Raw genomic sequence first — 70,688 nt, 5'->3', positions numbered from 1 at the left:
GAATTGAACCCAGGGCCTCATGTATACAAGGCAAACACTCTTGCCACTAGGCCATATCCCCAGCCCCATGTAGCTAGGATTATTATAGGTGAGCCACCGGTGCCCAGCTCCTCTCCCACTATTCTAATCCAAGACATTATCATCTCTTGCCTGGAGAATTTGGGGGACCCCCCACGAACCCCTGGAGCCTGTGAATGTGCTCCCTTACATAGCAAAGGGGATTTTACAAATGGGAATCTCTGGATCAAAACTGGATTTTAGTCAATTTGGAGTTTTCCTCTTCTAGCTTGGAGATGATAATGTGTTAGCATCAGCAGGGGCTCTCAAATCTTCTTTGTGACTGCTCTCTCATCTCTTGAGCCTTTTGTGGTCTCATTTAATCATGTAATCTCACTTAATTGACATGGTAATAATGGTGACTATGATTAGAATGGGATTAAGATAATAATTATGAGAGTGGTAAGACAGTGCTAATAGAAATCGCTACTTATTTAGAACCTGCTGTGACACTGGTAGTGTGCTGTGTTAAATGTGGGATTGCTAAAAGCAAGTTTGTGTCTCCCTGTCGCATCCTGTGACATTTACTCAGAACATCAAATATGTAATTATTATTGTTTTATTATGCCAGGCCTGGGGCTTGAAGTCAAGGCCTGAGTGCTGTCCCAGAGCCTTTCTGCTCAAGGCTAGTGTTCAACCACGTAAACCATCACTTCACTTTCAGCTTTTATGACAGTTAATTGCAGGTAAAGGTTGCACACTTTCCTGCCTGGGTTAGCTTTGAACTGTGATCTTCAGATCTCAGCCTCCTGAGTAGCTAGGATTACGATTACAGACATGAGCCACCAGGTCATATATGTAATTACTGATGCCCTGTTTCTGAAGCCCTTTTGTATTCAAAGGATTCCTTGCCTCCCAGAAGAGAAATTGTACGGAAAAGATACCTAGTCCTGGAGCTCCTCTGCCAGCTCGGATGGAGGCCCTGGCCTCACACTCTGCCAATCAGATGTCCTTATCTGGGATTTTGAACCTGAAGCGAATGACAGACACAAAGCCGCATGGACAGTGGAAGGCTTCTTTCTGGTGTCAGTGGTAGCAGCACCGGGTTGGCAAGGCACAATGAGTTCTGTGTTGCCAGCTCTTAGATCCAGTGTTGAATACCAGGAATGACACCTGTACAAGCTGCAGTTCTTGTGTTCAGTGGCAGCAGAGGTAGCGTCCCAGCAGACGGGCTCTCTGCTTCTATTGTGGTTGTAGCATTGTCTGCAAAACGTCTCTTTATTCCTGCCAATTCTCTAGTTAACCTATGAGCCATCCATTAAATACTGTTTCAAGAAATTAACACAGAGGGCGGGGGGGGGGGCTAGTGCCTCACACACCTGTAATCTTACTCAGGAGGCTGAGATCTAAGGATCCAAATTTGAAGCCAACCGAGGCAGGGAAATACTTGAGACTCTTACCTCCAATGAACCAGCAAAAAGCCAGAAGTGGAGCTGTGGTTATCTTTTCATATTTGTAAAGCTATTTAGAAAAATGAGATCACCGTTTGTAGGTTCATTATCGGGTTTTTCCTTAGCAATAAACCATGAGCATCTACGTCATTCTGTACAAATGAACAATAATCACATTCCCCTGTGTGGAGGTACTGTAATCCATTTAGCCAAATTTGGACTTAGGGTCTGGTTTGTTTCAGTTTTTCAGTAATATAAGCAATGCTGAGATAAATATCTGGCCACTAGATCATTATAGTGACTGATTTTTAATAGATGGTTTCAATTTTATCCACAAGGGGGAAGCAATTGACTGTGCTAAGGATTAAGGAGGCGGGGTTGGGGAGAAGCACTGCGGACTTGGTGCTAGGACTGGCCTGGCAAGCAAGAGGGCCTGACTTTTAAATGCAGTGTGTGGGTTCGTTCTTGAGGGTGAGAGGGTTGCTTAGAAAGTGGGTTCGGGGGGCTGGGGATATGGCCTGGTGGCAAGAGTGTTTGCCTCGTGTACATGAAGCCCTGGGTTCAATTCCCCAGCAGCACATATACAGAAAATGGCCAGAAGTGGCGCTGTGGCTCAAGTGGCAGAGTGCTAGCCTTGAGCAAAAAGAAGCCAGGGACAGTGCTCAGGCCCTGAGTCCAAGCCCCAGGACTGCCAAAAAAAAAAAAAAAAAAGTGGGTTCAGGGCAGGGTGCTGGTGGCTCATGCCTATAATGTTAGCTACTCACGAGACTGAGATCTGAGGATCCCAGTTGGAAGCCAGCCCTGGTAGTGTTGTGCCAAGTCGTGAGACCACCACCAAGAAGATCACCGAGACTCAGACATTCCGAAATGCAAAAGCAAGGCAAGGCTTTATTTAAGCGAGCTGCAACTCGGGCCTCGTCCTACCGACACAGCGGAGGTTAGGAGGGAGCCCCGAGCTGCGATTACACAGGGCTTATAAAGGCAAAAACAAAGTTACAACAATCAGGTGTTCAAGCAAGCAAGATTAGGACACAGGTACAAATCTGATTGGCTCAGGGCTCGAGGCACTCTGGGGGCAGTCAGAGTTAAGCATTCCCAGTGGTTAGAGTTCTTGACTGGCTGGGCCCTAATGGGCTTGTCCTGGGTTTGCTCACAGGGCCTGCTTATCTCAGATTTGCATGGTAAAGTGGGGTTCATGTGGTAAAGTGGGGTTCACGTGGTAAAGTGGGGTTCACGTGGTAAAGTGGGGCCTGACTTCAAAGTCTGGCACTTCAGTAGGAAAGTCTAAGAGACTCTTGTCTCCACTTAACCACCAGAAACCTGGAAGTGGAGCTGTGGCTCAAAACGGTAGAGTGCTAGCCTTGAGGGAAAAAGCTCAGGGACAGCGTCCAAGCCCTGAGTTCAAGTCCCACAACTGACCAAAAAAGAGAGGGGGGGGGGCTGGGGATATAGCCTAGTGGCAAGAGTGCCTGCCTCGGATACACGAGGCCCTAGGTTCGATTCCCCAGCACCACATATACAGAAAACGGCCAGAAGGGGCGCTGTGACTCAAGTGGCAGAGTGCTAGCCTTGAGCGGGAAGAAGCCAGGGACAGTGCTCAGGCCCTGAGTCCGAGGCCCAGGACTGGCCAAAAAAAAAAAAAAAGAGAGGGGGGGAGAAAGAGAGAGAGAGAGAGAGAGAGAGGAAGGAAGGTAGGTTCTGGTACTCAAGCCTACCCTAGTCCACAGGAGGGCACAGACTCTTACCCACTGGCCCACTAGGAGGTGCCAAGGTGTAATGCAAGCCATCCTCTGTTGAACCTGGGTAACTGCAGTCGAAATCAGGACACGGGGGATGCAAGGCGAGTGAACCAATGCATACTTTATTCCAAGAGGGCCAGGGTTTATATAGGGTTAGAAACCAATATTACAATTACAGGGTAAAAGATCAATACAGCATGACATTTGTCTCAAACACAGAAGTGGAGGAAATTTCCTACTGTGAGGGCAGGAACTTGATACAAATGCCTTTCTAATTACAGGAGGTAGTAACTACAAAGATTATTGATATCAAAACAAGGAACTGTATACAACCGAGGTAGAACTATAATTATCTCCTAGCTACTATCTCCTTAAGGCTAGATAACATCAATCTTGACTTCTCCAAATACTTGTGAAATAACAGTGAGGAGACTTTCCTGTTTACAGTGAGAATCTAGTGAGGAGACTTTCCTGTTTACAGTGAGAATCTAGTGAGGAGACTTTCCTGCTTACAGAGAGAATCTAACACTAAAGGCAGCTGGTCTAGCAAGTCTCCTCAGGGAGACTTGCTAAGTAGGGGGAAAAAGGAGATTCTCACAACAACTGGTGGCTTCCTTTGGCCCACAAACACCAGAAACTCCTTACTGGGAATGTGTTCCCAAGGGCCTATTAGTGTGCTAATGAGGCATCAGAGTAACCGTGCCGGGGCTAAATTTTTCCACTGGCTGGAGACTTTAATTCTCCAACAATCCTCCTTTCCCATGACTGGTCTCCTATCTTCACAGACTCTGGGTAAGCTCGCAGCAGTATGTTTGATGGCATTCAGTCCAGCTCTAGGCCCTGTGTGGGGAATAATAGGAAGCACACAGAAGTAAATGAGAGGACCCTGCCCTTCCCAGATGATCAAGCTTTTACACAGGTAGCTGAATGACAAACACCATAATAAAGGATGAGGCCCAGGGGGGGCGGGAAACTCACTTTGTCAGGGAGGCTGGGCATGGCTCTGGAGAGAGGGGAGATAACCAGAGTTGAGGTACATTTAGTGTTTACCCTATGGGAATAAACACTAAATAAGCCCTTTATATGAATATCTCATTATAGCTCTCCACAGACCTGGAAAGTCCTGTGCCATTTTTTTTCCCCATTTGTTTGTAAAACTGGTCCTGGAGCTTGAACTCAGGGTTGGGGAGCTGTCTCTGAGCTTTTGTGAGCAAGACTAGCAGCGCTCTACCACTTGAGTCACAGCTGTACTTTCAAGCCTTTTGGTGGTTCACTGGAGATAAGAGTCTCACAGGCTTTCCTGACTGGGCTGGTTTGGAAGTGAGATCTTAAGATCTCAGCCTCCTGCACAGCTGGGATTACAGGCCTGAGCCACCAGGGCCTGGCTCCTGGGTCATTTCTACAGAGGAAACAAAGCTGATGGTCAGAGTGGTTACAAAGCTAGCTACCTGTGACAAAACAACGAGAACCACACATTAATGTGGATTTGCTAGGCCCACAAAGGGTTGGAGACTTTCAAAGACAGGGCTAAGAAAAGACTTCTCAGGGGGCTGGGAATATGGCCTAGTGGCAAGAGTGCTCCCCTCGTATACATGAAGCCCTGGGTTCGATTCCTCAGCACCACATATATAGAAAACCGCCAGAAGGGCCGCTGTGGCTCAAGTGGCAGAGTGCTACCCTTGAGCAAAAAGAAGCCAGGGACAGTGCTCAGGCCCTGCGTCCAAGCCTCAGGACTGGCAAAAAAAAAGAAAAGAAAAGACTTCTCAGGAAGGACAACAGGAAAAAAGCCCAGGAGGCTAGAAATACAGGCACTCTGAGGAATGGCAAGGGGTCAGTTGGAGGGGGAGATGGGAGCTGAAGACACAAAGACCAGAGGGAGAAAACTTGAACCAGCCAGCCATAGAGATTTTACCTCTTACTTTGTTTACAAGATAGAAGCAGCCAAAGCAAATGACATCATGGGTACTTTACAAGGATTAATTTGGTGCATTGTGTAAGGGAACAAGGACACCGGTTAGGGGGTTATTAAAATAATCCCAGCCAAAGACAACAAGGGAAGGAATGAAAACCGAAAGACATTACAGAGATAAAATCCACAAGCTGACACCTCGTCAGTTGGTAGAGAAGGGAGAGCAGACAGCTCTCATTATGCCTCTATGTTTGGGCAACTGGAAGAATGTTTGACCAGTAGAGGGGCTGGGGCAGTAGGGAAGTGAATTTACTTTTCTTTTCTTTCTTTCTTTCTTTTTTTTTTTTTATGCCCATCCTGGGGCTTAAACTCAGACCTTGGCACTGTCCCTGAGCTTTTGTGTGCAAGGCTTGTGTTCTTCCAACTTTTTGGGCTTTCTTGACCAGACTAGCTTTGAAGCTTAATCCTCAGATCTCAGCCTCCTGAGTAGCTAGGATGACAAGCATGAGCCCCCAAAGCCTGGCATGAATTCACTTTTCTCACCCGAGATGGAAGAAGCAAAGGATATGTGGATGGAGATACTCAGGGCAGAATTAAAAATAGGAAGTTGGTGCTTTAGACCTGGAGAATCAGGAGAAATGACCCAGGGAGAAGAGCCACTTGTCATTTACCCGAAGGATTCAAGTCCTCTAACCTGCCCTTCATTCTACAGTCAAGAAAGCATATGAGGGATGAATGAGGGGAGGAGCAGGTAAATAAACCACAAACCATCCACCTGCAGTGCTTACAAACCAGGTAGATTAAAGGGACTGACATGGTCAGATCTCCCAAAAAAAGAATTGAGTGAGAAAAGCAGATTGTAACATGATTATTATGTATAATAATACTTATGCAAAAAAGAGGAAAAAAGCCAAGCATAGTATGTATATTTTAAATGAAATATGTAGGCATAGAGAAAACTCTAGAAAGACTAAACATGCTGTGTCAAACACATTGCTAGTTGTGCTAGAGGAAAGGACTCATGACACAAACAGAGCATAGAATGGGCTAAACGGGATTTTAGCTGTGCTTCCCATAGTTTTAATTTTATTAGAGTGGAAAGATACATTGCTTATGTGAATAAAAATTCTCAAACTTCTTGAGGTGTGGCTGAGTGATATGGAGCCTGCCTAGCAAGCACAAGGCCCTGAATTTCAACCCCTAGTCCTGCCATTTCCCCACCTCTCCAACTATATGTGTGTGGGCGGGGAGGGGGGGGCGGGGGAGGAATGTATCCTAGGACCCGAACTCAAGGCGTAGGAACTGTCCCCGAGCATTTGTGGCTCTACCACTTGAGCCATAGCTCCCACTTCTGGCTTTTTTGGTAGTTACTTGGAGACAAGAATCTCACAAGAGTTGAGGACTAGTGTCTCAGGCCCGTAATCCTAGCTACTCAGGAGGATGAGATCTGAGGATCACAGTTCAAAGGCAGCCCGGGCAGGAAAGTCCATGAAACCTTTTTATCTCCAATTAATTATTATAAACCTGGAAATGGCACTGTAGCACAAGTAGTAGAGCATTGAGGAAAAAAAAAAAACCAACAACTCAGGAACAGTACTCAGGCTGAGTTCAAGGCCCAGGACTGGCCCAAAACCAAAACCAAAAAAACCATTTCATCTCAGGCTTCTGAGTAGCTAGGATTACAGGCCTAAGCCATCCCTCATCCAGCTCTCCAACTTCTTCTTTTTTTTTTTTTTTAAAGACAGATTCAATGGCATTAAGAAAAAGATGGAAGAGATGAAGACATAGCCTAAGATTGTGGGTAGGGAATCAGGGAATTCCGGGAGAAGTTTCTAGACCATAAGGCAGGGGGAGGAGCCTGGTGGCACTCAGCAATCCTGCAGAGACAGCCCCAGCAGGATGTGTCCTGTGAGCTCTGCTTGCTGTCAACACTTTTCCATTACAGCCACGGGCTCCTGTGTCCTTGAGACGTCCCGAGTCCTAGGTCCCACCACCTGCCTTGGAACGAGACGGCGTTTGCTCTGTTCTTTCCTGAGTTGTAAATACCCGAAGACTTCTCATCCAGATCCTGTGTTTGGACATGCCCTTCGCTTCCCAGAAACCCACAGTGGTTTCTCAGTGGCTTCATTCCACTCCACTCCTGCAGGCTGCCCAGAATACTCATGTCCTCCTAGCCCAGCGCCAGCAAACACGGCCTTTTTCACCCCATTCAAAACATAAATCCCATTCTAAGTCTCTCATTCTCTCCCCCTCTTTTCTCTCTATTTCTCTTTTATAGTTTTGTGGGTTTTGTTTTTTTCCAGAGCTGAGGACCGAACTCGGGGCCTTGTGCTCGCCAGGCAGGCGTGCTTCCGCTGGGCTAAATCCCCAGCCCCTCTCTATTTCTCTTTCTACCTCTTCCTCTCTCTTTCTCCTTCTCTGTCTTGCCACGCACTGTACAGTCTAGGCTGGTCTCCAACTCCTGATTCTCCTGCCTCTTGAGTATTGGGATTATAAACATGTGCCGCCACACCTGGCTCTAGGCCACGTGTGTGTGTGTGTGTGTGTGTGTGTGTGTGTGTGTGTGTGTGTGTATACTAGGGCTTGAACTCAGGACCTGGGCGCTGTCCCTGACCTCTTTTTGCTCAAGACTAATACCGTACCATTTTGAGCCACAGCTCCACTTCCGGTTTTCTGGTGGTTGACTGGAGCTAAGAGTCTCATGGACTGGGCTGCTTTGAACCATGGTCCTCAGAGATCTCAGCCCATTGAATACTTAGGATTACAAGAGTAAGTCACCAGCACCCAAGTGGAATCTATCTTTTGTTACACAAGTGTTAGTCATGACCCTTTATGTTGTATTGGGAGAACTGGTGCTTTCTTCTGTCTGTAGTGATTATGTGTGTGTGTGTGTGTGTGTGTGTGTGTGTGTGTGTGTGTGTGAACGTGCTAGACTGAAGTTTCAACTCAAGGGCTCCGGCTCTCCCTTGACTTTTCGCTCAAGGCTGGTGCTATAACACTTAAGCCACACCTCCACTTCCAGCTTTTTGGTGCTTAATTGGAGATAAGCTCACAGGCTTTTCTACCTGGGCTGGCTTGGAACTTTGATCTTCAGATCCCAGCCTCCTGAGTTGCTAGGATTACAGGAGAGGGCCCCTAGCACCCAGCTCCATAGTGATCTTTCCTGGAATTTCTCAAGGGATGCCCAGCGTACATGTAGCTAACACTGAGCGGGCTCACAGAGGTGCCAAGCCCTGTGCTCATTATAGAAAGTAGCTAAGTAATTTCCCAGCAACCCCAGGTGGGGAGCATCAGAACCCTCATTTCACAGCTGAGACTTGGTGTAGCTGACTGACCTAAGGTCACACCAACTGGTCAACGGTGGAAAAACATGGATGGATGATTGTGTGGGGGAATTTGTCTCCAGTGATTGACTATGGGGTGGAGGAAATAATGGGCTGAATTAGGAAATGATTTTTCAAGCGTGTACCAGTTCAGTTTTTACCATCATTATTTTGTTTGATTTCACCACCGGGCTCTAATGACAGGGGCCATTAGTGTAAATAATGCGATGAGTCAATTTAACTGACTGCCTGTAATGCAGTCCTGAGCTGGGTGGCAAAGAGTGAGGAGCGGGCAGAATGCATGCTCTTTGTGACCCTCTGTAGTCCAGCCCTTTAAGGATCATGGGTTCCTGGCAGCCAGTACTCCTAGCCTGGGAAATTCTTGGCCAGGCACCCCCCCAGCTCTCCCAAATTTGCCCAACCCAGCAGATAAAGCAAAGTGGAAAGGCAGCCAGTTTCCTGGGGTTAATGAACAGGTTGTTTATAGCCGGAGGCAGTCACGGGGGCAGGAGCAGCAGACCGGAAGGTCACGCTGCTGGTGGAGGTGGAGATTTCGTGTAAGCATACCTCCAGCAAGCCTTCTGGGCTCAGAGAACAAACTCTGGGTCCATTCTCGGCAGGGCGGGGGGGGGGGGGGGGGGGGGGGGGGACTGCCAAGGGCCCTGATTCTCTTCCTTCACTTTCCTCCCCCTGTGGCTCTCCTCCTTCCCCTCTCTGCTCTCCGGTTGCTTCTGTAGGGAATGAGACACATTGTCCCACAGACACACCCCATAACTCCGGACAAGTCATTTATAGATGAGCCTCAGTTTCCTCCTTTGTAAAAGGGCAGTGACAAGGGGCCCTCCCTGAAAGCCGTATTCAGAAATGTCTAGCACTGCTAGATGCTGGTGGCTCATGCCTGTAATCCTAGCTACTCAAGAGGCTAAGATCTAAGGATGGCAGTTCAAAGCCAGCTCAAGCAGAAAAGTCCCTGTGAGACTCTTATCTCCAATTAATCACTCAAAAACCAGAAGGAGGGCTGGGGATATAGCCTAGTGGCAAGAGTGCCTGCCTCGGATACACGAGGCCCTAGGTTCGATTCCCCAGCACCACATATACAGAAAACGGCCAGAAGCGGCGCTGTGGCTCAAGTGGCAGAGTGCTAGCCTTGAGTGGGAAGAAGCCAGGGACAGTGCTCAGGCCCTGAGTCCAAGGCCCAGGACTGGCAAAAAAAAACAAAAAACAAAAAACAAAAAAAAACCAGAAGGAGAGTTGTGGCTCAAGTGGTAGAGCGCTAGCCTTGAGTAAAAGCCACACAGGGTCAGCACTCAGGCCCTGAGTTCAAGCCCCATGAACACCACTACCACCAACAAAAAAAAGACAAAGGATGAAATCTGAGATTCCCAGCCAGCCACTGGGACTCATGCCTGTAATCCTAGTTACACAGGAGGCTGAGATCTGAGGATCACAGTTTGAAGCCCACCTGGGCAGGAAAGTCTGTGAGACTCTTACCTCCAATTAACCAGTCTTCTGCGATGCCTCTCCTGGGTCAGCTCATGAGAAACTGTGCACTGTGGATGCACGGGCATGGATAAAGCTCCTGGTTTCTTCATTTCACAGCTTGGGGGAATCCACGCTTAGTAAGAAGAAGGGACTTGTCTAAGGAACATATTGAGATAGAGTGAGGACATTAGATACTGTCTAGAACTTTCTCAAGCATGACATGAGCCCTCTGAGTTGGGGAAGGAGTAAGAAAGATGTGGGCCTGACTTGGCTGCATGCCAGCAGTCACATCTCTGGGGTCCACACTGTGTTTGTATATTGGTTGGTAACCACAGGAAGTCTGCTGAAGCTTGCTTGCCACTGAGTGACCATTTGTGATGGTTGCCAGTTACTATGACAACACCATGGTCTCCCTGCTGAACCAGAACCTAGAAAGGATGTAGTTGGCAGAGACCACTAAGAATGGGGAGAGGGGACATATGTCGGGTTCTAACAACATATAAATACCTCCATGTTCTGAGACTGAAAACTCTGGTATGTGGCCCTAATAACAATTCTGGACACTGAGTCTCTAAGGAGCCTTTCTGGTCCCAGACAGTCTTTCATACACAGGGCAACACTTTGTAGCTAGAGGAATTAAGCACCTCTGTGTGAGTCAACTGCGAGAGGACTTTCAGAAGCTTATGTCTGCTTTTCTCTGGACTCTGTCCCGTGCATCCTGTTCTTTTGCAGAGTCTGTCACTTTTTATTGCCAAAAGTTGTCTTAGAGGAATTATGTGCTATGTTCTGTGAGTCCTTGGAGCAAATCGCTGAAGTTAAAGGTGGTCTTTGGGGACTCCCAATGGGAGATAAGACTCACTTTCACCGAGTCAGCCCTAACTCGGCATCAACCTCTTATGGATTCACGGCTGAAACCAGCCCTGCCCAATAAACATATGAGTCACACACGTAATTTAAATTCACCTAGGAGCCCCATTTTAAAAAGTGAAAAGAAATAGGTGACTATTTGTATGTGAATGTGTCACTGAGAATTGGATCCAAAGCCTTGTATGCCAGGCCAGTGTTCTATCACTGAGCTACAACTTCCCTTTTCATCTTCTCATTTGGAGATAAGATCACATTGAGTTTCCCAGGCTGGCCTGGAACTCGTGATCCTCCTACCTCAGCCTCCTGAGTATCAGGATTACAGGTGCACATATTACACCTTACAGGAGAAATTAAATTTAAGCATATAGCTTCTTTAATTCAATATATTTAAAAATCATCACTTGAACATGTAATTAATAATAAAAATATTACTAGGACATTTACACTTTTTCTTTTTTGGTCACACTGACTCTTCAAAAACTAGTGTGCGTTTTACACTCCCAGCACATTATCGCTTTGGCTTAGCCACATTGCAAAGCGTCCAGAAGGCCCACACGGCATAGGGGCTGCCATGCCGGATGGCACAAGCTGAGAGCAAGGGATCTAAAGACCACATGTCTGGGTCAGAATCCTGGTTCTGCCTCTTACCAATTTCATAACCTTCTGCCAAGTTACCTAACCATCTCTACATGTTTGCTGTTTCTTCTGTGAAATAGGTATCATACTGGTAACCATCACATAAGGTGAAAGAGGTTTTTCAACAAGTTCACCAATTGCTAAGGGCTGGTGGCTCACACCTGTCATCCTAGCTACTCAGGAGGCTGAGATCTGAGGATCATGGTTCAAAGCCAGCCTGGGAAGGAAGATCTGTATGACTCTTATCATCTCCAATTAACCACCCCAAATCTGGAAGTGGAGCTGTGGCTCAAGTGGTAGAGCACTAGCCTTGAGTAAAAGAGCTCAGGGACAGCCTCCAGGCCCTGAGTTCAAATCCTAGTACCAGTATCCCCCCAAAAAAATTCACAAAGGGGCTGGGAATATGGCTTAGCAGTAGAGTGCTTGCCTAGCATGCATGAAGCCCTGGGTTCAATTCCTCAGCGCTACATATATAGAAAAAGCCGGAAGTGGTGCTGTGGCTCAAGTGTTGAGCAAAAAGAAGTCAGGGACAGTGCTCAGGCCTTGAGTTCAAGCCCCAGGATGGGGAAAAAAAAGGTTCACAAAATCAATGTTAGCTCCTGGGATGTATAAGCCATTGAGTGACTATTAGATAGTCCTCGGTTATGTATAAGCCAATGAGTGTTAGATAGTCCTCTTGTTATCTTAAATCTTGGTACTTAAGACACTGACATGTCCAACTTCTTGTTCCATAGATAGGGAGGGAAAAAAACATATTCAGAATGTGGAAAGCACTAGTCTCATGTAAAAATCTCAGCTCACCCACTCTCCTCTTGATGGACTGACTCCCTGCTTCCTGGCTGAGATCGGCTCTGCCAGTTGTTCAGGAAACCAGAAGCTCCAAGGCCCCACCTGGGTTCTGCAATCCCTTTCTGATTACAAAACAGGGCCACTGTTTGAAGTTGGCACCCAAGTGATGGGGCGGGGAGGGGGGTGGGGGGTGAGGGAGAGCTTCTATTCTGCTGCCTTCCTGTGGATGCATCTGTTGGAATGGCTGACCTACTATTGACCCCAGAAGCAAAATCTTACTCAGCAGTGGTAGAGGCTGCTGTTCCTGGTTCTGGCTTCCATTGCCTTTCTTGTTCTGTCTTTCTTGAAGACAAGATGCGTCGGCATTTTTTTTTTAAAGCCTTCTGTTGTCTTGTGCAGTTCCTGTTCATCCATCAGGCAGAAAGGTAGGCACCGAGCTCCCTGCAAATGTCTCAAAACAAGAGCATTAAAAAAAAAAAAAAAAAAGCACAGAGGTGCCTCTGTAAAAAGTGCTCAGGGATGCAGAAAAGCATGCTCAAGGCTTGGAATTAAAACTAGCTTGTGGGGGCTGGGGATATGGCCTAGTGGCAAGAGAGCTTGCCTCGTATACATGAGGCCCTGGGTTCGATTCCCCAGCACCACATATACAGAAAACGGCCAGAAGTGGCGCTGTGGCTCAAGTGGCAGAGTGCTAGCCTTGAGCAAAAGGAAGCCAGGGAAAGTGCTCAGGCCCTGAGTCATCAAGCCCCAGGACTGGCAAAAAATAAAAAAATAAAAATAAAACTAGCTTGTGCTGGGTTAGCTGATGGCTCAAGCCTGTCATCCTAGCTACTCAGGAGGCTGAGATCTGAGGATTAAAGTTCGAAGCCAACCTAGGCAGGAAAGTGTGTAAGACTCTTATCTCCAGTAAACTTCCAAAAGAGTCAGAAGTAGAACTGTGGATTACGTGGTAGAGTGCCAACCTTGAACAAAAGAGGCTTAGGGACAGTGCCCTGAGTTCAAGCCCCGGGACTGACACAAAAAAACCCAAAACTGTAATATAGGTATCCTGGAAACCCAAAAATCCCAACAAACTCTTGGGAAAATGACTCCTCAGGGCACAAAAAGAAGTATTTACAAAGGTAAATATTTATCTTAAGGATGGATGCCTGTCTTGAATGGGGCACCTGGCAGTGGCCACACAGAAGTGGGAAACAGTTTTCTGCCATGGGCCATTGCGTATTTATCACATTCTCAGGTTACACAAAATAATCGATACAGGGGCTGGGAATATGGCCTAATGGGAAAGTGCTCCTCTTGTATACATGAAGCCCTGGGTTTGATTCCTCAGTACCACATATATAGAAAAAGCCGGGAGTGGCGCTGTGGCTCAAGTGGCAGAGTGCTAGCCTTGAGCAAAAAGAAGCCAGGGACAGTGCTCAGGCCCTGAGTTCAAGCCCCAGGACTGGCAAATAAAACAAAAACCAAACAAAATAATCGATACAGGAAGAAGGCTGGGATGGCCCCCACGAGAAGCACTGCTTGTTTGGCCTGTAATTACCAAATGATTTTGGCACCTCATTTGGCCTTTTAACTGTCTGTAGGTCAAAAGCTCTCCATCCCTGGAAAGGATGCTCAAACATTTATGAGCAAACTAACCTTGCTATCTCTGGGCCCAGCTGATAAAACAACATAACAGCAAGAATGATTACACATATCAGGTGCTAGATCAAAGGTCAGCATGTGGGCTGGGAATGTGGCTTAGTGGTAGAGTGCTTGCCTAGCATGCATGAGGCCCTGGGTTTGATTCCTCAGTACCACATACACAGAAAAAGCCAGAAGTGGTGCTGTGGCTCAAGTGGTAGAGTGCTAGCCTTGAGCAAAAAGAAGCCAGGGACAGTGCTCAGGCCCTGAGTTCAAGCCCCAGGACTGGCAAAAAAAAAAGGTCAGCATGTATCCTCAGGTGAATTTGAGCCAAATTCCAACCGACTTTTTCACCATGATAGACCATTGCACCTACTTTCAGATGTGCCTGCACCCTTGAATGGGTTTTTGTGCTATATTTTTTTTTTTTTGCCAGTCCTGGGCCTTAAACTCAGGGTCTGGACACTACTATCTTTGAGCTTCTTTTGCTCAATGCTAGCACTCTACCACTTGAGTCACAGCACCACTTCTGGCTTTTTCTGTGTATGTGGCGCTGAGGAATTGAACCCAGGGATTCATGCAAGCTAGGCAAGTACTCTATTACTGAGCCACAGTCCTAGCCCTTGAGTATTATCTTTCTATCTTTCCTTTGCTTTACTAATAAACTTTTCTGGTGTCTAGCTCAATGTGCCCTAAAATGTGTGTGTGTGTGTGTGTGTGTGTGTGTGTGTGTGTGTGTGTGTGTGTGTTATGGGAGATAATAGTTAAAGGGTAAAACTGGCACTGGTGGCTCACACCTGTAATCCTAGCTACTCAAGAGGCTGAGATTTGAGCATTGTGGTTCAATGCCAGCCTGGAGAGAAAAGACCACGAGACTCTTATCTCCAATTAAGCACCAGAAAACTAGAAGTGGAGCTGTGGCTCAAAGCGGCAGAGTGCTAACCTTCAGCATAAGACCTCATGGACAGCACCCAGGCCCTGTGTTCAGGCAAACAAAAAAGGAAAAAAAAATAGCTAAATGACAGATTTGATTTCTAAAACACAAAACAAACAAACAAAACCCACAAAAAAAGTCAAAAATTGGTAAGGGTTGAACGTATCGTGAATGAAATAGAACAACTGAATTGAGCATTTTCAACGATATGAACTGTATCCCAATAAAGTTGTTTAAAAGTTAAAAAAGCGGGGCTGGGAATATGGCCTAGTGGCAAGAGTGCTTGCCTTGTATACATGAAGCCCTGGGTTCGATTCCCCAGAACCACATACATAGAAAACGGCCAGAAGTAGCGCTATGGCTCAAGTGGCAGAGTGCTAGCCTTGAGCAAAAAGAAGCCAGGGACAGTGCTCAGGCCCTGAGTCCAAGGCCCAGGACTGGCCAAAAAAAAAAAAAAAAAAAAAGTTAAAAAAGCAAAGTTGAGCTCCTGTGGCCCATGCCTGGAATCCTAGCTACTCAGGAGGCCGGGATTTGAGAAGTGTGGTTCAAAGGCAGAGAAAAGGCTAAGGGACAGTGCCTGTGACATTAGCAGACAGCTTCAGGAAAGGACTGGAAAAAAAGATCAGAGTGTCAGGCAGAAAGAGCTGGAAGGACTGCCACCCGGGGTGCTGAGAGAGAGTAGGGAAAGCGCAGACCGAATGGGGGAAGTGGGGACGCTCGGTGGGCGGGCACTCTGGGAAGCATTAAGGAATTTGAACTTTAACCTGAGAGCAATTAGCAGCTGCCTGGTGGTGAACAACATCTTTCAAAACATTCATCTCCGGGGAACAAATGAACCAAATGTACTGAAAAAGACTGCTGATGAAAAGACTGTGCGTGCCAGGACTGGTGGCTCACGCCTGTAATCCTAGCTACTCAGGAGGCTGAGGATTGTGGTTCAAAGCCAGCTCCAGCAGAGAAATCCCTCTTGTCTCCAATTAACCAGCAAGAAGCCAGCGGTGGAGGTGTGGCTCAAGTAGTAAAGCACCTGCTGTGAGCCAAATAGCTAAGCAAGGGCCAAGGCTCTGAGTTCGAGCTCCAGATTCAGGCCGGATAGTACTGTTTTTATTCTCATCTTCATACTTGTTGGCACGTGGTTCCCCAAGAGTGGACTGCACACGAGGCCCTCGCCAAGGCCTGGCATGCTCTCCCAAGCCCCAAGCCCACTGCCATGGTGTCAGGACGTCTGAATTTCCTGCATCATAGCTTTCCTTAGACTCTGGGAATGGAAAAGCCACAGAGCCCACATTGGAAGGCTTGTTAAAGCCCCTTGTGTAACAGATGGGCTGAGATCCACAGAGGGAAAGTGACTTGTCTACGGCGGCAGAGAAATCCAGGGGTAGGGGGCTGGGAATATGGCCTAGTGGTAAAGTGCTTGCCTCATATACATGAAGCCCTGGGTTCGATTCCTCAGCACCACATATATAGAAAACAGCCAGAAGGGGCGCTGTGGCTCAAGTGGCAGAGTGCTAGCCTTGAGCAAAAAGAAGCCAGGGACAGTGCTCAGACCCTGAGTTCAAGTCCAGGGCTGGCAACAAAAACAAAACAAATTAAAAAAGAAATCCAGGGGCAGCAGCGCCTCAGAGCTCTGTTCCTTCTTTCTCCTCCAGAGAAAGTCCCTCAAGACCAAAGAAGCGGTACTCCCCCTCAGGTGCCGGCCCACCTAAGGTGCCTCACCTGATGCCTAATTCCCCTTTTTGTGTGCCAGTACTGACTGGGGCTTGAACTTAGTACCTCTTACATTTGTCTGGCTTTCTCCCCCCCCCCTCATTCAAGACCGGCACTCTGTGCCAAGTGCCTCTGGCTCATGCCTGTAATCCTAGCTACTCAGGAGGCAGAGATCTGAGGATCATGGTTCAAAGCCAGCCCAGGCTGGAAAGTCTGTGAGACTCTTGTCTCCAATGAACCACCAGAGAACCAGAAATGGTGCTATGGCTCAAAGGGATAGAGTACTAGCTTTAAGCTGAAGAGCTCAGGGACAGCGCCCATGCGCAGAGTTCAAGCCTCATGACCTACAAACAAACAAAAAAGACTGGCACTGCGCCACTTTTAGCTCTGCTTTTAGCTTTTTGGTGGTTACTGGAGATAAAGAGTCTCATGGACTTTTTTGCCTGAGCTGGCTTAGAAATGAGATCCTTGGTTCTAGAGCAGCAAGGATTACAAGTGTGAGCCACGAGCAACCCTGTTTGCATACCCCTTTTGAGAAGAAGGGCTACACGTTCTAGAAAATTTTGACATCCCTCAGGGGGCTTGACACGTTACTAGGCACAAACTTGGAGGGTAACCTGTTGCCTACAGATGCTTATCAACAATGGATTTCTGACAAACTCCATACGTAGATGTTTGTGCCTTTGGGTAACTATGAACCTCAAAAGAAACAGAATATAGAGAAAAACTGCAGACTGGCGTCTAAAGACCTGGGATTCTGGTCTCTTTTTCACCGCCAGTTTGTTGTGGGAACTTGAGCAAATTGTTGTCTGTCTCCAAGTTTCCCTAAATTGTGGTGTAAATATTTGTGGAGCACATAGTTTGGGTCAGTCCTGTCTCTGCCTTGTGCATATAAAGACTCTGAGGTTTCCTCCACGTCAGTGTGCTGTGGTCTGAGGAAGGGGAAACTTTGTGAAGAATGGGAACAGATCTTTCATGAATCCATGTGGACCCTGCTTTCCTGAGTTATAATAAAGACACAGTGTCTCAAGTCAGAAGAGATTTCTAGAGGGTACCTCGTCCTAGGGATCATATCACTAAGCCTGAAGTCAGGCAGGCTACCCCTGGAATATACTTGGAAGGATATTTAAAAGCAGATTCTCTGCCTCTGCCTCTCCCTCCCCCCACCCTCCCAGCCCCCGATGACTGTGGGGTGGGGGTGGGGTTCATACCAGCTGCCTAGTCACAAGTTCTGCTTCCCTGTCTGTGGACACAAGTGTGCCTGGACAGCCCACACCTACAGCTGGCCTGGCTGGTCAGTATTTCCGAGCAGAAACCAATGTAGTGATTAATTATGCCAAACATTTTTTTTTTTTTTTTTTTTTGGCCAGTCCTGGGCCTTGGACTCAGGGCCTGAGCACTGTCCCTGGCTTCTTCCCGCTCAAGGCTAGCACTCTGCCACTTGAGCCACAGCGCCGCTTCTGGCCGTTTTCTGTATATGTGGTGCTGGGGAATTGAACCTAGGGCCTCGTGTATCCGAGGCAGGCACTCTTGCCACTAGGCTATATCCCCAGACCTATGCCAAACATTTAAACACCTGCTGTGTACTAAGCCCTGGGCCAAGTACTGCTCCTGAGCCTCCAAAGAGTCCTGGGCTAAGTCCATCACTTAAAAGCACACCATCCAATGAGAGCCAGAAGGGTCTTAGAGATCGTTAACCAATCCCATCATCAGCCAGGTGGGGAAACTGAGGCACAGAGAGGGGAAAGCAATGTGTTCAAGACTGTCTAGGTAAGGGGCTGGGGATATAGCCTAGTGGCAAGAGTGCCTGCCTCGGATACACGAGGCCCTAGGTTCGGTTCCCCAGCACCACATATACAGAAAACGGCCAGAAGCGGCGCTGTGGCTCAAGTGGCAGAGTGCTAGCCTTGAGCAAAAGGAAGCCAGGGACAGTGCTCAGGCCCTGAGTCCAAGGCCCAGGACTGGCCAAAAAAAAAAAAAAGACTGTCTAGGTAAGCATTCAGGGTGTTCTGGTTTGTTTCTTTTTTGAGTGTTACGGGAGTTTGAACTGAGATCCTCACACTTGGTAGGCAGGTACTTTACTACTTGACTTGTGATTAGTTATTATTACTTATTCCTATTATTATTTTGGATAGGGTTTTGTATTTTTTTTGTCCCAGGCCAGCCTCGAATCGCAATTTTCCTATGTTTTCCATGTGTCTGGAATTACAGATGAATGATTTGTGGAGATGGAATCTTCCTAACTTTGGGGTGTTTTTTTTTTTTTTTTTTTGCTTATCTCCAACAGCAATCCTCCTGATCTGTGTCCCATAAACATATAAATTTTATATGTCAATTAGGAGAGAGGGAAAGAGAGACGGACACAGGAATAAATGTTATCTAGCTGAGGTGTCCCCATGCCTCCTAGCTAGGGAGGAAGGATTCATTCCAAACTCCAGCGCCCCACACTTTGCTTCCTAAGCTTCCTGGAGGTCTAAGTTCAAATCTTGCTGGAAATGTAAATATTCAAATCCAGGGCCAGGCCCACAGGTGGATGCTTTTAACGCCTAGGGTTAGGAACTGCCTTCCAGAGCTGAGCCTTCTCAGTTTCTGGGGGGCCAGTTAGCCCCCGCCCCCCACCGTGGCTCTGACTGGGCTTGGGCCAGGCTGTGCCCATCGAGGAGAGGCCGGACTCCCTTGTCTCTGGCCAGACTTGCTGATGTCACCGTCGCCCGGGACTGGGGAAGGGGAGGACGAGGGGGCGGGCCCGACTAAGCCCCTGAAATCCTAGCCGCCCTGCGATTGGCTACGCCGGCCCCGGCCCGGCTGCGGATTGGTCATCGCCGAGGGCTTGAAAGGTGGCTGGGAGCCCGGGACACCTCAGACGGACGCTGGCCTGGGATCCGACCGCGTCCACGGCAGCAGCCAGCCCGGGTCGCGCTCAGCCCGCCATGGCCCGGTTCTTCCGAGCCTCCTGCCTTCTCTCCCTGCTCCTGGCCGGCTTCGTCCCGCCGGGCCGGGCACAAGAGAAGTCGAAGGTGAGTTTGCACCCCCAAGGGTGTGGGACGTGGGGAATCGAACCCAGATCCTGGCTGTCCACCCGCACCTGGCTCCCGGGGCTCTCCTCCAGAAGGGACGCCCCAAACTCTGCCTCCTCCCCACCCCACGTGCCACGGGGACCCCCGCGGGCGATCGCCATCGCTTCTCAGTTCCATCGAACGCACGCGGGGACCTGGGGTCTCCAAGTGGCAGAAGGAAGGGGAGGGTGGGTCACAGTGTCGTCCCCCTCTGCTTTCTCGGGGTGCTCTGCTGCATGCATATGGCATCAGTACCGACCACCCCGCTTCTGGAAGGCCAGGATGGGCTTGGGCATCACCACCCAAAAACCCAGAGATCTGCCCTCCAGCCTGGCCCTGCAGGTTCCCCCCCCACCCCCACCCCCCGCGTGACCCAGAGGGGAGGCTGTTACCTGGGGGGGTCCCGTCTTGGGGAGCTGCTGTGCTGGGCAGGTGCAAATGTCCATGTGGAGCCCTGGGCCTGGGGAGAAGAGGAGAGAGATCGGGGTCAGAAGGAGCTCTGGAGTGGCCGTGGGGAATACTATGGGTCCCAAGTCCCCCGCCCCCAGCCTGTCTGTCCTCAAGCTGGAGTGGGGACAAGGAGGGATGATGACCTAGCAGGCGTGTCTCCTAGGTCAGGAGGGGCTGGGCGGGTCCTGCAAACCTCTCCTCTTCCCCAGAGTACGGAGGCAGAAACCAGGAGTAGGGAGAAACCCAAGGAGATGATGTATCTCCAGCCTCCCAACACACACACGTGCACACGCACACATGCACCTTGCATAGGAATGCTCTGGGCCTTTATTATAAAGATCTTCTAAGTCCATGATGCTATTTCCAAAATTCTATCTACCTCTCATTCCCAAAGCAGGGTACTTCTGCCTGTTAAAAGCCCCTCCTTTTTTTCTTTTCTTTTCTCTTTCTCCCATTCCTTCCTTTCTTCTTTCTTTCATGCTAATACCAGGGTTTGAATTCAGTGTAGGCACTGTCCCTTAGCTTTATCACTCAGGGCTGGTGCTCTATGACTTAAATCACTGTGATCTTTAGATCGCAGCCTCCTAAATAGATTACAGGTGTAAGCTATCAGCACCCAAACCTAAGCCCCTTTCTACTCTCAGCCTAAAATCTAGTAGTCTTCCCCTCCTTGGAGTCAAGTCTAAAGACTGTATGACTTCAAAATCCTTCTTCCTCCCAGCCTTATTTATTCCTAACCAATGGCTCAGAAGGCATTTTTTTCTGAGCAGGAATGGGTTTCAAGAGTGGGGTATGAAGCTGGGCACTGTGGCTCATCCCTGTAATCCTAGCTACTCAGGAGGCTGAGATCTGAAGATCCTGGTTCAAAACCAGCCTGGGTAGGAAACTTTGTGAGACTCCTATCTCCAATTAACCACCAGAAAACCTGAAGTGGCTCTGTGGCTCAAAGTGGTAGAGCACTACCCTTGAGCAAAAGAGCTCAGGCCTTGAATTCAAGCCTAACAACCACCACCACCACCACCAACAACAACAACAAAAAAGAGTAGGGTACACAGTAGAGTGAGGGGGTCAGTGGACAGGCCAGCACCATGGAGTCAGCCCTATCTTGTCAGCGTGAGGAAAGCCAGGGAGGGGAAGAGTCAGACCTGCCCTTGGAGGGCTGAAGGTAAGCATGTGGACTCCATGAGTAACTCGTCAGAATCACGTGTTTCTCAAAGAACTCAGGGAAGTTCTGGATGGATTTGGAGAGAGCAGGACCAAGTCTTGGGATGAAGTGTGATTGTATCCTAAACAGCCAGCCAGGCCTTGCTGGTTAAGGATAGTCTAGCTATGCCATCTCCCCTCCCAGGTCCCTGGAGTCGAGATGCCCTAGTACTTGTCACCCAAGAGGAAGGCATGGGGAGGGGCCCTGTGGAGAATGGGGTGGGCTAAAGGCGACTCAGCTCCAGGGATGTTTTCCACCTCCTAATCCAAGGGAGGGGCTAGCCAGGAGGGAACCCTCCTTTCCTTGCTCCGTTCCCTCCTCAGTCCAGCTTATGGCTGCCCAGGCTTCTTGTCCTTTGCTCTAGACAAAAAGACCGTGCAGAAGCTGCAGACACTAAACAGCTGCTGACGTGTCTGGGATCCTAGTAACCGCTGGTTTCTAGGTGACTAGGCAGAGAGAATCACAGAACCACAGGCTGACGTCAAGGCTGAAGGGCTCTTCAGACAGCCCCGAATTGGACTCCATTTTACAGTGGAGCAACTGGAGGCTGAGAGGGAAAAAGCATGCTCACCCAGAGTGAGAGGTGTTTCAAGGCCTAGAGGACGCCAGCCTCCCAGGCTAGTCCTCCTTTCCCAACATCCCACCAATGGGTACTGAGAGAAGGAAGTCAAGGACCAGCTGCCCTAGATAGCTAAGGGCATGGCTGTCATTCTCCCCCCCCCCCCCACTCCCAACTTTCAGGCCATCAGAAACTCATCTCTTGTCTGGTTACGGGAGGATGAAGGCATCTCTGGCTGCCTGTCCTGTCTCCCCTCCTTCTTCAAGGCTGTGACTCCGCCCACCATGGACCACCAACCCTGGGGCTCAGTGGCCACAGTAGGAAGCCTAAAGGTTGTCACACTTATCCTTCCCATTGGAGATATCATTATGATATCCAATATCTAATGAAGGGACTCTGTACACCTGCCCCTACTGGAAAATGTACCCCCCCCTCCAAAGGTAATCCTCCCATTGTTTATGAACCCTGGTGATTTAATTAATCTCATAGCTATTTAGGCAACCCCATGACTTTTCTCACTGTTTCCTAGAGATCAAGTTCGGCTCAGCCTGGAGTAGAAGGATGTGATGGGGCTCTGCTGTCTGACTGCTAGTTTTCTGTGACCAGCTAGGGAGCTGTTTGTATTCTCTGCTCTGTATGCATTGTGATTGTGATATTGTGTGTGTGTATGTGCGTGTGTGCGCGTATGTACCAGTCCTGGGCACTGTCCCTGTTTTACTCAAGGACAGCACCACTTCCAGTTTTTCTGGTGGCTCATTGGAGATCAGAGTCTCACAGACTTTCCTATACAGGATGGCTTTGAATCAGAATCCTCAGATCTCAGCTAGGATTGCAGGTGTGAACCAACGGCACCTAGCATCTGTTTGCATTTTAAGGGGAAAGCCAGCCCAATCTGTGGCAGGACAAATGCTGAGCTCAAGTCTAGGCCCAGCACCCATGTAAAGTCATGGGGTGTGGAATATTAGACGTATGGAAAGTAGGGAATTTGCACCAGAGCCAAGAAGAGAGCTGGAAACCGCTGAGGAATGAATGGCCTGGCTGAGGCAGCCAGCCAGCCCTGGCTCAGCAGGCCTACAGAGATGTGGTAACCCTGACCCAGGAGGCTTTCCCGAGTCCCAGTGGCGGCACACCCTGCCATCCGGGTGACGCCCTTCACCAATTAGACCCGGGATGAGGTGTGTATGGGGGAACCTTATCTCAGCATCACGTTTTCCCGAATTGTCCTCTCTATTCTCTCACACCAAGTTTATACCAGTTATTCCTGATCTTTCCTCCTCTCGTAGGTTCGCAGGGCCCCAGACATCATGTACAATGGCATCAAGCTTTTTCCTCACTATCATGTTCCATCCAACGACACTTTTTTGGGAGCTTTGTCATTGGGGTGAGGGATGAGGTTTGGGGGTGTCAGAGGCAGTATCCTGCTGCTGGCTTTCTTCCTGACACTGGGGACCCTCTGCGACGAAAACGATTGAGTTAAGTCAAGGCCCAGGGAAGAGAAGGGGCTAGGTCAAGGCCACCCATGGCTGACCCTGCTGCAGGTGGAACCCAGGTCTCACAGCCCACTCCACAGGGCTAGGCTCTGTCCTTCCTCCTCTTAGAGGCTGACTAGGAGGGGCAGGTGGGCAGACTGGACGGTGTATTGTTTGTCCATGCTTGATGCTAGGCACGTGACTTTTTCTGTCATAGGTAGAGCTTTTCCCCATTCCAAGCCTCTGGTCCTACTACCTCATTTCACAACAGCCTCATCTTGGCCACTGAATCACCCTCTGACCAGCTTTTCCTTCACAGTAGCCTAAGCCTGGACTATTGCAATAGCCACCCCATCTTCTCCTTGGCCATGCTCAGAGCCCAACTACCAGCTCCCTCGGGGCCACACCCCTTTAAGCTTGGCAACTGCTCCCAAGTTGACACAGATGTGGATGTCATTATTCCTAAGTCATCTCCAGCCCTAACTGCTCGCTGCTTCTGGTTTTTCTCTTCCAGACTGACTGCCATAATGGTGTGAGCGGTACCATCTACGAATATGGGGCCCTCACCATTGATGGAGAGGAGTACATCCCCTTTAAGCAGTACGCTGGCAAATACGTCCTCTTTGTCAATGTAGCCAGCTACTGAGGTTTGACAGACCAATACATTGGTAAGAGCCCCCGCCCCCCCACTGCTTTCTTCAGATCTGATTTCACCACTTGAGCACACTTCAATCACAGGAGCTTCTGTGTCAAGGAAAAAGGGGGTGGTGGCTGTGGTTGAGAAATTCCAAACCCATATCCTCATACTCCACTAGGTTCCCCCCGGTTTTCTGCAGTATATCAGGCAAGCCTGAGGTCTGATTGCCTTTGAATACATTCTAGAAGGTTCTAGATCCTCCTGATTCCTGAGCCCTTCAGCTATTTTGAAAGCAAAGGGATGGAGCTTGGCTGAGAGGTTCATCTTCCCCTACCCCCATCCGCCTTGGCCCGCTGGGGCCCCAGTGTGTGCTGGGGACATAGCAAGAGGGATGGAGGGCAGGCCACATCCAACAGCTCACTCTACAATAAACCTTTAAGGTAATGTTGCTCAGCCTGCCCTTCTGCTCAATCAACAGATGAGGACACCAAGGCTCAGCAGGAAAACAAATGAACAAATTACCCAGGGTCACAAGGCTAGCAGGGACAGAATCCGCCATTTGACCCAGATCAAATGCTTTTCCCCTCCACTGGGGCAGAGAATGGAGCCCAAGGGAACAGGCAGGCCGAAGGCCTCTGACAACGCCCAGGAAAAGATCCACAAAAGGCTGGCAGGGTGGGGCTGGCAGGGATTGGGAGTGGGGTGAGGGTTGGCTGGCCCTGAGCCTGCCTGGCCCTCACAGGCGAATTCCTGTGAGAAGACAGCAGAGTGCAGGGCCCTATGAGTGCTCTGAGCAGGCTAGAGTACATTTGAGCAAGAGACAGGCTGGACATCGTATACAAGGCCAGAGGGTGCTAGGGAAACCAGAGAGCTGGCTAAGACCTTGCTTAGGTTCCTGCACTCCCAGAAAAGGGTTATGAAGCTCCCATGTTACCCCCAAGGAAGGCCTCTGCCTTCTGTCCAGGGACAGATGGCTCTTGCTCCTGAATACTCTCAGGAGTCCTTGTCCTTGGCCAACCAGCCCAGTTACTGGGCCTTGGGCAGTGGGCTGGAGACTGTGTTTTATTTTTTTGTTCCAGCCCTGGGGCTTGAACTCAGGGCCTGGACACTGTTCCTGAGCATTCTTGCTCAAAGCTGACTATTTGAGCGATAGCTCCACTTGCAGCTTTTTGGTGGCTAACTGGAGACAGGAATCTCATGGACTCTCCTGCCTGGGCTGGCTTTGAACTGCAACTTCAGATCTCAGCTTCCTGAGTGCCTAGGATTACAGGTCTGAGCCACTGGCCCAAGACTGTTACGTCAGAAAGGACATTTCTCTCTTCCCTCAAATCTTCACTCCATCCACAGCAGGGTCAGAAAGACAGGACCTGAATCCCAGCATTGCCTCAAAGTCACTGGGTGGTCCCGGGCAAGTCCTTTCCTCCTCAGGCCTCTGATGTCAGCTATGGGTGAGCAGGGGGCAGTGGTACCTACCAGGAACGGCTCCTCACCAGGCCGTCCCATCTGCTCTGCTCTCTCTCTGGCCTAGAACTGAATGCACTACAAGAAGAGCTTGCACCATTTGGTCTGGTCATTCTGGGCTTCCCTTGCAACCAATTCGGAAAACAGGAGCCAGGAGAGAACTCAGAGATCCTACCCAGCCTCAAGTGAGTGCTCACCCTGAGACCCCAGGAGGCCATGAGCCCTTGATGGACCCCTAGGCCACTCAGAGCCACTCCTTGTTCCTAGAAGACCTGTTTAGTGGGGGGGGGGAGGAGGACAGCAGGAAGGGACAGGAAGTGAAGGTGAGGGATGGGTGGCCATACAGGGCACGACAGCAGAGGTTGGGCCTGAAGTTGGGCCTGAGAAGGGACTGACCAAGCTGGAAGGGATGACCCCAAGTCGATGGTGCCCCCCCCCCACTTGATCCTGCTCTGTCCCTTCCCTCATTTCTGAGCTCTGTTTGCCTCCTTAGCACCCACTAAAGACCATTCCTCACAGGTATGTCCGGCCTGGTGGGGGCTTTGTCCCTAACTTCCAACTCTTTGAGAAAGGGGACGTGAATGGGGAGAAGGAGCAGAAGTTCTACACTTTCCTAAAGGTGAGTGCACTGCCTAGGTTGGAAGTGCTCCCCGCTGACCCTGGCTGCTGGCCCCAGCCCACAGACGAGGCCTGGGACAGGCTAAAAGCCTCAGAATCTTCTAGTCATGGCTGAATCACAGAGGCCTGGGGAGGACGGTGGGATGGAGGGTGCTGGGAAGGACCCCAAACTCTTCTTCCATCCCTGCTCCAGAACTCCTGCCCTCCCACGGCGGAGCTCCTGGGCTCCCCTGGCCGCCTCTTCTGGGAGCCCATGAAGGTCCATGACATCCGCTGGAACTTTGAGAAGTTCCTGGTGGGGCCCAACGGCAAGCCAGTCATGCGCTGGTACCACCGCACCACGGTCAGCAACGTCAAGATGGACATCCTGGCTCACATGAGGCAGCAGGCAGCCCTGAGGGCCCAGGGGAAGTAAAGAAGCCCGCCCCAGCCCCACCCACCACGCTCTTCAGGAGGGAACCCCGTTTCCAGCCACATCGTACCACCATAACCGCCCCTCCTTTCCTACCCAAGGCCCCCCCCCCCACCCTGGCACAATGTGTGCCTGCAGTCGTGTGTATACCACTATGCTCGGGGAGGGGGGGTCTGCACACGTGCCTCCAATGTGTGACCATGTGTGTATGCACTTGTGGGGACACAGCCACACCTTAGCCTGTCCCAGTGCCCGAGCCTGCGTACCACGGAGGCACCTGTGCTGTGTGTGTGCTGAACAACAGTCCTCGCTCTCCGCTTCTCACCAGAGCCCTCCCAAAACCTAGCACTAAATTCAACTGGACTTCAACCTTGGGGTCACTGACTCAATGGTTCCACTAAATCCTCCCCAACGACACTGCCCCGCCTCTCTCCTTCCTGAAGAGCCCTCCCCAAGCCTCCGTCCCTACCCCACAGTGCTCCCTGAGATCAGCCAAGGCAGATGTGAGAGTGAGGACCGTGTCCCCGGGGTCAGGCGTGGCATCTCCATGAGGGAGGGGCCCAAAGCCCTCGTGGGCGGACCTCCCCTGAGCCTGTCTGTGGGGCCAGCCCTTAGTGCATTCAGGCTGACGCCCCTGGGCAGGGATGCCACCCCGCACCTTCTGAGGGCAGGCCCTCTCCCCTCACCCTGTCCACTGGCACTTCTCACACCCGCCTGCCCAGTAAAGGCCTTTCTACAGCAGCTGAGTCTCCTGTGGTGCTTCTTCCCACTTGGGGGACGGGGAAGGTGAAGGTCGAAGGAAGGGAAGAGGGGATGCTTTGGGTCCTCGTATGGTGGCTTCTACTTGGGCTCAAAATTGCTTCTCTCATTCCGGATCTGGCCAGTTCACGACAGCTCTCATTGTCGCCAACCGTTCTCAGAGGCAGCTAGAGCTGAGCAGAGAGGCCGAGGCCCAGGACTCCTGGAGTGAAGTGAAAACTGGAATGGAAGCTGGGTGCCGGTGGCTCACACCTAGCTACTCAGGAAGCTGATGTGAGGATCGTGGTTCAAAGCCAGCCTAGGCAGAAAAGTCTCTGAGTCTCTTATCTCCAATTAAGCACCAGAAAACCGGAAGCAGTGCTGTGGCTCAGAGTGGTAGAGAGCCAAAAAAAAAATCTCAGGGACAGCTCCCAGGCCCTGAGTTCAAGCCCCATGACCAACCAAAACAGGCAGAACACCAAAAACCAGAACTTAAAGCTACGTCCCCTGATTCCTTCCAGTGCTCCTGATTGCACCCCAAAGGCTAGTGACACTCTCAGGAAGATGGGGAGAGGTGTGTAGTGGGAGGGGCCCAGGAGAACACTGACTGATGGAGAGAACCTTAGTCAGAATGTAAGAGAAAGAAAACCAGCCACAGAACAGTGATCTTCCACTTGGATTTATGTCCAAACTTCGTGCAAACAATTGCCTAGAGAAAGCCACCCCAGCGCAGGCCGCTGGCACCACCAACCTCCAGCTGTAAGGGGTGGGGGCCCCTCGGCAGATGTGGCTGGCGTGGCCTTGATTCCAGGCTCCGAGGGCTCTTGCAAGGTTACCATGGGGGGCAGTGGGGCGCCCAGCATCGGAAAATTCTGCGGTTCCCTTGTGCTCTAGAGACAAACCCACTCTTCCACAGCTCTTCCCTGAGGTGAGGGCACAGACCACACAGCTTGAAGCAAAAGCCACACACACACACACACACACACACACACATTGGATGGGCGCCTGGATGGGCCCCAAACCATTTCTGTGGCGGTTTTAAAAGGAAGGGGTCACAGCTGCATCTCAATCATAAGGTGATGTCCAGGTCAAAGCCAGCCTCTCTCGACTCAGTAGCACGAGGCGGGGTAGTGAGTTCTTCCTGGCCCAGCACAAAGAGGAGCCCCAATGGAAGGCCACTGGGCGAAGTCTCCACCATCTCGTGCGCAGTCTAGGGCTGAAGATGTGAGCCGATGGCTCTTGTCAGCCTCCCTTCTCGCGGAGGCTCTGGCCCAAGAGAGCCTGTGGCCTCTAGTTTTTTGGTAATCTGAGGTCAGCGGGCTCTGCAAGACGAAGGTGGAGCCAAGTGACATATGCTGGTCTCACTGAGGCCCCTCACCGTCAGTTTTTGCAGGCTCTAAATAAACAAAAGCGTTGAGGACTTAGGAGATGGTGTGGCACGGTCAGTTCTGAAGTCTTACCTGGAAGCAGTGAGTACTCAGCTAGCCCTGAGTACTACTGCGTGCTGGGACTCTCCAGCCCTGAGGGGTGGCTGATGGGGACCTCTGCACGGAGGAGGGAAAGGGGGACACAGACGGGGTCTTAAAGACTCGTTCCAAGTCCCAGGTGTGGAGGTAGTGAGCCCAGTCAGTCTGGTTCCAGATTCCTGAAGTGAGCAGCTCCTGTGGAGGGGCTGGCCCTCGTCTCTGGCCAACTTCTTCCCCTTAGCAACCAGATGCCATAGATCCTCTGGGGAAAAGACTGGCCAGGCCAATCCCTTAATAAGCACCAAGCCTCCCCACATGCTCCATCATCTGTCCTGTGGCCTCTACTTGCTCCTACAACCTCCTGACACAGCTGGCTCCATGTCTGCACACCTCTGGCTTTTTTCTAGAAAGTTCTGTGTCATGCTGAGATGGCCTTAGCCTCAATGCTGTTCCCACGCACTAGCTAGGATTCTGCTCCCAGGGTCTCCCAGGGCCTCCTGCCTCACAGAGTCCTGCAGGGAGTGAGGGCAGTCACTAGGGCTCAGGGTCTCCTCTTGGCAAGCAAATTGTGGAGTCAACCTTATGCCTGGAGGGAGCTTTCCAGAATGCCACGCTGGTCATGGCACTGCTTTAAAATGTGGGACTCCAGGCCAGGTGTTGGTGGTTCACACCTGCAATCCCATATACTTATTAGGAGGCTGCGATCTGAGGATGATGGTTCAAAGCCAGCCTTGGCAGCCAAGTCCATGAGACCCTATCTTCCAAAATAACCAGCAAAGGGGCTGGGAATATGGCCTAGTGGTAAAGTGCTCGCCTTGTATACATGAAGCCGTGGGTTTGATTTCTCAGCACCACATATATAGAAAACATCCAGAAGTGGCGCTGTGGCTCAAGTGGCAGAGTGCTAGCCTTGAGCAAAAGGAAGCCAGGGACAGTGCTCAGGCCCTGAGTCCAAGCCCCGGGACTGGCAAAAAAAAACAAGCAAAATAACCAGCAAAAAGCAAGGCTGGAGTCATGGCTCACATGGTTGTGGACCAGCAGAGCAACACAAGGTCCTGAGTTCAAACCCTAGTACTACCCCTCACAAAAGATTCGACTCCATGTTTAGGATTCAGACTAGCCCTGCCCTTTCATACTCTGCAATACCCTGACCTATATGGTCCTGCCTACATCTCTCATTTTGTCTTGTCCCTCTTTTACTCTTTCTTTTGTTCTTGACTTTGTTCTTGGCTCCTGAGCCTTAAACTGACCACCCTGCTTTATTCTTCTCACGGTGTTATGGATCTTAATGTCCCCCAGAGGCCCATGTGCTACAGGCTCGGTGGCCCGTCAAGCTGTTGTGCTATGAGGATCAGGAGTTGGTCCTAGTGGAAGGAAGGGAGGTCGCTGGGAGTGTGCCTTGAAGTGGGTACTGTGGGGACCTCAGCTCCTTCCTGTTTCTCCTTCTGGCTTCCTGGCTGCCAGACCTCCTCGGCCTCATACTCTCACCACGAAGCGCTGGGCTACTCCAGGCCCAAAGTGAGAGGGCCAAGCAATCATGGACTGAATGCTCTCACTGTGAGCCAAAACTTACTTTTCCCCTTATCATCTCAAGTATTTTGTCACAGGTACAGAAAGCTAACAAGGTACTGCCATAAGAAGCAGGGTCACTGCTGGTTTTTGTTTTTTGGGTTTTTTTTTTTTTTTTTTGCTTAGAAAGCTTTGGAATTGTTTGGCAGGCTAGAAAAAGGCTTAATGCATTTAATGGGTGAATCTGGTAAGAACTCAGAAGAGCATGGTGGTGGGAACGGAAGAGTGAGGCCCAGGCTCAGACGGGAATGAGGACTCGTGAAAACTGGACAAGATGCCACTCAGGTTACATTCTGGCAAAGAATTTGTCTATGTTTTGTCCGTGCCCTGAGACTTGTGTGAGGGTGAGTTTAAAGGTGATGGGCTAATTAATCTGGTGGAGGAATTTATAAGGCCAGAAAGCATTTGATTGGTGGCATGGCTATTCCTGACTGCTTCTAGCCAAATTTACTCTAAAAATCAGGAAGCATTAAGATAAAAAATCCCTCTGACTCCTCCTGCAGTACCTACCACTCTGCAGCCACCACAACTTCCTTTTCAACACTAGTTCAGAAGCCAGGCCTCTTCTTCACCAAGTTCAGAAAGTAACATTCCTAAATTGGGACTTCTTGGTAGGGAAGGGGCCTCCCTCAGGAGAAGGCAAGCTTAGGGCCTTCTCCAAGACTAGACCTACCTGGTTCTGTAGGCCTGGACTTGGGTAGCTCCATCTGGGAACTCTGATTTCGCATCCCTGCACAGGGTGGACGCCAGGTATATTCTGGCTGCAATGAAATTGATGCTTATTCAATGACCACAACTGAAACAACACTACAAGCTACAATACCACAGTAGTACTAAATATTCATTAACCAAGTGTAATTTAAACCTTACAAATACCCAGGTTAGCATTCCCAAACAAAGAACCTGAGTCTCAGAAGGATTAGGAAACATTACCCAGCTAGGATGATGTTCAAAGCTTGACTCTGAATAAAAGTCTCTATAACCTCAAATGATCTCTCTTTCACTCTCTCTCTGTTTGGTATCAGTCCTGGGGCTTGAACTCAGGGCCTGAGTACTGTCCTTGAGCTTCTTTTGCTAGAGCTCTACCACTTGAGCCATAGACTCATTTCCAGCTTTGTGGTGGTTAACTGGAGATATGAGTTATCATGGACTTTCCTACCTGGGCTGGCTTTGAACTGCAATCTTCAGATGTCAGCCTTCTGAGTAGCTAGGATTACAGGCCTGAGCCACTGGCACCTGGCTTAACTTTAGCCAGTCTCTTAACCACCACACTACTCTAGTGTTTAATGATGTATATAAACGTTTGCTGGAAAATGGGTGGAACTGGATACTGTCATGGTAAATAAAATAAGCCAATCTCATAAAAAACAGGATCAAATGTTTTCTCTCAGTTGTGGAAGGTAGGGGGAAACAAAACAATCGAGGTGATATAGGTAAACGGGGGAGTACTAGGGATGGGGAAGGGGAAAGGAAAAGCAGGGGAAGAGAAGCGGTTAAGAATGGTAACTGGGGGGCTGGGGATATAGCCTAGTGGCAAGAGTGCCTGCCTCAGATACACGAGGCTCTAGGTTCGATTCCCCAGCACCACATATACAGAAAATGGCCAGAAGCGGCGCTGTGGCTCAAGTGGCAGAGTGCTAGCCTTGAGCGGGAAGAAGCCAGGGACAGTGCTCAGGCCCTGAGTCCAAGGCCCAGGACTGGCCAAAAAAAAAAAAAAAAAAAAAAGAATGGTAACTGGGAATAGAGTTGAAATACCATCATATGCTTGCATCGAATGGACACAATGAAATCCCTTAACATACTCCAGTTTTAAAAAAAGACGCATATGAAGAGTGATTACATGGGCTGTTAATAACTATTAATTATAATATCAGTGATAATTAGATACAAACTATGGAATACAGATAGTCAATACTGGGTCATCAACTGTTACGTATACACCACCCTTAATGAAAGATTTTTTTTTGGCCAGTCCTGGGGCTTGAACTCAGGGCCTGGGTACTATCCCTGAGGTTTTTCCTCAGGCTAACACTATATCACTTGAATCAAAACTCTATATCTGGCTTTTGGGTGGTTAATTGGAGATAAGAAGCCCAGGCTGGCTGGTGCCTCATGCGGCCTTCTCCACCCTACACTATGACCCACTGCTGGCAGGGCAGCTGTGGCCGCACAGTCCTCATGCCTGGGAGAGCAGAGCTGCTGGCAGCCACCACCCTGCTGCCCCCCCCACCCCCGGCTCCTTACCCCTCCGTGATCTCCCTCTCACCCCTGGGCTGTCCTGCAGGGAAGGAGGGGCGCACAGACTCACCAAATGGAAGAGGCGCAAGTTGGGGTGTGGGGCCGTGTGCTCCATAGCCATGGGGGGAGGGGGGTAGCGGATCTGGGACCAGTCCTCAAAGCCGTGGTGTGGCCCCATGGCCGGCATTGGAGGGTAGGCGTAGGGGTAGGCCCCGCACAGGTGCTCTGGGTGGGGCTCCATGTGGTAGCGCTCTCCTGAGGCCTGTAACAAAAGGCTCATCTGGCTCTGGCCTGCAGCATGCCACATGGGCCACCCCCAGGGGCACCCGGCGGATCGCCCTACGCCTAGAACCCTAGTTCCCTCAAGGCACGAGAGGCTGAGACATAGGTGGAGGGCAAACATGGCCACAGGTGGCCCACGATCGCCACACGGAACACATCCTCAGCACTCACCACCTACACCTTGTTACCTTGGCTGACAGGGCGGCAGGCGCCTGCTCCTCCCTCCAACCGCTCACCTTCGCCTTCCTCTTCTGTTGCTTCAGCACTTCTTTAGCCTTCTCTTCATCTTTGAGTGCTTTGAGCTGGAGGAGGAGGAGGAGGGGGAGAAAAGCCGGTGTGCACGGGGGATGGGGCTCTGGCAGGCTGGGGTCTGAAGCACTTCTCTGCCCAGGGGCGGAGCGGAGCCCAGCCTGCGTGGCGCTCTGCCTGAGGGTGGAATGAACTCAGGCCAGGAGGGTGTGTGCTTCTCTCTGTGAGCGAGAATTCGTTCCTTGACATTGACTATGGAAGTGCAGGGCTGGAGACACTATTGAGTGAGACCTCCACATTGCACAAAAGGCCAGAGAGGGCACTGAACTCGCTAAGGTGCTCAAAGAAGTGTGGGAGAGAGCTGGACGCAGACCAGGTTGTGAGCTGGACCATCAAGACACCAGGTGGCCTCCTACTCTCTCTCCCGCCTCCCATGAGGACAGGCAGGGTGCCCTTCCCTGTGGCTCAGGGGCTCCTACCTGGGCGTTGGACGAGGTGACCTGGGCCTGCAATTTCTCCACCTGCTTCCTCAGTTCCTCCTTCTCCTCATTCATGCGTTCCCGGTCGCTGCGCTCTCTCTGGAAGTCCTCCTCAAAGATCTTCACCTGGAGGAGCCCCAGCAGATTTGGGGGGGGGGGGAGGCACTTAGTTCTGAGCAGAGGCTTTCTGAGCTCAGGACCAGGCCCTGCCTCTTCTGCATGGTCTTGGGGGGTGTCCAGGGGACTGGGATGGGTGTACCTCCAGTTCCAGTTCCATCGCTCTATCTCACCCAGAATATTCCTGGATCTCACTATCTTATGTTTTGGGCTTCAAGGCACGCCTTTCTTTGAACAAAGGTTCTATGGCTTAAAATAAAAAGGTTGCACTGGTCACCAGGTGGCTCATGCCTGTAATCCTTGCTACTCGGGAGGCTGAGAGATCTTAGGATTGCTGTTCAAGACAGGCTGGGCAGTAAAGTCCTTGAGACCACCAGAAAACTGGAAGTGGCGCCATAGCTCAAGCTGTAGAACACTGGCCTTGAGCTGAAGAGCTCAGGGACAGTGCCTAGGTCCAGAGTTCAAGCCCCATGACCACCACCACCACCAAAAACAACAACAAAAAATCAAACAAAACAAAATATATATTATTGAACACATGACTATAATATAAAATGATTTCTATTAAAGTCTTTTCCTCTATGAACTCTTAAAAAAAAATAAAATTTGGGGCTGGGAATGTGGCCTAGGGGTAGAGAGCTTGCCTAGCATGCATGAAGCCCTGGGTTTAATTCCTCAGTACCACATCAACAGAAAAAGCCACAAGTGGTACAGTGGCTCAAGTGGTAGAGTGCTAGCCTTGAGCAAAAAGAAGCTCCGGGACAGTGCCTAGGCCCTGAGTTCAAACCCCAGGACAGACAAAAATAAATACATAAAATTTACTTTTTACACATTAGGTAAATAGGAGTGGGGAGGAAGGGGGGAACTCAGCAGTGGCTAGCAGGCAGAGCGATGACTGAAGTTAGGGACATGGAGCTGAAAAGGCTAAACTGGTGACCGTGCAGGGGCCAGGCCCACCGCCATGGTCCCATGACTCCCAACCCGTCTTGGCCCCGCCTCCTCCAAGCCTCACCTGCTGTTTCAGCAGCTCATTCTGCGTGACCAGCTCCTGCTTTCTCAGGAGGGCTCTGGCTCCTTCGGGGCTCCCAAATGCTGGTGGGGATGAAGGCGAAGCCTGGATGCTCAGAGCTTCCTCCAGAGCCTGGGGTGAGGGAAGAGACGGGACCATCAGCCCTGGAAACCAGGCCCCTTGGGTAGTCATCCTCGAGGATCCTCTTCTGGATAATAACCACCCCGCCAGTACCCTGTAACAAGCTATCTCCCGATCAGTAACATCGGGCACGTATCACCTCGTGGAAGCCTCATCACCATCCTATGAAGAAAGACTAGGATCACGGCCACATTTTACAGATGTGAAAACTGAGGCTCAGAGACCTCAGTGACTTGCCCCATGTCACACAGCCAGTAAGGGGCAATACAGAGATTCCAACCCAGCCGAGGGTCTTAACTGGGATCCTCAGGTAGGTGGGGGATCTCGGTTCTTAGTACAGGCCTAGGAAGAACCTCATCTTTGAAGGAAGCTGGTCTCTGGCAGCTGCCCAGATTCCTCAGCTTCTCTTGGGTTCTTCAGCCTCAGCACGCCCCAACCCTGCCTTTCCCTAGTTTCCTAAACTGAAACATGAACAGATGAGGTTATAGAAATAAAACTACAGGCAGGTGCTGGTGGCTCTTGCCTATAATTCTAGCTGCTCGGGAGGCTGAGATCTGAGGATCAAGGTTTGAAGCCAGCCCAGGCAGTAAAGTCCATGAGACTCTGATCTCCAATGAGCCACCAGACAACCAGAAGTAGAGCTGTTAACTAGTTATTTACAACTCTGGACACCTCTGAGGCTGTTCACCCTTCATCCCCACCTGGACTTCAGTCCTTGGACAGCAGGCCTCCTGGGACAATGGGCAACATAGACTTACTCCCCCCACGCCCCCCATCCCTGCCCAGGCCTGAGGAGAGCACTGAACCAGGAATAAATTCAGGATGCTCTGAAGGAGGGGGCTCTCCACATTCTTCTCCTACTTTACCCACTTTTAAGATGCATAGACTGAAGTCTAGCAACAGGCAAGAGACTGGCTTGAAATCACAGTCATGCCTTGCATGGCTCATGTACACAGGTATCTGTCCTCAATTGTGTATGTGTAAGTGTGTGTGTGTACACGTGTGTGTGTACATGTGTATGCTGGTACTAAGCCTCATGCTCTCACTTGGCTTTTTCTCTCAAGGCTGTAAATCTATCATTTGAGCCACACTTCTGTTTTTTTTTTTTTATTTGTCTGTTTTTGTTTTTTGCTGATTAATTAGAGAAAAGAGTGTCTCGCAGGCTGGAAATGTGGCTCAGTGGTAGAGTGCTTGCTTAGCATGCATGAAGCCCTAGCACCACACAGAAACGTCTGAAGTGGCATTGTGGCTCAAGTGGTAGAGTGTTAGCCTTGAGTAAGCCAGGGACAGAGCTCAGACCCTGAGTTCAAGTCCCAGGACTGGCAAAAAAAGAAAAAAAGAGTATCTCGCAGACTTTTCTATCCAGGCTGGTTTTGTCCTGTGATCCTCAGATCTCAGCCTCCGAAGTAGCTAGGGTCACAGGTGTGAGGCATGAGCATCAGGTCTCTCATCAATTCTGCTAAGACAATCTACACGTCTGTCCTTCTGGTGCAGGTCAGCGGTATGGAGAGCGTTATGCTAGGCCTGCATTTAGACCTCCAAATCCCCTGGCTCCTCATGTGACATAGCCAATGCTTCTTCAACAGCAATAGTCACGATTAAAGGGTGGCGACCAGGAGGCAGAGGAAGGAGAAACCAACAAAGGACAGGCTAGGCAGTAAGCTGCAAACTCCCCAGGCCTGTGGAGAACAAAGCATGTCCTCTCCCAACTCTGCCCTGCTGGCTTTTCCCAGGCCCACGGAGGAAGAGGAGGGTAAGCAGAGCTGCCATGACCCTAATCAGCCTGCAGGCAGCAAAATGAGGCCCTGAGAGAGGCTCAGCTCAACTAATCTAAACGGAGAGAGGCTAAACCAGGACTAGAGCCACCTCTAGACCTGGCGGCCATATTGCCCCCAGCCTTGGCTCTGGCCAGACTGTTTCTGCCTTATCAGCCTCCACTGGGGGTACCCCACTCCCCGGACACTACTTCCTAAGGCTGAGAAAGCCCGACCTCTCCCTCCAGTGAGCAGTCCTCAACACGTATGCTTGGTGCCGGCACCGAAGGAGGCAGGGGGTTCAAGCCGGAGAACATGGGTACTTCCCAGTGTGGAAGGAAGGGCAGAGGAGGCAGGAATCGCGCCTCCTGAGCTGGGGGCTCAGGCAGTGGAGTGGGCTTGGCAGCTGAGCTCAGGGCAGCTTTCTCTATCCAGGGGATCATGGCCAAGACACCCACCTTGTTCAGCCGCTGGATCTCCTTCTCGTGGTACTCGCGCTGCCGGGTGAGGGGGCCCAGCTGGTCCTGCAGGTACTTGACCCGCTGCTGCAGCTCCTGGGCCTCAGGCTGTCAGCTGCTCCTTGCTTGTCTGCAGGGAGCATGGGGCTGGTAAGCAGGGAGCCTCTGCAGGAGCCTGGGAGCTCCTGCGCAGCCTGCCCTGGCCTTGCTCACTCATGCCTCCTCTCTTCCCTCTCCCCCTGCCATGTTGCATTGCCCGCAAGGGGTGCAGTAAGGGGTAGCAAGTGAATGAATGGTCCTAGATCCTGACACCAGTGCCTCCACCAACCAGCAGAGACCAGAGGCACACCCCCCCCCCCCCGCTAAGTGCCAGGGTTAGGTGGGTTCTTAATATGAATCACAGAGGGCATGAGGAGTGTGAACCCCCAAACTGAATGTGAAATACTGCCTGACAATTTTCTGGGGAGAAAGGCGTAGTTTCCAGCACATGGACAGAGGGGAGGGGTCTTCTGTCATTCATACAGAGTGATGAGTTGTGAGAACCTCTAATGGTCCTCTGAGTCTCTGATCTACAAATGGTAGAATGCTGAAAGACAGAAATGTGGCCAGGCATGATGTGCACGCCAGTAATGCCAGCCACTTGGAGATAGGAGGACCAAGGCTAATCCAGGCAAAGTTAGTACAATACCCCTTTCAAGAACAAAAGCACTAGGCATGCTTAAATGGTAGAGCTCCGAATTATCAGTTTAATACTTAGTACCACAAAAAAGCCCCCCCAAAACAAACATAAATGCAGCACAACACAGAAGCACTGTGGAATGAGGCCTAGCTCCTTTACACAATGGGATGTGAAAGTCCAGAGAGGAGGGGGCTTAGTCAAAGCTGCACCGTTCTCCCTCCCAAAAACGACTGTCTCCCTGTGTACCAGTAGGAAAAAAGGCCCAGAGACAGACAGGAAATTGATGACCATGGTGACCTGTGGAGGGGGGTTGGGAGCTGTGAACATTTCACAGTCCATCACATGGGTTCAGGAGGATTGGGTGACATAGGGTCAGAGTCCACCCAGATCGGTATGACCTTGAGGTTCACACTGTCCAAACCAGCAGTGAGCTATGTCTAGCAGAGGAGGCTCAGGCAGCCTCATCCTGATCTGCAAGACATGCTTGGGTTTGGAAACGTCCCACCTCCCCCAGAAGACACGAGAGAACACAGGCCCCAGCGATTGCCTCATCTGCTCCAGTGAGGGAGAGCAGGGACCAGGGACCAGGGCCAGCTGTGTGTCACCAAGTGCTCGGCCCTCCAGAGAATACACAGGGAGTGACCTCCTCCTCCCAGGCTAATCCTCAGATAAGGACCTGGAGAGTCACAAGCTAAGGAAGAACTTCCACATGCATTCCACGTGACAAGGCCTTTCTTAGGCGAGGCAAAGCCCCCTCCCAGTTCCCACAAAGGCACTGGGAATAAAATCTCCAGAGTCTGGGAGTCACACGCACCTCCTTTTTTTAAGTGAGATAAAAGCCTCACTATGTAGTTCAGGCTGGCCTCAAACTCATGACTCTCCTGCCTCAGCCTCTGAGTGCTGGGATTATAGGTATACACCACTACATCTGGTTGGCTTTTCTTCCTTTAGCTGTCCCTGGAATCTGAAGCGCTCTGAACGGCACCAGTGACCAGGATAGAATAGATGCCATTTCTTCAAGGACTTGTTCGTGCTTCCCACTAAATGATCTGGCCCCCACAGGCCCACACTCTCCTTTCTGCATCTTTTTTTCTTGGCAGTAGTAACCCACTTTTCCATATTTGCTTTTACCTGGTTGTGTGGCATAAATTCTCTGACAAGGGTAGTGACAAGGTCAATTCATGTTGAATCTGATGCCTAGAACAGTACCTGGGACATGCTCTGAGGGAAAATGCTGAGAGGATAAATAAATGAAACTGTTTCATTTCAGCCTCTTGCCTACAAAGCACCATCACTACTTTGAGTACTGAGTAGCAGCCTTGGCCTGCTGTGTCTTTCTTTTTCTGGTATGGGTACTGGGCTTGAACTCAGGCCCTGAGCACTGGCCCCTTAGCTTTTTCACTCAAGGCCAGTAGGATACCACTTGAGCCACAGCTCCACTTCAGCCTTCTTTCTAGTTAATTGGAAATAAGAGTCTTCTGCCTTTCCTGCCCAGGCTGGCTTCAAACTGCTATCTTCTGATCTCAGCCTCCTGAGTACTGAGGATTACAGGTATGAGCCACAGATGCCCAACTTGTACCTTTCATATGATCTGTTTCTGTTTGGTTCCTCAGTCTGTAAGGTGTGTGTGTATTGTGTGTGTGTGTGTGTGTGTGTGTGTGTGTGTTCCTGGGACTTGAACCTGGGGCCTAGGCACTGTCCCTGAGCTTCTTTTTGTTCAAGGCTAGTGTTCTACGACTTGAGACACAGCTCTACTTTTGGCTTTTTTTTTTTTTTTTTTTTTGGTAGTTTATTGGAGATAAAGAGTCTTACCTCAGGCTGGCTTCGAACTGTGATCCTCAGATCTCAGCCTCCTGAGTAACTAGGTACAGGTACAGGTGCCCAGCTTGTAAGGTTTTCAAGGATCAAAAGTTGTTCAAAATGAAAATAACAGTATTTGAAAAGTGGGAGCTATCCCTAACCTCCTCAATTTTCAGAGGAGAAACTGAGGCAGAGGGAGGGGAAAAGTGCCTCTTTCCGGGGCCACACAGCCCTGGGCCCCCGGGTCGTGCCTGCTCACTGACAGCATGCCCTCCTGGCTACCGCAGGGCCAGCATCTCACTTGCCTCCTCCATTTCGATCTTGGACTTGGCCAGGAGGAGCTTGCGGTCAAAGTCCCGCTGCTTCTGCTCCCGCTCCGCCTCCAGGTCAGTCACCTGCTTCTGCAGGTCCGCCAGCTTCTGCCGCAGCTCAGTGATCTGGGTTCGGGAGCAGAGGCCGCGTGTGAGTGATGGCAGGGTGTAGCAGCACCCCTATCCCCACCCTGCCTCAACACTGCTGCTGCCCAGCTTCTCCTCCTGGCCATCCTGGGGCTCAGCTCAGCCCCCCCCCCCAACTCCAAGGCTCAAAGCTGCTGAGAAGGAAGCAGCAAGGTGAAAACTGGGTGCGTCTGGAGAGCTCAGACAGGAGCCCTTACCTTCTGCTCATACTGCTGCTTCATGGACCGGAAATGATGGTCCCACTGCTTGTTCACTTCCAGCAGCTGTGGGGAGATGGAGAGAGGTTGGGCTTAGAAGGGGAGCGGGACAAGGGGCGCCTACTCCCTGCCCCCACCTTCCCAAAGAGGATGTGGCACATGGGAATGATGGCTATGGCACTTCTCACCCAGGCCCCAAGAGTAAGAATGACAAGACACCGGAGTAGCCATCATTGTGGGGTACAATCGGGGACCAACACCTCTGCAGAGGGCAGTGTGAACTATGTGTTTGGACTGGTTTCACATCTGCCTTCCCAGAAAACACAGAAAGCACAAATAGAAGGATCAAGGTCCAGGCATACTTAAAGAGTATGTGTGCAAGATGCTAGTTTGAAAATAAAGCAAAATGTCCAGGAAGTGGGAACAAGAGTTTTTGTTTTTATTTTTATTTTTTGCTGGCACTGGGGCTTGAACTCAGGACCTGTATGCTATCCTTGAGCTTTTTTTTTTTCATAGTTAATTTACTTCATTGTTACAGAGGTGAGGTACAGAGGGATTACAATTACATGAACCAGGCAACAAGTAAATTTCCTGTAGTACAGAGTCTCCTGTTCTCCCAGTTCCTCCCTCCTGTCTCTAACCATGAGTTGCACAGTTCCCTCCCATCCGTGTCCCGTGAGTTCCATTGCTGCACTTTTTCACCCTTTTGCCCTTGAGTTCTGTGCCCACCCCCCACTCGAAGATATACATGTAAATACACCATACATAAAGAGCTTTTTTTGTACTTAAGGGCGAGTGCTCTACCACTTCGACCACAGCTCTACTTTCAGCTTTTCATGGTTAATTGGAGATAAGAGTCTCATAGACTTTCCTGCCTAGGCTGGCTTTGAACAATGATCCTCATATTTCAGCCTCCTGAGTAGCTAGGATTAAAGGCGTGAGCCACTGGTGCTGGCTTTTTTTGTGTGTGTTTTTAAATTAAAACAGCAAAATGGATTCATCAGTAATGTGCCTGTGAAGAAACTCCAAGGTCCTGAGTTCAAACCCTAGTACCACCCAAAATAATAAAAAAAAAAAGCAATAAAGCACAGCATATTCTCTTAAGTTCTAACAGAATACGAATTATAGGACATCCCTGTTCACCCTTTTCAAGCCCTCTACCTCCATGCGCTGCTGCTCCAGGACTTTCACTTTCTTCTCAGCTGCACCCAAGGCCACCGCTTCTGGAACCTTCCCTGCCATCACACTAGTCTGGGAAGAGACACAGAGGTGCTCACCAAAGCTTTGCATACACATTTTCTCCGTTCTTTTCCTGGATACTGTCCCTAAGCTTTTTCCGCTCAAGGCTAACCTTCTACCACCTGAGTCATGGCTCCACTTACAGCTTTTGGGTAGTTTATTGAGGGTAAGACTCTCACAAGCTTTCCTGCCCAGGCTGGCTTGAAAACGCAATCCTCAGATCTCAGGCTCCTGAGTAGCTAGGACTCTAGGTGTGAGCCACTGGCACCTGGCCATTTCCTCCCACTCTTTGAAGTCTCCTCTGCTGTCCCAGACCTCTGCCTCCCACTTCCCTAGTTATCCCAGCCACCGGGACACCATGAACCAGCCCAGCCACGACTTCCCTTCTGGAAGTCCCCGGGGAGAATCTGCCTCTTCTCTGATACAGGTACTGTGGTGGGAGACCACTGCTTGGCCCTCCCTTCCCTCCCTCTACACACCTATCACCCCATACCCTCTGGCCTGGAAGACAAAAGTTACGTACTTTTTAAAGCTGATTCATGGAGGGGACAAATGTGATTAAAGGTATATTGTTATGTATGGATGGAAATGTCTCAAGGAAACCCCTATATATGCTAATAAAACTCTTTTAAAAGTTTAAGTATTAGAATGAGGAAAATACAAGTTGTCATTAGACTACTGCCATAATAAATGTGGCAGGTGAGATCTACCGATGATGGGTAGTAAAACGGGTGAGGAGAGGACTGAGGACATAGCTCAGTGATCAAGTACTTACTTTTTTGTGTATGCCAGTACTGAGGCTTGAACTCAGGGCTTGGGTATTGTCCCTCGGCTTTTTCACTCAGGCTGATACTCTTACCATTTGAACCATAGCTTCACTTGCCACTTTTTGGTCGTTACTGGAGAGTAAGAGTTTCACAGATTTTCATGCCTGGGCTGGCTTCAAACCTGGATCCTCAGATCTCAGCTTCCTAATCCTACAACTAGAATTACAGGTGTGGACCACTGGTGCCCAGCCTAACATAGTGTCTTGGATTCAATCCAACAACAACAACAACAACAACAACAACAACAACAACAACAAAGGACATGAGTGAAAGACTCATGAAGTCTGCAGGAAAGTTTGGGGTCTCACCAATGCTAATTCCTAGTCTTGATAGTTGGACCATGGTTAGATAAGATGGCTCACAGGTTGTTACATGGTTATTTATGATGGTTAGAGGAAGCTAGAAGAAAGGTATAGGGACTGAACTTTGGACTCTGCTTCAGTTTAAAGCAAACTCAAGGTACCATTTAAAAAATTAAGAAGTGTTGAGGTGGCATAGTGGATCGGGATAGGAATGTAGAATTGCGCACTGGCTCTTATCTCCACCCTTCTGGGATGCTAGCCAAGACTAGGACTTCTGCTCTCTCTGGGCCTGAGTATGTGAACATGAATCAGAAGCTGGTGGTCTCTGCAGCCATGTGGGGACCTCTGACACTGGAGGATACCCTGTGATCCTAATTTGTTCTGGGAGTCCTATTTTCTCTCTACTCCCTTCCTCTCAGACCTCCTTCTCAGGCTTGGGGTGGGGTGTAGAGGTAAAACTTGTTAGGCTCAAGTGCCCTCTACAGGCGAAAGCCTTTAAGCACACCCATGATGCTAGTCAGGGCACATAGGAACCTCTTCAGGTAAAGTGGCCTACTGACTCTTGGGCCAAAATTATGCATAGCCAGAAAGGATAACAGCTCAAGAAATGGAGGAGGAGGATGCTGAGACTCTGGGTAGTGAACCCCAAATCTTCACAGAGGAATCTGTTGAGGAGTAAATAAAGCCAGCCACACAGTTGGCAGACCCAGCTGCTGGTCTCAAATCTACCTTAAAAAGAAGCTGAAAAGCCAAGCACCAGTGGTTCATGCCTGTACTCCTAGCTATTTAGGAAGCTGATATATGACAGTCACAGTTCAAATCAGGAAGCTGATACATGATGATCACAGTTCAAAGCCTGCCCAAGTAGAGGAATCCATGAGACTCTTACTTCCAGTTAACCACCTGAGAAAGGCAGAAGTGGAGCTGTGGCTCAATTGGTAAAACGCTAGCCTTGAGCAAGAAAACTCAGGAACAGTGCCCAATGCTGAGTTCAAGCCTGTGCACCCACACATGCACAAACACACATACACACATTCACCATTTATTATAATAAGCTGCTGTCATGTGCATTGTATCACTGAATTCTCTGGAAAACTCCTGAAGGGGTGTCACTATCTTAGAGGAGGAAATCTCAGCCAAGAGTTTTTGTAACTTATCCAAGGTGTCAGCACCGTAACAGGTGGAGCCAGGACAAACAGACATTTGCCATTTGGCATGTTTCCCATGTCTGCCTGGTAGCAGGTGACACAGAGATCTTGACTGCATGATGGCAAATGGCCTCTCCGATCCTCCTGCTGTTGAAAATGGAAGCGTCGTCCTAGTCCTGCCTACCGTTCAGGCAGAAGGAGGCCTAAATGAGATCGTGGCTTTGCAAATCCTGGGTAAGCTCTTTATTACCATAAGAATGTGGGAATTAAGTTATTAATTACTACTACTACTACCTATGTGTAAGCTTATCTGAAGACACTGGGCCCTGCAGTGCGGTTACTGAACCCTATTTAAGGGGGAAAAAACCAACCATGTGAAAGGGTGAGACTCGGGGGAGGGAGAAGGAAAGAGAGAGGGCCAGGGGCACTTGGGACCTGGCTGTGCGCTGGAGGGGCCTGGAGGTAGGAGGGGGAAGTGGAACGGCCCTGTGGCATGACAGGCCACGCTGACGTCGTGGCACCATCTTCTCTCCATTTCTGGGCCTCCAGGGGCACAGGACGGTAGGATCTCAGTAGGATCCCCATTCTGCCTCCTATATCTGACTCTCAGGAGTCATCCTTTAAGAGACCTTGACAAATGAGGTGTATTTATGGATCAGTGTCCAGACTGAGCAAAAGACTCAACCCCAGCTTCTCTGAGCAACGGCTAAAGGTCCGAGGCTGATCAGCCAGGAGAGGAGAAGGCCTATGGCGTCAGGGAGCCATGTAGCTGAAGCAGTTCTGGGCAGCATCCCAGAGAACAGGAAGGCCTATGGGGCTGAAGGTAGAAAAAGAACCCTAAGAAATGGACATGCCAGGGGGGCAGATACTGCAGATCAAATCATGTAAACACCACTGACCAATCATAAAGAACCTTCTACCAGTATACCTGTGCAGAAGTGCAAGCTCATTGTCTCTGGAGGCAGTGAATGGACACAGACTGGATTTCGGATCACATACCTGCTGCTGTCCGGCCACGCCCTTCTTGATGGTACCCTCTATCTTGGGGGAGCCTGGATGCCCACAGGCACCTTCTTTGTTGCTGCTGCTCATCAACAACTTCTTGAGCTCCATATTTTCCTCCCTGTGGTGAAGACAGAGAAGTCACAATGCCTCTGGCTAGGGAACTAGTGAGGCCTCAACCCAGGTGCGCGACTTTAGCAGAGTTTAGTATTGGGAGAACTCATTGCTGTGTGTGGGTTTCCCTAACAGTCTCTAATACTCAATGGCAGGCTGTCCCTGATGGATTGCTTATATTCATGAGATCTTCAGGATATAACTGAAGTCTGCATTAAGTAACCCATCCCATACCAGTGAGATAGCTCCACCCGTTACCCCCAAATGGCCTTGATGGATCAGGGGAATGCCAGCAGGGTGCCGGTAAGACCTGAGCACCCGATAGCACCTACTGTCTCCTTGGGAATGGAAAAAGCCTGAGCCCAGATAGTACCTACTGTGGCCTTGGGAATGGAAGAAGCTGTCCGTAGGCTCAAAACCTGTGGTGGCCATGGTCCTTTACCATCACCTGTTAATAATACCCATTCAGCTTCACTCTCCATTTAGGGTAGGTAGTGCTGGATTCCATTTATTCCAGTTAAAAGTTTCCTTTAACGCTGGGGATACGGCCTAGTGGCAAGAGAGCTTGCCTCGTATACATGAGGCACTGGGTTCGATTCCCCAGCACCACATATACAGAAAACGGCCAGAAGTGGCGCTGTGGCTCTAGTGGCAGAGTGCTAGCCTTGAGCAAAAAGAAGCCAGGGATAGTGCTCAGGCCCTAAGTTCAAGGCCCAGGACTGGCAAAAAAAAAAAAAGTTTCCTTTACAATAATATGTGTGTGTGTGTGTGTGTGTGTATGTGTGTATTTGCTGGTCCTAGAGCTTGAACTCTGGGCCTGGGCACTGTCCCTGAGCAACTTTTGCTCAAGACTAGCACTCTCTCCTCTTGAGCCACAGCTCTGCTCCGACTTTTTTGGTGCTTAATTAGAGACAGAGTCTCACGGACTTTCCTGCCCAGGCTGGCTTCGAACTGCAATCCTCAGACCTTAGCCTCCTGAGTAGCTAAGATTATAGGTGTGAGCCACTAGTGATTTGCTCCTTTACAGTAACATCAAGTAGAAATATGAATCAAAATAAAACCTTAATTATACAATAAGGCAGGTAATACAGGACAGAATAAAAGTGATGGGGAATCAGGGAAATAGAGAACACATCGGATCGGGTTCCCTTTGTTAGCTGGGTTCCCACTCATTAGCAACACCCAAGAAGTGAAGCAGTTTCCCCGGGCCACACAGTAAGGACTTACATTCTTCCTTCTAATCCATGAGTCTTTCCTCCAGCCTGGGGTTTTGTACCCATGGACAGGGCCAATATGGTGTAAAACCTCAACTCTTTAGCCATCCCGAAGTAAACAAAGGCATTCTGATTGGAAATGGCAGTAGTTCAGTACTTCAGCATTATGTGGCCACACTGAAGTCTGTTTGCTGATTGACTTCAAGAGGGGAAAGTCCTTGCTATGGTACAGATGTCTCCTGGGTGGACTGAGCCCAGCTGGTGCCTAACATAATCCAGCACATTACCCACAGCACAGGTAGAAACCGTGGCCACTGTTAGAGCTCGCAGAGCAAGAAGACCCAGGTTCCCATTGGGAGAACTGAAGCGAATCCCTGCACCTCTCTGGGGCCCAGTATCCCCTCATATGCTGCGGGGTTGGGCCCTCATGATCAAAGAGGGCCCTCTTGAGTTCTGACAGTCAAGGTCAGGTGCAGACCCCGCATCTCACCTTAGACCCACCACCTCAACCTTGAGACAGGAGGGGTAAGAGTACAAGCTGCTGGCTCTTCCTCCAGATCCTTGGATCAGTCTGAGACCCACTAACTAGTCCAGACGAGGGATGGCACGACAGTGACCAGCAGGGGACAGAAGAGTCCTGACCCTCTCTCAAATAGCCAGGCAATGGTCAGCAGGCTAGGGAGCAGATCTGGGAGGAGAGGGAGGGAGAAAGGCAGTTTGAATCTGCCTTTTCTGCTCTCCAAGGTAATCAAGGGGCCCTCGAGAAATGACCACAGGAGCTAGAAAGGACCAAGAGATCTGGCATTTATCTACGCAGAGCTTTAAGTATGAGTTCTTGGGGCCCTGAATTCTCATCCTCAAAATCAGTCGAAGACATCAACTCCTTCCACCCAGCCTGCTCCTGGGGGCTGTGCTTACCGCAGCCTTTCAGCAGCCTGGTCCCGCTGTTCCAGGCCCTTGTCAAGCTTGGCCTTCAGGGCCTCATTCTCCTTGCGAAGCTGCTCACATAAGGTCTGTGGGTGAGGCAGGTGGATGGGAAGGGATGGGAAGGGAGGGTTAGGAGAGGGGTACATCCCAATACAGGTTGACACAGAGGGGTGGAACAGGCTGGAGGCCTCCACAACATCACATCACTTATGACTGGCCTCACCCAATATCTCAGGGTAGGTGGCATCTAGACCACCTTCCAGGACCCTTCAGACATCCTGTGGGGGCCAACTATGAGGATGCCTGTGCAAGAGTCAGCCAGAGGGGCTGGGAATGTGGCCTAGTGGTAGAATGCTTGCCTAGCATGCATGAAGCCCTAGGTTCCATTCCTCAGTACCACATAAAGAGAAAAAGCTGGAAGTGGTGCTATGGCTCCAGTGGTAGAGTGCTAGCCTTGAGCAAAAAGAAGCCAGGGACAGTGCTCAGGCCCTGAGTTCAAGCCCCAGGACTGGCAAAAGAGAAAGAGAGAGAAAGAGAGAGAGAGAGAGAGAGAGAGAGAGAGAGAGAGAGAGAGATTCTGACAGAACAACCCACCTACTCCCACTTCCCAGCAGCGGAATGTGGACATGTGACCGGTCAGCGCACTGTCCCCGTCTCTCCTTGGAGGAGGGGCTAATTTGGCCCCCGGGCTCACTGATGGGGGCAGGGATCTGCAGCCTGAGTGGAACTGCACTGAGTGGATCTGCAGTCTGATGGAACTGAAGCAACTCTGTGAATGGATGAAGGAAGAGGAAATGAATTCCTCTACCTCCACCCAATGGCTGTGTAAATACGCAGGGTGTCATGGTCCTGGGCAGGGGGCCTCCATAGAACACACTGTCCTGCCCTTGGTTCCTAATGGACAGAATGACACCTCATTCCCTGGGCGTGGGGAGTAAGGTCTTTAAACGGAATTCCCCCAGAGAAGGCTGGGATGGTGGTTAAGAGCAGCTCTACCATTTACCAGCTGGGTGACCTTGGGTTTAAAAAAAGTCATTCCTTTTGGTTTCCTCACCTAGGAAGTGGGAAGATGGATAGATTCTACATGTGGGGACAGAGCAGGAAAGGAGGTGCCACCCCATAAAGAACGAAGAAAAGGCCACTGCCAACCTCCATATTCACCCCCCACCCCCCGCAGCTATCATTAGCCGAGAACCAGCACTCCCCACTCTCCACTTCCCCATTTCCTTCCTCTTCCTCCTATCTTCCCGCAACTTCCTAACTTGGCTCACCACTGTACTAAGAAACCCAAAATGTGCCTGCCCTCAGAGGAGGTCAGCCCGTCACCTGCCCACCTGCCTGCCTCACCTGCAGGATGGAGGTGCGCTGCTCGTTCTTGTGCACCTTGGAGGCCAGCCGGTTGAACTCGAGGGCCATGCGGCCCAGGTGGGTGAAGAGCTGGCTGTGGTCGGGCTCCTCAGCACACACGCTCAGGGTGGTCTCCAGGCGTTGCAGGTGGAGCATCAGGTTGCCATCCTCATGGGGCAGGGGGCCCAGTTCCTGGCGGGGAGGGGAAGAGGACCACTCTTTGGCGAGGCTTGAACACGTACTGCCAGCCAGTTCTCCCACAGATGCATGCTCCATGACTCAGTTTCCCCCCTGGGGCCCCAGCTCAGCCCAGGGAAATTCTGCAGTTACGCAGGTTCCCTGTCTGGGGCTGACTCACAGGGGGAGGATCTGGCACTCCCAGGCCAATCAACAGCCAGCTTAGCAGCACCCAGGGCCACCTCCCTCTCACACTCTGGCCCTTGCTAAGAGCCTGTGGGTGAATCGGACTTCCCTTGGGCCTTAGCACCCACATCCACTCCGAGTATACAGGGCCTCTCCTGCTCTCCCTCCTCACAGCCTGCTCAGAAACTCACAAGGCCCACAAAGTGCCTCGGCTTTCACAACAGTAGGGTACACCAACTTGGGGAAGTCACCAGCCTGGAGATTTGCATAAGAGAGCGAGAAGCACTCCCTTCTCCAGCCCCAGTGTGTCCCCATGTGACTCCAGGGAGCCCAAGGGATTCGAGTGTCCCCATGTGAGACTGAGAGGAAACAGTATGATGTGCTCAAGGGGCTGGCCTGGACACTCACCATCATGTTTCTGGGGTGGCTGCTACTCTCTGGTGGAGAATTCTGCTCTTCAGTGGGGACCACTTCAAATTCAGAGGAGGTGCCCTGTGCAGAAGGCAGTTAGGAGCTACTCAAGAACAACAGTCCTGGCTTTCTTCTGGCACCCACTGCAGAGAGCAGCAAGGGTGTAGAAGGAAAGGATAAGGTCTTGTCTCACATCCAGATCAAGCCCCACTGAGCTCCCAGGGACACTGGCATGAGACCACACAGCCAGACTGCAGACGGACACCGGAACCTGCATGTGAGCTGAGGTCGCAGCCCTCCCTGGCTAATCTGCTCCTCTGTGAGCAATGACTCGGCCCTGCTAGCACTTCAGAATCACACCTTTTAAAGGTCTGGACCTTTTAAAATGTTTCCACGAACTCCTTTATCCCTCAAAGCAACTCAAGGAATGGGTTTGAGGGTCATATCCTCTCCCCTTGAGACAGATGAGGAAACTGAAAACGCATATTAACACAAAAACAAAGACTACACCCATGACCACAAGTCCTGCTAAGGCACCAGGACTGTCTCCAAGGCTCAGATGTCTCTGACCATTCCTTCAAGGTGACACAGATGGCAGTTGTTATGGCTGCCACCAGGCAAGGTTCTATGCTGACCTTGCCAGCCCTGTTCCAGGGATCTGCAGAGGAGTGAAATCACTGAGAAGAATCCCAAAGATGATTTGATAAATATGGAGACTTTTCCAGGGTGTGCCCAAATCCAAGATGGCCAACCAGTCCCACGCCTTTTCCTACCCCTAAGACACTCTTAAGTAGAATTCACTGGTTGCTCAACTGAGGTCCATCTGAACTGCACCTGGCTCAAAGTTTCCCATTAAACCTGGCCTGCAGACACTATTTCAGCTCCACTCTAGCATCTAACTGAATCTCAAGGTCACCATGACCCCTAACTCTGGTCTCAGCCATGCCCTAACCAAGTCCCCTTTTCCTTTTATGTTTTCCCAGGAACCTGAAGGAACCTGACACAGACCTTCTCTCCCTGGGCCTGATCTGTAAGATGAAGGTGCTACACTCTCCGACCCGTTGAGGGCTTGTGCTAGAAAGCCACGCAGAACTTCTCAAGCCAGATCTGTAGGACATAGTGGGTCGTCTTGCTGAGGATGTGACCCACACCAAGTCGGTGTTATCTTCTGAGCGCTGGGCACAGCCACTGCTTACTTCATACCAGACAACTCAGCAAAATCCTTGCACATACCAGTGTCATCCTGCTAAGTCTTCACTATGGCTTCCATTTCAAAACGGGGAAACTGAGCCTCTCAAAGCTTGAGTCTGACTTTTTAAACGTTACCTAGCTAGCCAGATTGCACAGTCTTGATCCCAACCCTCTTTCTTCAGGTCCTTGTATAGGCCAGCAGGACCTGGAAGGTCAGGCAACCTCTAGCCATGACTCCAAATGCAACTCACACTGGATGGAGGTTTGGGTACTGGTACTGGCTGCTCGCGGGAACATACAGGGGTAGCAGGAGGTGCTGGCACATTCGTATCCTTTCCTGGAAAACCAAGACAGCACAGTTATAGACATGGGGAAGGGGAGAAGCCTAAGAGACTGGTCCTCAAGGACCATGCTTGACAGAAGAGTTCTTAGACAGGGTTTTCCATTTCAGTTGGAGAAATAGAGGCAACCTTGCCAGGCCCAAGTAGCCAAGGAAAACTGGCCGTGGAATGATTGAGATAGAGCTTGGACATAGAGATCCTTACCCTCGACTCCCTGGGACAATCCCTACTATGCTACACCTATTTCCATGATATAGGACACTACAATTGACCAAGTGTTTTATAAAATTTCCTGGCCATTGTCAGGACCATCCCATATCTTCCCTCTGCCTTTTTTACTGCTGGTCCTCGGGCTTGAGCTCTGAACCTGGGCACTGTCCCTGGGCTTGGGGGCTCAAGGATAGTATTCTACCATTTGAGTAGCAGCTCTGCTTCTGGCTTTTGTGTGTGTTTGTAGTTAATTTGAGATAAGAATCTTACAGACTTTCCTCCCCAGGTAGGCTTTGAAGATCCTCAGATCTCAACCTCCTAAGTAGGTAGGATTACAGCCATGGGCCACCAGTGCCCAGCCTTTTTAATATTTTTTTTATTTTTGTGTACTAATACTGGGGCTTGAACTCCAAGACTGGGCTGTCTTTTAGCTTTGTTGTCAAGGCTGGAGGTCTACAACTTGAGCCATCGTTCTACTTTCAGCTTTCTGGTAGTTAATTGGAGACAAGTGTCTCACAGACTCTTCTGCCTGGGCTGGCTTCAAACTTTGATCTTCAGACTTCAGCCTCCGGATAGCTAGGATTGCAGGTGTGAGACACTGGTGCCTGGCTCTCTATCTCCATTTTAAAGGTAAGAAAGTTGAGGTGTGGCAAGGTCACCAACTTACCCACATCACATAGCCAGCAATTACAAAACCAGGACTCACACTCAGCTCTCCTTCCCCAGCCTGCTGGGGCCCTGGCTGCCAAGAACCTCCTAGGGTAGCTCGGTGCCTCACGCTGGGCAGCCCCAGCATCAATCAGGGACTCAAGATGGACATCAGGATCAGGATGCTGACTGGGCATAGGCAGGCGGAGGTTGGGAATGGCCACTGGCTGCAGCCATATCACCATTTTCCTCCCTTTATCTAGTAAGCAAATGGCACAACCAGCCAAAGGGCAGGCTGCCAACCAGACCAGGGAGGGGCCAGCAGGTGGCGCTGCAGCAGACCTTGCCCTGGACTGGGTGGAGGACATGTGGAATTAAGGAAGGCAGGCAGGGCTTCAGCCCCTGGTCACTGCCCCCTTTTCCTTTAACAGGGAGTGTATGGACACCACAGCTTGCTAATAATGAGTGCAGAGTCTTCCTGTACCTCAGCTTCCCTAACTGCCAAACAGAAGGAGGGACAGCCCAGAGGACTTTCCTTCCTATGCCAACTCAGCATAAGAGATGGCTGCCTGCAGTGTTATCTATGGTTGGCACAAAACTGCTAAGTATCTGTTGAATAAATATGCTGATAAAGGTCCTGAGGCCACATCTTGGACTCAGGTGAACTGCTGTGATTGACCATTAACGTCTGCCAGGTCCTCTGGAGTGCTGAGTCACCAGTCCATTTTAACAAGATTAATTTTGAAGTCCCTTCCAGATCTGACCTTCTTGGGGAATGGAAGAGGGAACTGTGGCCTCAGGATAAATACTGTGGTTTCACTGGATTAGGGAGTTAGGCAAGTGGAACAAAGGTCTGGCAGTTTGGGGTCCAGGAAGGCAGGGTGCCCACATGCTTCTGTACCTGTGAGCTCAGAGAGGGGGTCGAAGGAGCCCAAGGAGGGAGAAGGTGGCGGGTGCGGCTCATTGTCCTTGACCAGCTCCTCTGCCTTCTGCCGCAGTTTGGATGCTTCCATCTGAGACTCTTCCAGAAGCTCCCCTGGAGGGATGAGGACGGAGAAACACGATTTCTTAGCCCCACGCACTGGTTCTCCCCACCCTGCCAGAGCCTGGATTTTGAGCCTTAAGTCCTAGACTTACAACCCCTACTACTTTGTGGGCAGGCAGGACCAACCACTGACTCTTCACCAGAAATGGGCTACAGCAAGAAGAGGGCCCAGCAAGCCAGGAAATGGGGGGACAGGAGGACGGGATACCAGGAAAGGCTCCTGTTCTTTCTGGGGCTTCCTCATCCTGTCCCATCCTTCTATCACTAGCCAGCCCTCCACTGTGGTAAACCTAGGGTGGCCACAGCTAAGCCCCCACAACCAGGGGCTGCTGCAGGGGGAGACCCTGGATAGTGCCAATAGCACCCTAGGCCTGTTTCCCTTCTGCAACTAGGAAGGGGAACGCCACCCTCCCTCCCATCTGCTGATCCAGGCTAGGATGTGCCAAGCAGAGTGGAAGCAAAGGAAGAGGTTTAGGAGTTAAGAAGGTGGGCATGAGGCCTGCATGGAGGCGGTGGCACCAACCAGGCGCCTGGGCCACCAGAGTGGTGTGGAGGAATGTGGGGTTGCTCCAAGCAGTGGGGACAGCTGAGCAGAAGCCAGGACAGAGGCTGAGGGGCCTACGGGGTCTTGTTCCCTGCACCCCGCAGTGGACCGTCCCTGCTACCAAGGTGCAGCTGGCCCTCTGTCCCTCACACCCACAAGGATGAGACCCTTCTGCACCTCCTAGTCCTTCCCTCCGATTTCCCATGACATGCCTCGGGGTCCCTCTAAGATCTTTAGGAGTGGGAACCCTGTCCCAGTGCTATGGAAGTGCGGGGGGGGGGGTGGTGGTGACAGAGTGGGGTGGGGTGGGGTGGGCAGAGGCTGACTGCGCTCCCTCCTGATGGGTGGAGGGACTGGGGATATTGGGCTGCAAGGAGGGGGCTCCCCAGCAGAGGGCACGTCTGCTTTACCTAACATCTTTATCCCTTGTATTTTTTCCTTCAGCCGGGAATTCTCCTCCACTAGGCGCTCAAGAGCTGCGGACACCTCTCCCGGAGGCACACTGCCCCCGGGGTCGTAGATCCGGTGGGGTCCTCTCCCTTCCATGAGGGTGGCTCAGCCCCTGCCGTGGTGCCCACCTGGCTGTAAGGACAACAGCAGCGTATCAGGGGGCTGGCCAGGTCATGGGGACATCTTTTCATCTTTTCTGGGGATGCATTAAGTTTGCCAACACCCCAAAACGTAGTCCCAGAACCCTGAATAGAACACATTAATTTAGGATGGTCTGGCCATAGAATGGCGAACAGAACATCACCTCCATTGATTTGCATACTCTGCTTCTATTAATGCAACTGAAGAAAGGCATTCATTCCTTTGAGCAGTCCTGTGCACTGCTCATTTGTTTAAGATACGTCAACTAGCTGGGTGCTGGTGGCTCACGCCTGTCATCCTAGCTACTCAGGAAGCTGAGATCTGAGGATCAAGGTTCAAAGCTAGCTCAGGCAGGAAAGTCCATGAGACTTTTATCTCCAAAACTACCAAAACATCCAGTGGAGCTGTAGCTCAAAGTGGTCGAGTGCTTAGCCTTGAGTAAAAGAGCTCAGGGACAGTGCCCAGGCTCTGAAATCACGTCCCATAACCAACAGCAAAATAAACTAAAATGAACTGGAGGGGTGGGCTTCAAGTCCATGTCCTGGGCAATGTGAGCAAAAGCAAACGGCCATGGCATTAAGGCACCGTGGGATTGTGGGGAGTCTCTCCTCCACTCTAAGAGGAGAAGTGGGGGTCTTAAACAGTGACCCTCAAAGTGAAGAAGAAAAACCCTGATTCATATTTAATACTGTCACACTCCTCCTTTGGTCTCAGATCATGAATACTCTGTCCCTTCCAGTTCTAAGAAACAGAAGACATTTCCATCCAACGACTTTCTGTGCAGTGACTGTCTTCATCTGTTCCATTTTATCTGCCCCCGCCACCCGAAGTCACTCTAGATCATTTCTGAATCATGGTTCTATAACCTGGTTGAGAAACTCTGTTCCTTGGTTCATTCATTCATTCATTCATTCATCTGTTCAACAATGACTGAGCTTCCCTGGGGTGAGTACCAGTCTGGGTGCTGGGGGATTATTAATGAACAAAACAGACAAAATCCTCTCAAGACTATGTCTTAATAGCAGAGGCAGCAAAGGTGTTTGGAACATAGTACTCCAGGTGTCAAAAACCAAGCAGGCAAGGATGAGGCAGGGACTTCAGTTTTCAGTGGAGAATCAGGAGAAGCCTCAGGGAGAATATTCTAGACAGGGAACAGAAAAGGCAAAGGCTCCCATGTGTAAGAGCTCCCAGGCATCCTTTCTCAGGGGGTGCCCTCAGAAAGTACTCAGGAGTCCCAAATGCCCTTCCCAGGGAAAAAGCTGCTTCCATCATGCTTCTTCCACCGCTTTTCAAACCCACCGTGGTCACAGAAAGCAGGCTCAGATGCAGCATTAATAAGAGCTATGCTCCCAGCCACCAATCAGAGGCTGGCCAGGTACTCAGAACGCTCCACGAGGTTCGATCTATTCAGCCTATGCATGGTTGATGCCATCCCTGAGTTACACAGGAGACAGCGGAGGCTCCGTAACAGCCAGATGTAAAGCCAGCCTGCCCCGAGCACCGAAGCTTTAACCCTGCTCTAACTCGCATGGCTCCAGAGCGCCCTCCACAGGCCAGGCCAGAACGGTAGAGGGAGTTCAGGAAGGCTGGCAGGAAAGCTCTGGGCTATGAAGAAACCTTTGGCTGGTTCCTGCAGCGTAAGAAGGAGCAAGGCTTCACCCAGAGCCTCCATGGCATGGAACAGTCTAGAAAGTAGAAAAGCTTCAGACAAGCAGGCTCCTACCCCACACACTCTCCTGCCAGCTCCCACAGGGTGAGGGACAGTGGCCCACATACCGACAGTCATGTCTACTAGCGGTGACTTGTCTTTAACCTGAAAGGTCAACGTGACACAGTACTGCGATAAGGAACCTGAGTGGGTGGTGCACTTGGTGTGATGAGCTAGACACTCAGGTTGGCTTGTGGCCCGAGTGTCCTGCTTGCCCACCCCCATGCCTGCCACTAGGCTGACTGGAGCCAGCATCGGCCCACTGACTGACAGGTTCCTAGGCAGGAGCCTACTTTATCTCTGTGCTCCTGTCACTGGCCAGGGGCATGGGCCACCCCTGGGAACTGGACTGAGGGCTGCCCTAAGTGACAAGAAGCAGCAGGTGTCCTGGCTCACATCCACCATTCTGCAGGTGCCCGAAACATATACACCATCGACCCTGCTCAGTGACGGAGGTCATTTTCTCCCTGAGGGCAGGCTCACGTGGAAGATCAGAAGCTCTGGGTTGGCAGATCCCTGCCCCTGTACACCTGTGTGCCGAGGCATCTTCTGAGCGGTCCAGAGCACAACCTCCACACCTCCCGATCACGGCAGGGAGACTGCAGGGCCCTGCGGGCTCCGCCAGGCCACACACCTGTGAGCAATGACCAGGCATCTGCACACGTAACATACTTAAGATTTTTCCAAGGACTGTTTTCCCATCTGCTGTCACAATAGCCCTGGGAAGAAGTTGGGGCCAGCATGTGCTTGACAGATGAGTGCTGGTCTACGGCCATACCACCCTGAACGTGCCCGATCTCGTCTGATCTCAGAAGCTAAGCAGGGTCGGGCCTGGTTAGTACTTGGATGGGAGACAGATGAGTACTGTATTGCTGTATTGGGCTGTTGTGTGTGTGTGTGTGTGTGTGTGTGTGTGTATGTGTGTGTGTGTTGGGGGAGTGCACACACACATATTTGGCTATACTGAGGTTTGAATGCAAACTTGCTAGGAAGGTGTTCTGCTACATAGCTACGCCCCAGTCCTTTTTGTGTTTTAGTTATTTGTCAGAATCTTGTGTTTCCTTCCCCAGGCCAGCTTGGATCATTGATCCTCCTACCTGTGCTTCCCCCATAACTGGGCTCACAGTCTGTTTTGTCTTGCCCTATTTGTTAGTTGAGATGAAATCTATTTTTTGCCAAGGATAGCCTAGAACTGCAATCCTACTGCTCTCTACCATATAAGAGCTGGGATTAGAGACACGAAGGCCCTGTACATGGCCAAGAAGCCCAATTTAAGGGCTCTGGTTAGCTAGCTGCATCCTGGGCCAGCTACACATTGCAGCCCCAGAGAAGTGAAGGTTCCCCTGCTCAGGAGGGAGCAGCCGCGGCCAGGTATCGAGTCCTGGAGTCAGAAGGTCATGGAGGCAGATGTGTACCTCCCTAGCAGAGTCATGGGCACCCAGGGGGTATTGGCAGACATGGCAGGGACAGGTGAAAGGAAGGGGTTTCCAGGACAGAAAGCTCAGAATGGAAGCCAAAGGCATCTCTGCGGGTGGCCTTTTGCCCCTATGCTCAGTCATGTGAGCTTGGCTCATGTCTTCATATACAAGGGGAGAAGCCCGGGAGGGACAGAATCTGGGTGACACTACAATGTTGGCCAAAAGATCCAAGGGACCCCAGTCTTGGGAACTGGCACCAAGGCAAGGACAGAAGGAGAAGTCATTATCTGGAGAAAATGCAGACTGGCAAGTAGGAGAAGGGTCTACACAGACAAGGGCAGGTGGCTGGTAATGTGGCCCTTTGGGTGCAAGCCTAAGATTCTGAGTGCAGGCCTCCTCCAACGAGGTGCCCTGCGCCTTAGCCCATGGGCTGTGGTCCCACAGTGCTAGTCCCTCACCTTTCCTGAGCCTTAATAGCTCATCAGCAAAACAGGGTGCTTGTTTAGCATGCATGAAGCCCTAGGTTGGATTCCTCAGCACCACATAAGCAGAAAAAGCCAGAAGTGGCACTGTGGCTCAAGTGATAGAGTGCTGGCCTTGAGCACTGAGTTCAAGCCCCAGGACTGGCAAAAAATAAATAAAGATGGTGGATTAAGCTAGACTCTGGTGGCTCATGCCTATAATCCTAGCTACTCAGGAGGCTGAGATCTGAGGATCATAGTTCAAACCAGCCCAAACAAGAAAACTCCCCATGAGACTCCGCTCCAATTAACCACTCAAAAATTGGAGCTGGAGCTGTGGCTCAAAGTGGTACAGCACTAGCCTTGAGCAAAAGAGCTCAGGGACAATGCCTAGGCCCCGGAGTTCAAGCCCCACAACTGACCAAAGAAAAAGACCGGGAATCGCCTGACCTCATTTCCACTGTAAGGAGAGCTACCCTGCAATCCCATCCCAGATGAGAGACACTGCAAAGTGCAGCTGACGTCATTCCACATGCGCCTCTCACAACACCCCCAGACCTCCCACCAACTTTACGGTTTGGAAAACTGTGGCCCCAGGCCCAAGGAAGACCTAATTTTCAGGGCAGCGAGGCCACTCCATGACAGAGAGGCCACTCCATGACAGGCCAAGGGTAGGTGTGTCATTAGAAACAGGTGCGAGCACACACATACCGTATGTGACCCTGGAGGCACCCTGCGGGATGGGTACAGTGCATGGGGGGGGGGGAGGGAGGCACCAAAATAAATAAATAAATTCTTGCTAAAAATGAAACAGCACAGAAAGCATTCAGGGGTGGCTGCTTCCCTGAGAGCTAAGACCCTCAGCAGATGGCTTCCACCCTGGGCTTACAAGTCTCTAACTGGCAGGGTCCTCCCCTGAAGGCACTGGGGCTCAGCACTGCAGACTGGAGAGCTCAGGGGACTTAGTCCTTGGCTGGTCCAGTCCACAGTGGAGCCCAGGGACTCCACAGGCCATCGCCGGCCAGCCAGACCCCAGCGCTTTCTCCTCGAGACTCGAAGGCAGCCAGCCCAGGCTGTGGTCCAAGTTCTGCCTCCACTGGCTTTGGTACTGCCTTCAGGGTTCCTGGCATGGGGAGCAAGGTTGGGGGGGGGGGAGGGCAAAATGACACTCTTTCCCACACAGTGGGAGATTGGTAACTTTGCCAGTGTTGCCTTGCAGCTGCCTGGCCCTGGTTCCATCTCCACCCCTACAGGGACTGGCTTCCCTTCTCCGGCCTCACCCACTAGCCTACCACTCCTAACCTATGGAACCAAAACCCCCAGATCTCAGCCTACAGAGACAGGTGTCTGCCATAGTTCAGCTGTGTGTTAAAGACTTGCTGTCTGGGGTGGCACTAAGTGGGAGACAGCAGAACCTCAGAGAGGTGGAGCCCAGGAGGCGATCCTTAGGCCAATGAGGGCGTGTCCTCAAAGGGAACTGTGGGAACCCGGGCTCTTCCCCATTCTCTTTGCTTCCTTACTGATGAGGTGAGCTTCTGCCATGACGTGCTGCCCCGTTCCAGGTCCAAAGCAATAGGGCCCACTGGTCTCAAATTGTCCAAAACAAAGAGCCAAAGTAAACCTTTTCCTGTTATAATCACCTCCAGTAATCAGCGACAGTGACAGCAAGCTAACAGCACACCATTCCTCCATGTTAATCGCCTGCATGCCCACCCAGCTGGCTGAGGACAAAGGGGCTGCTGTAGACAAGTGTGCCCAAGGGAGCTTCTCTTACCTAATGGGCCAGACAGAACTCGCTGAGTCAGCAAGTCTATGCTATCACGGCACTAGCACTGAATGGAGAGTATACTAAATGCTGTACAGCCATCAAAATGATGGGGAAGCCTGTGATGACACAGAAACACGCCCGCAAAATAAGCAGCAAAGTACAAGTATGTGTTTGCAGTAAGAAACCATTTGTGTGTGTGTACATGTATGTGTGCATGGCGCAATGAGTACTGGAGTACCAGGACTTGAATTCTGGGCATTTCACTCTACCTAGGTTTTTTTTGCTCACAGATGGCACTTCTTTCTCTATTCATATTCATATCCGTGTGTGTGTGTGTGTGTGTGTGTGTGTGTGTGTGTGTGTGTGTGCCTGTGATAATCAGAGAGAATCATTGTTCTGGCACCAACCTAGGCTGGAGGACCAAGAGAAAGGATGAGTCACCTTATTAGACAGGAAGACCAAGGCTGGGAATGTGGCTTAGCAGTAGAGTGCTTGCCTAGCATGCATGAAGCCCTGGGTTCGAGTCCTCAGAATCACATAAACAGAAAAAGCCAGAAATGGCTCTGTGACTCAAGTGGTAGAGCGCTAGCCTTGAGCAAAAGAAACTCAGGACAGCGCCAAGGCCCTGGAGACTCTTTTTATTTTTTTTTTTGCCAGTACTGGGGCTTGGACTCAAGGCCTGAGCACTGTCCCTGGCTTCTTTTTGCTCAAGGATAGCACTCTGCCACTTGAGCCACAGCGCCACTTCTGGCCATTTTCTGTATATGTGGTGCTGGGGAATTGAACCCAGGGCCTCATGTATACGAGGCAAGCACTCTTGCCACTAGGCCATATCCCCAGCCCCCCTGGAGACTCTTATCTCCAATTAACTACCAAAAAGCCAGAAGTGGAGCTATATAGGTCAAGTGGTAGAGTGCCAGCCTTAAGCAAAAAGATCAGTATTCAGGCCCTGAGATCAAGTTTCAGTGTTGGTGTGTGTGTGCACACGCCCACGTGCACATGCATGCACACACAAACACAGACTACTACAACACCAAACTCAGCAAACCAGTTCCTCTGGGGCTGGCAACTCCAGTATTCTGTCTAGAGGCAGGACAGTGGTGCTCGTGCTCTGCTAGTCGCCTCTCTATACAGGAAAGGCATCTTTGTGCTGTCTAAGAACCAGTGCTGGCAGTGCCAGGGTCAAGGTTGGGCTGCAGCCACACTTGCAGAAGCTGAAGTGGGTGTGGAGGGACCAGGACTCCTCAGCACCCTGCCAAAGCTGAGTGGATGAAGGCTGTGGAGACCAAGCCAAGGCCCTGACTCACAGGACCCCTCTACCCCCCAGAAATGCCAGCTGTCCCTCTGAGCAGCACTCCCACAGCACGCGCCGCCACCCCCCCAATACCTGCTGAGGCCACTTAGCCTGACCTGCACAGTGCTGCAGGACACGGGGCCTGGGTCCTCAGGGCAGACCTGCTCAGCCCTGCAGGGATGGAGGGCCTCAAGATGAGCAGTCATTCGTTCCAGTCAGAGTGCTCACGCAGGCGGGTCACAGGGAGAACAAGGGGGAACTTCCCAAAGTGGCCACGGTGACTGCCAGGGTTAGTTGGGGGCTGGAATGTGCCTTCTCCACAATGCACAGGCGGGAAGTGGCTCTTACCCCCATCCCTTCCCTGTCACTCTCCTGGGACTGGTGCCTGCCCTAGGCACCAGAAAGGCGTGGCCCAGCCAGAAGACAGCTGGACCTGCTGAAGCCCAGGGGACGTTAAGGGAGGCTAGGTTTGTGAAGCAGCTCCTCTAGCTGCTTCCCTAGGGGAAGCTGGGCAATTTCAGGCCTGTTTCTCTCTCTCTCTCTCTCTCTCTCGATCAGGACTCGAAATCAGCACCTGATGCTTAGCTCATTAGCTGGCGCTCTACCAACTGAGCCTTAACTGAGCCATGCCTCCAATCCCAGGCCTGGTATTGCTTAGGGCCTTTGTTGACCCAGCTGGGGGTCAGCAGAGACCCTCCAATCCAACAGAGCATTACTCCAAATCTTCTGGCTTGACCCCTATATCTCAGAAGATCAGGATCTTCACCAATTTCCTTCCTTCCTTCCTTCCTTCCTTCCTTCCTTCCTTCCTTCCTTCCTTCCTTCCTTCCTTCCTTCCTTCCTTCCTTCTTTTGTTTTTGCCAGTACTGGGGCTGGAACTCAGGGCCTGAGCACTGTCCCTGGCTTCTTTTTTTTTTTTTTAATCATTTTTACTTTTAATTAAAATACCAACGTTCCATGTTTAAAATAGCGTAAATGCACCACACTCACACCCAGTGCGTGCCTTTAATTCTCACATGAGGAACACAGAATGACTTTGTCCTGTTACTCAGATACAGGATACAGGGGCTGTGCTGAGTGTGCTTTTCCTCCCACTCAAAATTAGAACCCAGCCCTGGCTTCTTTTTGCTCAAGGCTAGCACTCTACCACTTGAGCCACAGCACCCCTTCTGGCTTTTTCTATATATTTGGTGCTGAGGAATCGAAGCCAGGGATTCATGTATATGAAGTAAGCACTCTTGCCACTAGGCCATATTCTCAGCCCCTCTTAGTTTTGGCACTTGTGCACTAGTCAAATTTCTTCTACTGGGATGAACACACTGAGCAGAGCCACACCCACACTCTTCCCCAGTGTCTGAAGTATACTTGGGAAGACTAAAGAGATCCCTGCCCTTCCCACTTCTACTCTAGGAAAAGAGAAGCCAGGCACCAGTGGTTCAAGCCTGTAATCCTGGCTACTCAGAAGGCTGAAATCTGAGGATGGCAGTTGAAAGCCAGCCCAGGCAGGAAGGTCTATTGAGACTTTTGTTGTTGGTGGTGGTTTGTGGGACTTGAACTCTGGGCCTGGGCACTGTCCCTGAGCTTTTCAGCTCAAAGCTAGTGCTCTACCATTTGAGCCACAGCGTCACTTCTGGCTTTCTGGTGGTTAATTGGAGATAAGAGTCTCACGGACTTTCCTGCCCTGGCTAGCTTTGAGCTATAGTCCTCAGATCTCAGCCTCCTGAGCAGCTAGGATTACAGGTGTGAGCACCAGTGTCGGGCTTGTGAGACTATTATCTGCAATTAACCACCAGAAAACAGAACTGGCACTGTGACTCGAAGTGGAAGAGCACTGGCCTGGAGCACAAAGAGGCTCAGACATAGTGCCCAGGCTCTCAGATGAAGCCCGAGAACTGGCAAAAGAAAAAAAACAAAAACATAAACAAAATCTATGCTACCCACGAAGTTCTGTGCATTTACTTTCTCATTTGCAAATGTATTTTCACAAGACGATGAATGCATGTAAAAAAAAGCAAAATGACAAAGTGAAAAGGGGGGCTGTTTTGCATAGGAAGGTCAGGGAAGGCCCCTCTGGGGAGGTGACATTTCAAGTGAGATGAAGGGAAAACCAGCCTTGGAAAGAGCGAGGAAAGCTAGTCTGCAGAGAGAAGGCAAGGCAAAGGCCTTGGCCTGAGAACAAGCCAGGTACACTGGAGGGAAAAGGCAGGCTGGGCCAAGTGGCTAAATCACAGCTCAAGCAGATGGAAAAGAAAAGAGTGGCCAGTAGGAGGAGGCAGATAAGCAACCTCCCACAATGCTTTGTACCCTAATCAGGTCGTCTTGACCCAACCAGGACATCCGGGCCCCCAGGCATAGCAGTACTGGGGGTAAGGGGATGAGTCAGACCCCATCGTTTCCTGGGGCCCAAAGCTGCTGCTAGTGTGGGCATCCAGAGGCAGGCATCAATGCTCAGCCACACTACCTACACACAGGACACCCATGGATGGGGACAATCTGATCACCTACATATGTAGAACAAGTGGGAGCAGTTATCAAATGCTTCCATGAAGCGTCAGTCCCTTCCTTGCCACGCACCGGTGATGCCTGCAATCCGAGCTACTCAAGAAGCTGAGAACTTAGTATTGTGGTTCGAAGCCAGCCAGGGCAAAATAGTCCATGAGACTCTTATCTCCAATGACTCAGAAAAAGTCCCAAGTGGCACTGTGGTTCAAGTGGTAGAGCACTAATCCCAAGCAAAAGCAGCTCAGGGCCAGGGGCCAGGCATAGAGTTCAAGCCCCAGGACTGACAAAAAGAAAGTCAGTCCCTGATCACATAATTTCCCCAGGACAACAGCCTGGGTCAGTGGAAAGGAGAGAGGGCCTTGAATTTGCTCATCTTGGGCAAGTCTTAACCTTTTGGGGCCTTTGCTTTTTTTTTCTGAAAATTTTATTGTGTTATTTATAGTAAAATTCTATTTCCCTCTAGGACTGTCAGGAAGATTACACAAGTTGGTGGGAGCTGGTGGCTCATGTTTGTAATCCTAGCTACTCAAGAAACTGAGATATGAACATGGTGATTTGAAGCCAGCGAGGGCAGAAAAGTCCATGAGACTTCTCTCCCATGAACCTGCAAAAAAGCAGGAAGCAAAACTGTGGCTTAAGTAGCAGAGTGCCAGTCTGAGTAAAAAAGCCAAGGGATAGTGCTAAGGCCCTGAGTTCAAGTCCAGTACCAATTCACACACACACACACACACACACACACACACACACACACACACCCTACAGAAACCCAAGAAAGAGAGAGAGAGAGAGAGAGAGAGAGAGAGAGACTCCTTCATTCAAGCTCCAGTACTGGCACCTGGTAAAGTAGTGTTCACAAGTGTAGTATTTTCATTATCAATTTCCTTAGTGACTCAGTTTGCTCTGTTGCAAAGGGATGTTAATACACAATCCCCGGGTGGCTGTTTGAACTAATAATAAGCATTCCACTGATATCCATGGCTAAGGATTAAAAAAAAAAATTCTGAGAGTCTAACCACGCACTAGATGCCGAATTCCCCTTGAAGTACATCCCCCGGCCCCATTGTTTGGAAAATGAGTAAGAGCTGATTAAATCCCATGTTGATGCAGCGGCGGTGACATAAAAATGATGCATTAGGAATCTCCACACTTCCCAGCACTGTCATTCTGCAAAGGGGTGGGGACGGAGGCTGTTACCTCATCCACAAAAGTCCCTCCCTCCTCAACCCAAACAGTTCTCAGAGCCACACAAAATTCCCACCCACTCCCGTTCCATTAATGAATGTATAATACGATTCTTGACATACGTGATCAGATGCACAAATGTCCTACAGTCAAAACTCCAGCCCACCCCACCCAAACACCCCTAGAAACTCATTACATCTACCCTGCACATGTATCGAATGTCTACAAATGAGAATATAGAGAATATATATACACAGAGAAACAGAAACAAGGTGGTGGGAGGGCTCTCGTTCAACCGTAAAAATGGGCATAAAAATCATATTCGTGTTTAGTGAAGGGCTGACACCCACCCTATTGCCCCAGGCACACACAGGCACCAGGTATAACGTGCACACATATGTAATATTACATATATTGTATATATATCAAATTAAAGAGCGTAAACACACTTTATATCAACATAGGACCTCATCAAATCGCCCCCCCCAAAGTTATTGCCCTTTCTCCTCCTCATTATTACATAGGTCTGTATGTGTTCACTATTTACACGACTGATACCAAACTACCGTGTCCAGCGGGCCAGCAGCCGCAGCCGCACCGCACCCTCCGCCCGCAGTGCGCACGCGCGGCCCGGTAGGCCCGGCCTCCCCGCGCAGGCCCGGCCCCGACAACAACCGAGTCGCTCCGGGACCCGGCGGGCTCGGAGAGAAGGGGTAGGGGTGGGGGGTGTCCCACGGCCCAAGTCGTCGTCTTCCCCGGCTTTACCTCTAATTCCAAGCCGGGGTGACCGAGGCCTTGGAAGTACCCCAATCCTGGTTTCCCTTCCGCCCCGTCAGTCTCCCGCTACGGCCCGGCCCGGCTTACTTGACGGACGAGAACTTGAGGGGCGGGCGGCGCCCCACTCACCCCGTCCCGGGGACGCCGAGCGAGCTTCGTGAGGTCCCAGCGAGGCTCCACGGACTCTCTCAACACCCAGACCCGGACCGGCGCAGGGGGGAGGGGACGCGGCCCGAGATGAGGAAGTGCCGGGAGGGGGGAGTGGGGGGGGGGGGGAAGAGCTCGGGCACGGGCTCCGGCCGGCCGCCCCACCCCTGGGAAAGCCCCGCTTGACGGACAGCGCTCTCGCCCAATCACGCCGCGCGCTCCCGACGCTCGCGGGGGGCGGGGCGGAGCGAGGTAAACAGCGTCCGGACCGGGTGGCGCCGCGGTGGTCGCCCTGCGTCCCGCATCCTCCTCCCCCCCCCCCCCCCCCCCCCGGGCGGGCGAGGCTTCCCCGCGGACTACGTCCTCGCCCTCGCCCTCCCGCGTCCGCGAAGCCCCTCTGGACTCAGGCCCCGGACCACCTAGCAAGCGGGGAATTTCAGAGATCACCCAACCCCATCCTTATGGGGGAGGTAGGGGCACGTAAGCATGTGGAGCCGGCGGCTTCACAGATCCCTGCAAGGCCCTTCTAGGCCCAGTTAGGCTAAAGCACCCATCAACAACGGGATTGTTATTACTGTTACTGCTATTGGGGGTGTGTGTGCTGATACTGGGGCTTGAACTCAGGTCCTGGGCGTTGTCCCTGAGCTTTTTCCACTCAAAGTTAGTGCTTATCACGTGAGCTACAGCTCCACTAAAAGCTGTTTTTTTTTTGGGGGGGGGGGAGGGTTAATTGGAGATAAATAGTCCCAGGGAACTTTCTGCCCAGGCTGGCTTTGAACTGTGATCCTCAAATCTCAGCTTCCTGAGTAGCTAGGACGACAGAGTGAGCTACCGGCGCTGGGCACTGTTAGCGGTTTTTTTTGCACAGTGACAACTCCAGACATTTTAAACCATCACCCTAGTGAGGAGGTTCTATTTCAGTCCCCCATTTTTATTAACATAATGTGGGAGGCACAGAGAGACTAGAGGACCTTAATAAAAGGTTGACATGAGATCCAAAACTAGGTGGGCAAATCCAGAGACTGCCTTCCATCCGCCCCATCTATGTGTGGGCCAGCTAATCCCAAGAAACGGTTACAGTAATGAGCATTCACTTGTTTATGGTTAGGAACACTTCTTTTGTTTGAGGTAAACTCTGGCTTTTTAACCTAGAATGTGTAATCCTCCTACCTCAGCTATCTAAGTAGCTAGGATTATAGGTGTGCATGACTATGTCTAGCCGAAAGGGAAAAAGTGAAAGGCCTGACCTTGAAATAAAGGACAGCCCTTTAAACTGGGCAAATACAAAACAGACAGACAGACACACACACACATTGCAAAAGACTCAGTTTACTAGAACTATTAAAACCAGCCAGGTGCAGGTGGCTTGCACCTGTAATCGGAGCTACTCAAGAGGCTGAGATCGAAGGATCAAAGTTCAAAGCCAGCCCAAGAGGGAAAGTCAGTGGGACTCTTATCTCTTAATCATCAAAAAAAGCCTGAAGTGGATCAGTGACTTAAGTGTTAAAAGTGCCAATCTTGAGCAAAAAAGCTCAAGGACAGCACCCAGGCCCTGAGTTCAAGCCTCAGGATTGGCCCCCAAATACAGCAGCAACAGCAACAACCTTTGTCATCAACAGACCTTTATCTAAAATGACTAGAGGAAAGGACTCCAGGACTAGTTCCTATAGGTCCTTAAATTACAGACGCCTATCTAGTGGTATGATCACACACAGACACCTGCCTCAGTCAAATAGTACCAAAGTTTCAAAACAATATTCTAGTTCACTTTGATTATGGGAAGAAATTTCCATCCACTTTGATTCTGAAGAGAGGGGAGACGCAAATGCCAGCCAGACTCCAATTGTTACCAGTTGGAACCTGCTGTCATGTGTTAGCTCAGTGCCTATGTAAGGCCCCAACTGGCTCTTTTCTTCCTGTGCCTCTTCTGTGCTTTCTGGTTCACCCCCTCCGGGATTACCAACCTAAGTCTTCTCTCCTCCTCTCCCCATGAGCATTGAAACTTACTTAAAAATGAAGAGGCTCCAATAATTTGCATTTTGTTTCCACACTAGTCCAGCTGTTTTTGTAAAGATAATCTTGACCTAAACTGGATGCTGATGGCTCACGTTATAATCCTAGCTACTCAGGAGGCTAAGATCTGAGGATCACAGTTAGAAGCCAGCCCAGGCAGGAAAGACTCTTACCCCCAATAAACTTACAAAAAAAAGCTGGAAGCGGTGCTGTGACTCAAGTGGTAGAACACTAGCCTTGAGCAAAAGAGCCCGGGACAAAGTCCAGGTCCTGAGTTCGTCCTAGCTACTCAGGAGGTTGAGATCTGAGGATCGTGGTTCAAAGCCAGCCTGAGAAATAAAAGTCCCTGAGCCGCTTATCTCCAATTAACCGCCCAAAAGCCAGAGGTGGGTGGAGCTGTGTGGCTCAAGTGGTGGAATGCTAGCCTTGAGTACAAAAAGCTCAGGGACAGCACTTGAGCTCAGAGTTCAAGTGTTGGATCTTCCAGAGAGAGGAGAGGGTGTGTGTGTGTGTGTGTGTGTGTGAGAGAGACAGGTCCTCTAGCCTGGGGCTCTGCCACCCTTTAGCCTGGGTGGGGATTTCCAAGTCCGGAAGCTGGGCCTGACCCTTGGTTGCTGAGTGACTCAGGCAGGTGACAAGTCCTGGCTTTTCCAGAGTGACAACAAGTACCAGGGCAAAGCCCCACCTGAAGAGAGCCAAACAGCCAGTGTCTGGTTGTGTTTCCCTGTGCTTAAAGCATGCAGCTGCCTGATCTTTGCCACTCCCTCCTCCACTACCACCTCTACCAAAGTCAGATCAAGTCCACATGTGAAGAAAAACAAAATACATAGCAAAAAAACCACAAAAATGCACCCTTAACTACTCCAGCTTCAAACCAAGTGCCAGAAGTGGGGGTGGCAGGCTGTATCACACACAGAGAAGGGTAAGGGTATGCTAGGCCTGTACCTGTGCATGGTTTATCTCCCAGTGACCTGGGTACCAGGAGCCCCGCTTCACAGATGAATTGGGCTTGCTTCACGTTTATAGTACGGCCAGGTTCTTAGCTTCTTGCCACTCTTGTGTGGCAGTAGAGGAGAGAGGGGTGCTGAGCCTTGAACTCAGAGCTTAGGCACTGTCCCTAAGCTTTTTCACTCAAGGCTGGCACTCTGTCACTTTGAGCCACTTCTGGCTTTTTGTTGTATTGTTTTTAAAGTAAAAGTCTCTTGGACTTTCTTGCCTGAGCTGGCTTTGAACCTTGATTCTCATATCTCAGCCTCCTGAGAAGCTGGGGTTACACAGGCATGTGCAACCTGGCTCTCTTACCTCTCTTAAACATTATGCCTTGACATCTGGCCAGCTAGATGTCCAGACACAGAACTCAAAGCTGAGCACTGGTGGCTGAGAGCTGAGGATTGTGATTTGACGCCAAACTGCACTGGAAAGCCCCTGAGACTCTTATCTCCAATGAACTGCCAAAAAAAAAAAAAAAAAAGTTCAAAAGTGGAGCTGTGGCTCAAAAGCACTAGCCTTGAGCACCCAGGCCCTAAGTTCAAGCCCCAGGACCAACACAAATAAACAACAATGAACACCAGAGAGTTCAGAATGCCTGGCTTAAAAGAGTTTTTAGAAATGGTCAAACCTAGTTGGGAAGGTGGCTTAGTGGTAGACTGCTTTCCTAGCGTGCATGAAGCCCTGGGTTTGATTCCTCAGTACCACACATACAGAAAAAGCCAGAAGTGACCCTGTGGCTCAAGTGGTAGAGCACTAGCCTTGAGCACAAAGAGGCTCAGGGACAGTGCCTAAGCCCTGTGTTCAAGACTCAGAACTGGCAAAACAAAACAACAACAACAAAAAACCCCGAAAATGTTGAAGTCAGCCTCAATTTTGTAATTCTGTATGGAATGGAGCCCCGGGCTTTGTGGGAAGTCTTACATGGATTTGGGAATGGATACTGGGGACTAGCACTGAGATCTGCTCCCCTCGCAGTGAGGTGCTGGCCACACACCACTGACAGCCGGGAAATCTACAAGCATGGGGCCAAACTCCTTTAGGAGAGTCAATGAATTGGAGACCTGGTGAGAGGCAAGTGGGGCTGGGGGTGTGGTCAGAGTTGCCGCTAAGGAGCCTGGGAAAGAACAATCCTGGATTGCTTCAGTCAATTCAGATTCGCTTCTAATCTTAATCTCCCTTTCCTCAGATTAGCCTGAGGCAGTCTCAGGAATATTAGAAAGGAAAAAAAAAAAACCAGAACAGTACATTCTAGGTACTTTTTTGGTGATGGATGTGTTACTACCTGAAAAAAAAATTGGGTGATAGTTAAGTGAGCTAACAGGTCCAGCACAGGGCATAGGCTGAAGTGGAGCTAAGTAAGCATGCTAGCTTGTGGTAAGAAGCAAATAAGGTCCCTAGCTTCCTTTCTTCTACCTAAGAAAACATTTTAAAACTCTATGCAATGGTGTACTGGTGGCTCACGCCTGTCATCCTAGGCACTCTGGAGGCTGAGATCTGAAGATCAAGGTTCAAAGCCAGCCCAGGCAGGAAAGTTTGTGTCATCTTATGTCCAATTAACCATCAAAAAGCTGGTTGTGGAGTGGTGGCTTAAGTGGTAAAGCACAAGCCTTAAGCCAAAAAGCTAAGGAATAGTAACTAGACACTGAGTTTAAGTCCTAGTACCAGCACAAGGATACACACGCTTAAAATCCAGGCAGCGGGGCTGGGGATATGGCTTAGTTGCTTGCCTAGTATGCATGAAGCTTTGAGTTGGGTTCCTCAGTACCACATAAACAGAAAAAGCCAGAAGTGGCACTGTGCCTCAAATGGTAGAGTGCTAGCCTTCAGCAAAAGAAGCTCAGGGACAGTGCCCAGGCCCAGGGTTCAAGCCCCATGATTGACAAAAAGAAAAAAGGGGGACTGGGCATGTCACTTAGTGGTAGAGTAGTTGCCTAACATGCATGAAGCCCTGGGTTTGATTCTTTAGTATCACATACACAGAAAAAGTCAAAGGTGGCACTGTGGCTCAAGTGTCACAAAACCTTGTTGAGCAAAACCTTAGGGACAGTGCCCAGGCCCTGAGTTTAAGCCCCAGAACCGACACACAAAAAAATTAAAACGAAATTCTTTGCTCAGCTTCATAAGAGATGGTATCATAGTTCTAACATTTTATATTTATTCAGCATCTTTCCAGAAGACGAGAAGGAGTTAAGGTGTGGGCTCTGGAGGCAGGCAAACCTGGACTTAGATCCCAAGCCTGCCATTTACAGCTCTCTACCCCAGTTCACATGGCAATGAGAACTGAAGGCCATAGGGGCTTGGCAGGGATTGCCTCTCTGCCAAGAAGAACTTGAGCCGACAGCTTGGGAGCAACTCACCTAGTCTTCCTAGAAGTCTGAGGAGCTGGGCCTAAGACTTTGCTGCTGTTTGGGGTCTTTTTTTTTTTTGGTCCTGGGGCTTGAACTCAGGGCCTGGGCACTGTCCTTGATTGTTACTGTTTGCTCAAGGCTACCACAGATCCACTTCTAGCTTTTTTTTTTCCTTTTTGCTTTCCCATCTTCCCTCCCTCCTTCCCTCCCTCCCTCCCTCCCTCCCTCCCTCCCTCCCTCCCCTGCCTCTTGGCAATTAATTGGAGATGAGAGTCTCTTGGACTTTCCTTCCAAGGCTGGCAAAAGGAAATCCTCAAATTTCAGCCTCCTGAGTAGCTAGGATTACGGGCCTCTGCTTCTTTTTTTTTTTTTGCCCCCTCCAGGCTTTTTCCTATTTCTCTTTTTCCTTCCCAACTCTTTCTTCCCCACCATGTCCCTCGCCTGCCTGTAATTCTTTGGTTTTTAGGGCACCACAGAAGGAGAAGAAATGGCACCGAATGACACTGTGGGAAATTCCCAGCTTTGTCACAATACATGACATGGCGCCCCCCCCCCCCCCCCCGCCCCAGGGCTGGGAGTCCTGCGTCTTCCCTCATCCTGCTCCTCAACCTCTGGCCTGTCTGTCTCCAGGTCGGGGTGTCACACTGGATTTAGGCGGG

The 70,688-nt window shown here is 50.6% G+C and overlaps 2 protein-coding genes across 2 annotated transcripts; one reads left to right on the top strand and one right to left on the bottom strand.

Moving 5' to 3' along the window:
• The first annotated feature begins 19,302 nt into the window (after positions 1-19,302).
• Gpx3 (glutathione peroxidase 3) lies at positions 19,303-27,064 on the top strand. Its single transcript, XM_048334301.1, has 5 exons — positions 19,303-19,474; positions 23,710-23,863; positions 25,361-25,478; positions 25,813-25,912; positions 26,105-27,064. Exons 1-5 carry the CDS (start codon positions 19,388-19,390, stop codon positions 26,324-26,326), a joined length of 681 nt encoding a protein of 226 aa, XP_048190258.1. The 5' UTR covers positions 19,303-19,387; the 3' UTR covers positions 26,327-27,064.
• Positions 27,065-27,724: 660 nt separating this feature from the next.
• On the bottom strand, positions 27,725-64,782 carry Tnip1 (TNFAIP3 interacting protein 1). Its single transcript, XM_048334300.1, is given in 19 exon segments — positions 27,725-28,457; positions 30,770-30,857; positions 32,405-32,596; positions 32,853-32,918; positions 33,345-33,470; positions 34,474-34,602; positions 36,824-36,928; positions 36,930-36,953; positions 39,608-39,739; positions 39,958-40,023; positions 41,119-41,208; positions 44,473-44,596; positions 46,722-46,816; positions 48,078-48,269; positions 48,849-48,932; positions 50,294-50,379; positions 52,143-52,277; positions 53,241-53,412; positions 64,520-64,782. Coding segments are annotated over 18 exon segments (1,905 nt in total). The 5' UTR covers positions 53,377-53,412; positions 64,520-64,782; the 3' UTR covers positions 27,725-28,422.
• Positions 64,783-70,688: the final 5,906 nt, after the last annotated feature.

The sequence above is a fragment of the Perognathus longimembris genome, chromosome 25 (assembly GCF_023159225.1).
Source record: "Perognathus longimembris pacificus isolate PPM17 chromosome 25, ASM2315922v1, whole genome shotgun sequence".
Taxonomy (NCBI): domain Eukaryota; kingdom Metazoa; phylum Chordata; class Mammalia; order Rodentia; family Heteromyidae; genus Perognathus; species Perognathus longimembris.
The sequence above is the reverse complement of the archived record's forward strand: the minus strand, read 5'-3'. Positions and strand labels throughout refer to the sequence as shown.